Source organism: Oreochromis niloticus, linkage group LG5, assembly GCF_001858045.2.
Source record: "Oreochromis niloticus isolate F11D_XX linkage group LG5, O_niloticus_UMD_NMBU, whole genome shotgun sequence".
NCBI classification, from domain to species: domain Eukaryota; kingdom Metazoa; phylum Chordata; class Actinopteri; order Cichliformes; family Cichlidae; genus Oreochromis; species Oreochromis niloticus.
This window is the reverse complement of record NC_031970.2, coordinates 31,554,123-31,626,211: the sequence shown is the minus strand read 5'-3', so window position 1 is coordinate 31,626,211 and position 72,089 is coordinate 31,554,123. Positions and strand designations below refer to the sequence as shown.

General features: G+C 41.7%; 1 protein-coding gene across 5 annotated transcripts; it reads left to right on the top strand.

Moving 5' to 3' along the window:
• Window positions 1-12,936: 12,936 nt before the first annotated feature.
• On the top strand, window positions 12,937-70,671 carry sema3fb (sema domain, immunoglobulin domain (Ig), short basic domain, secreted, (semaphorin) 3Fb). 5 transcript variants are annotated; one of them, XM_003442731.5, is made up of 19 exons: window positions 12,937-13,403; window positions 15,317-15,499; window positions 49,288-49,448; window positions 49,803-49,865; window positions 50,346-50,465; window positions 51,729-51,818; window positions 53,513-53,606; window positions 55,641-55,760; window positions 56,016-56,155; window positions 57,117-57,231; window positions 62,149-62,218; window positions 62,321-62,465; window positions 62,693-62,915; window positions 63,981-64,069; window positions 64,195-64,236; window positions 64,917-65,074; window positions 65,444-65,511; window positions 65,749-65,882; window positions 67,798-70,671. In XM_003442731.5, the coding sequence occupies exons 2-19, from the start codon at window positions 15,382-15,384 to the stop codon at window positions 68,248-68,250; spliced, it is 2,403 nt and encodes an 800-aa protein (XP_003442779.1). In that variant the 5' UTR covers window positions 12,937-13,403; window positions 15,317-15,381; the 3' UTR covers window positions 68,251-70,671. The 5 variants fall into 5 exon arrangements, with proteins under 5 accessions (XP_003442779.1, XP_005450220.1, XP_005450219.1 ...); XM_005450163.4 differs by having other exon boundaries at window positions 65,429-65,511; XM_005450162.4 differs by having other exon boundaries at window positions 65,420-65,511.
• Window positions 70,672-72,089: the final 1,418 nt, after the last annotated feature.

The following is a 72,089-nucleotide window of genomic DNA, read 5'->3' as shown; positions in this document are numbered from 1 at the left end:
AAAAAAACGTTTAACCCTCTGGGGTCCAGGGTATAATTTGCCATTTTTTTACTACTTTTGATTTTCCCTCCACATTTCACCTTTAAAAACTATTTACTTTGCCTTGTTTGGTATCATTCTTTTCAGCACAACCTCACGTGCCTGAATTTACAGTCATGTTTTCATTTTGACAAACTGTACTAACACAATTGATCTAAAATGCACAAGTTTTGCAAACAACAAAGTTATTTGCATCCATTTGCCTTTTACCCTTTTGTAAAATAACCATTTCAAACTATTTACAGAACAATTAGCTGTTAAGATGCCACACAAATTGTTTGTGCCACTCCAAAAAAATACTTTCTGTCCACTATAAAGGAGAACATCACAGCCTGATACCTGCAGGTCTGACAGCAGCAGGTGTATCACTCCTGTTTCTACCTGGAGACAGCAGTCGCCTCATTGTTCTGACACACAACACAAAACTATCCACAACACTACACACCAACTACACAAGACAACACATTAACTACACACTCCAAACACGCTAAACGTCACAAATCTCTCACATCTCAAAACTCGCTCTCTCTTTTCCTGCTCTCTCTCTCTCTCGCCGTCACTCCTAAAACGTCCCCTGTTTTGTTTTGTTTTTTTGCTCATAAGCAGAGAGCGCTTGCTAGCGCTAACGTGGCGAAACTATTGAGGAAAAAACGCCGCTTATATATTGTTTATCATGGCTCTGGTTTTACATGGCCTATCGACACAATTTATAAACTGGTATATATCACCTTGTTGCTTTGTCTTTAAGTGGTCATGTGATTGGCTTACCACGACTACTTTATTCTGCCTCAGTCAAACAGCAGCACACGTGCGATTGTTTTGCCCCCTGAGCTCCAGGTGTTGTGCTAGACAGCGATCGTGATTACCGTCCGCGGGAGCGCGCAGCTGCTTAAAGCTGTAGCGTCCAGATTACTTACAGCTACTTCCGTGCAACTGATATAAAATGCGGTAAGCTGAACACAGCTTCAACCGTCTGTTTGCTGAAAAATAGTAACGGACCGCATTTTCTTCCTAGTAACTGTAACGGCGTTGTAACGATAGGAATAGTAATTAGTTAGATTACTCGTTACTGAAAAAAGTAACGCCGTTACTTGTAACGCCGTTATTCCCATCACTGTATATAACTAACCTGAATTGATCCACGTTGAATCCAGAGACGGTCTCCTTCCCCCCCGCCCCCTTCATAAAGTGTGATATTTTGATTTGGGTGTAACATGCTTGATGGGTAGAAGAACACAGAACATTACTGACAATCAGATGCTGACTGACCTGTTGTTGGTGTTAGTGTGTTAGGAAAACAGGATCCATAGTAAGAAACGGCATCTATTAAATTTTTGTGGATCAATTATATTGACTGGACACTGTTGGACAACAATGATACTGTCTGAGATTACTAAATGTAAATTATTGTAAATTATTGTAAATTATTGCTAGTGTCAGTTCGGTCACTGGATATTGATAGCTGCATGTCTCCGCTGCCATGTACTGTATTCTCCACCCTCCCACATGGACTCCTTCATCTTCAGAAGTTTGCAGTTATTTCAAAAGTTATTTTTTCCCCTGAAATTAAAGCATGGCAGGAAATCAGCTGTTATTAGAAGATGAGTGCAGCAGATGAGGTCATGACCCTTGTATCCTATTGAAAGGAAGGAATGACAACCCAGAGGAAATATCGTGCTATTACCCACTAGGAGTCCCATGACATCCTCAGGAAGTAACCACAGCACAGAGTAGTGCCAAGTAAACACCACAGTAGACAGCAAGACACTGGGAGAAGGTGCAGGACACAGACTGTTCTTCACATCAATGGTCTCCACCCTTGAGTGCATTCATGTTCGTCCATTATTACATCAGACACACTTAATATAGTTTTGTTCTTACTTTTCTTTTCTTTTTTTCAGATTTTAGCTTTTGAGAGAGTATAGAGACAGTAACTACACATGCTGACAGAGGCATTGTTAGTTAGTCATGGATGGTTGTGTAATGAGTTTTGATACGTGTTAAAGAGTTATGTTAACAAATAATGCAACTGTCACAGCAAAGTCAGTGTCATGTTGTCTGCTGTTTAATTTCAGTAGTAAAATCCGAAGACACAAACTGATCATGTCCTGAATCTGAATTGTAAATTAATGATCAATACAACAAGTATTTATTAACCTGTCTGCATGTATTATGTATGTATTGGAAGCAGACCCTGGTTAACTTAGCTTTGCAAAACAGTGAAAACTGTGAGACGTAGCAACGTTTTTTTAATCTTCTATGAACATTACTTTTATCAGCCTACCAGCTCCTCTGAAACTCACTAGTTAACTTGCTATATCTTGTTTGTTTAACTCATAAAAAGGTGTAAAATTACATGTTGTGAAATGTGGGACTGTTTCTAGCCTGGAAGCACTTGTTAAGTGTCTGACTGAGACTCCAAGGTGCACATACACATACCTCCTATAAAACAGTAAATTGATACTTTTGCTCTTATGAATTCAAAAGCAAAACACATCATGTTAATTAGTTAGGTTTAGCAGGGAAATATTGCTGCCTTTGGACATAGACAGGTTTTCTGTTTCCCCCTAAGCTAATGTGGCTGACTGAGCTAAATGTCTGTGGAAGCTCTGAGTCATGCAGGTCGTAGCAGCCTTCAGCATTGAAATTCAATTCAGGTCCAATTGCCTTGAATTTCAAGCACTCAAGACCAGAGATGTGTTATTGTAATCTGATTACTTTTTTTTCAAGTAACAAGTAATGTAAGAGATTACTATTGCAAAAAGTAATTAAATTACCGTTACTTTCCCGTAAGCACGCTGTATTACTCTGTTAAATGTTAAACGAATTTCTTCAAGTCATAGACTGTTGCATACAGTTAAACTTTTGCTTAATACAATGTGCATAAAATTAAAAGATTAAAACTAATAAAACTTTGTTTTATTTTTCCATTTGATTCAATTTTATGTGATGGATTATGCATAAAAAATAGAATTAGGCTGAAAGGTCTATTGCTTTATTAAGTATTCGCATTGTGTATCATGTTTTTTAAAAAGCAACTAAGTAAAAAGTAACTAATTAGTCAAGTCAAGTCAAGTTGGCTTTATTGTCACTTCAACCATATACAGTTTGTACACAGTGAAGCGAAACAACGTTCCTCCAGGGCCAAGGTGCTACATGCAACATAAATTTACAACATAAATTAACAGAAAAACACTAAACTAGCTAACTAGAGACAGGACAGACTGACTTAAACATAACTTACAACATAAAATTAACAAAAACTAACTATCTAACTAAAACTAACTATCTAACTAGGTAGGTAGTGCAAAGGAAACAGTAAACATAAAAATATTGTGCAAAAAGAGCAGTTAATTACGTTTGAAAATAAGTAATCAGTAATGTAACTGGGTTCCTTTTTTGGAGAAGTGATCAGTAACAAGTAACTAATTTTTTCATGTAACTTGAACAACACTGCTCAAGACTAAGCTACGTATTTATTCTCTAAGCACTTATCTTATTTCTTTAAAGCTGGGAGTTGGCCCTGCACAGACTCTGCCCACTGGACAGCTGTGATAAATGTGAAGGAAGATATACATCTTGAACTTTTAACTATATTTTATAGTTTTACAGCTTTTGTATTGATAAAGACCTTGCTTATGGCCATTTAAAATATACCAAAAATATATAAAAAATTAACACCTGTTTTTCACTTTTCACCTGTTTTTATAATAAAAAACCCCCCAAACAAACAACAGAACATTTTCTGTTAATTAATAAAAATGTTCTGTCTTATTTTTACAGGATGGTCTATTGTCTATCTAGCTATATGTGAGTAACTAAGTTAAAAATAATTAATGTTTCTGCTACAGCTGCCCTAAATTAATGGCATTGTTATTTATCCATAAAAAGTACACACAAACATTTTGATCAAAATGATATTTTTTATGTCTTGATGTCTGCTCAGTCATCCAGGTAAGGACATAACAAAAAGCTGATTATGTTCATCTAGAAAAAATGCTATGTCAAAATAAAAGTGTTCTTCGTATCCATGAATTTTAATGTTTTTTCTATTAAAAAAAAGCAGAAAAAAATTTGATGCACAATGCTGTTTTAATAGTGTATTTAAATATGATTAAGATGTCAAATCACAATTATTTACATTTGTAAAAAGGAAAGTTAGTTTAAAGGTTGAATGTTTTATTTGATTGTGCACAAATACATTAATTCAGTTTGTTATTCACCTAATGAATGACAATATAAGTTTTTGACACATTTCTAAAATGTTTAGCGTTTTCTTTTTTTTAAATCATAGGTCGTCTAATAAATTTGTTAAGCACTGTATGTCTAAATATATCACATTAGTTAGGACGAAGCAGTGGAGCACTGATACGAGAGGATTAGAGTCAGCAATAAGGAGCTCAAAACAATGTGTCTTTTATGTGGAGCAGCAAGGCAAGTTTATTTATATAGCGCAATTCAACAACAAGGTGATTCAAAGTGCTTTACAGAGCCATTAAAAACAAAAACAAATAAAAAGCATGATTTAAAATTGATTAAAACAAACAAACAAACAAACAAAACAGTATATAAAATCAAAAATTAGAACAGTAGATAAAGCACAAGCACAAGAATTTAGTAATTGTTTTTTTTTTTTTTGCATCAGTTCATTGGCTGACAAATTTCACACTAACCCAAGCCTCAGTGTCATTTTCAAATAAGAAACTTAATAGCAATGCAATAGGACTTGCAATAGTCCTTTTGGTTGTGTAACACTCTGACAAAGTATTGGGTAATGTAACATCAGTCAAGAGGTAGCTGACAATCTGTGTGGCCCGTTCCCCTGTCTCTGTAGCTTTTATTGCTGCATTGTCTTGGGATGGTAGCAGGACCTCCCAGTTCTGCAGATTCTGATATATAATCATCGTATGTGTGAAAACGATTGCCGTTTCACGCACATGTCAATACTTCAGTGCTTCAGTGATTCAGTCCCGCTTTTACCTCTCCCATGGGTAGCAGAAACACAACATCAACTCTGTCCTAGTATGGTACCTCCCAGAAAGTTGGTGTGAAGGGGAAGTATGACACAGTATGAATCATGTACGACCCACCTAGAGAACTTGTGTTTCTTTTTTCATAATCAAACCCAGCACTCCACTGAATGAAATCATCATTTAGACTTAAGTAGATGGATTATTTGTTCAAATTCTGACACTCAACTTTACAGAGGTCGCCTGCCTCAGACAGGCAGTCTTGGAGAACAACGCTGTATTGAGAATCTTAGACTGGGTTGGCTATTTCTCCTCGGGCCGATGTTTCGGTTTGTGATTTTATTCAATTACAGAATATTTACCTTTCACATTATGTCAACACTGATGTAGAGCAGTGTTGTGTAAAAATGAACTCACCTGTTCCTCAACACACAGATTATATTATGCCCAACACTCACACAATTCAGCTGACACGGTTATAAATGTGCACACACCCACACACAAACACACACACATATACTGTGGCATAAGTTTGTTTATTCAGCTAGGTCAAGCCCCGTGTATGGGTTTCTTTCCCTTGCCCATTTGATGTGTGAAAAGTGGAAGGAAATCAAAGTCATTTCCTTCGTTCTGGTGGCTGTGGGTTGTGTTTCCCCAGGGCAGCAGGGGCGACACTGGCAGTAAAGCGTCGTTATGGCCAAAGAGTCTGGGAAGTGGATGGAGTTCCACAGTTAGCCAAAAACAACAGAGGAAAGTGTTATTCAAAGCCACCAAACACAGGTAGGGGAAGAGGAAGGTGGTCCAAACACTGAACTTTAATCATCAGTCTGAGGAGTCAAATCCATGTATTCATTATGATTAGAAAGTTTGAAATCCCCTTCTTTCCATCCCCAAAGTACGTGTTATACTAATTCACTCACACTCGGTCATTTAGCTCAGGAGATGAGAAAACTTTAGTCTAAACACTTTTCCAGTTGTTGAACAAGTTTTATACTGTTGAGAGTTCTTCTGTGATCTAGATATGATACTTTTCTTTTCTCATTTAAATGCTAATAACTTTGAGGACATCATCTAGAGAAAGTGCTGGGAGCAAAGCTTTTCTCCTATCTGGCTGCAACACAAGGTGAGCTCTTGTCTGCTGAATTTGAAATATCGCTAAGTCGTGTTGTTGGAGAAACAAGGCAGTTTAAGTTCGGAGGCTTTGTGCATGTGTACGTGTACAAGTATGTGGGTGTGTTTGTAACACTGTGTGCTAGCTGCAGACCTAATACTTTTAAGGATCAGTATTATTCCCGTAAAATTAGGTAGCAGTAGCCAAAACAAAGAGCACTTTGTAATCTACACTACCTTTTTGTTCTCAAGAGGAACAGCACTTCAGGTTTGCAGAAAAACATGACTTAGTGACAATTTATAATGTGATAACGATGCACTTACATCATTGTTTATATTCCCAATAATTTGGTGGTCAGCGTGTTTGTTTTTCTTGCAGGGAAGAACTGAAATTGACACATTTTTCTCAGCATATGTTGACAGCACACATAAGTCAAAAATCACTAAAAATAAGCATCTTGGTGTAGAGCCACAATATTAAAAAGAAGAAAACAACATGAGTGTTGTTTATATGATTTAAGTCAATAAAATATATAAAATCTACCAACAATTTATGAAATAATTTTAAAAATGCAAATAACACTGGGCAGCCAATGTAGCGGTTAGCACTCGTGCGTCACAGCAAGAAAGTCCTGGGTTCAAGTCCACTGTCCAGCTGAAGCTTTTCTGTGACAGTTAATATGTTCTCCCTGTATCTGTGTGGGTGCTCCAGAAACTTCAACTCCCCCCCACCAGCCAAAGACTGGTGATTCAAAATTGACTGTAAGCGTTAATGGCTGTCGTCTGTGTTAGTCCTGCCATATGATATGTCCCGGGTGCACCCTGCTTTTCTGTCAGTGACATCTGAAATAAACTCCAGTCTCCCTGTAATATCAGGAATTGGGTAAACAAAAGCAAATGAATGGACAGATGAAATAAAAAGCAGCATTAAGAAATGTTATATTAAATACTAAAAAAAATCACCACAGAATCCATTTAGTCTTGAAAGAAAAATGCACAAGCTGTATGTATGATAAGTTACAAAATTCAGTTTTTTTGCAAATATTTTTTTGCATGTCTTTTTAAATCTATTTAAATTTGAGTATTGTTTCCATATTATAACACTCAGTTGCTTACTGCTGCTTACATTTTAATGTATTAGTATAAATTATTAAACCAGTCCTGTTTGTATAAAAAGTACAGTTGCTTTTAGCTGGAAATTTTCTATTTCTATGTTCACTGACGTAGAGGATCTGAGCACTTGTGAAAACTTTAGAAATATTTTAAGTCATACAGTCTCTTACTTATAGGTTGAGTGACAAACGTAAAGTAAATCAACTTTATGTAGCATATTTTGATGTGTTTCAATGCCATTATGTTATGTGCTGAGTATTTAACATTTCCAAACGTTGGGTTGATATGAACATCACAATAAAACTAAAAAGAAGATTTATGGTCAAAGATTTGCAAAATAGACAAAACAGAGTAAAAGCAACAGTCACTACATTTTTTTTTAATCTCAGATATGGAGCCTCAGATCTTTTACAGTTCAAAACAAGTATAAAAACCACAAAGAAGTGTCTATGGGGCATTCAGTGTGTCACATCTCTCCACACATGAACTTCAGATTGCATTACAGATGATCCCCTGAACAAATACTGATATAACACCTGGCATGTCTTCCTGCCCTGCAGGCAGAAGCACCAAAAGCACTGTTCACACCTCACCTGAAATGCAGGGTCTTCTCCAGAACTTTCAAACAACTTCATGCATCTCTTAGATAGATGTCAGCAGCAGCTTGGAATCAGGCACTGCCAAGATTTTTATCACGAATGTTGCAGTTCAGGGCTCCCTTAGAAACAATGTATGAAACTCGATGGTATGCATGCATAAAATATATGCAATCAAGCTGACAGATGATTGTTTTTTCCTTTCAGCAAACTGGATCGCTTGTGTAGGATATCTTTGGAGAAGCATGAGGTCCTGGGTCGCAGAAAATCTGCATGTCTTTACTGAATACCGAAGTTGTTCTGAAGAGGGAGAAGTCTACTTGGACTCATCAGACTGATCCTTTTCTATTTGACCTCTGCCAAGTCACTTAAAAAAAGAACCTTTATGTTGAGTCAGGCTGCAAAATGAAGGCTGCAGAGCCAATGCCACGGCTTCATATGCGAGAAAAGTCGAGCGGGACAGCTTCTTTTGACAGCATTGAGCCAACAGCTGAATTCTTTTGCAAACTTTCAAACTCCCCGACAGGCTTAATGGTGACTCGCCATTAAAGCTCCAGATTGAATGAAAGGCAGATAATGCAGGTGTGAAAGGACAGTGAATGGAATATGATTAAAAACGGGAAAATGTTTAATTTTCTCAACGAGCTTTAGAATATCTTCACAGGCGGTAACTCTGTTTGAATAGAGGAGTAAATTAACCATTTTAATGTCATTTTTCATGTACCATCAAATGAATTACATTTCTCACCCTTTTTCAAATCAATGGGTACATAACGAAGATAAGAGTTTTAATTTCTGATAAGTCAGACTCGACAATCACGACATTGTCTGTGCTCTAAGTCACAAAACAATGGACTTGACGGGTCAAATATTGAGTAGAAAGAAATCAGTGTAACCCTGTAATAAACTTGCATGCACAAAACTTTTAGCTCGTGAATGGAAACTAATAGGAGTCATTTTTGTGTCGTTTTGATAAACACGTTAAAAAGTATGAGGAAGGTGAGCTAACGTGAATTTTGGGGCGTGAAGAAGAATCTGAAAAGGATTTAAGTTAAAGCCGCTCACTTGTTGAAAGAAAAAAGAAGACATGTATGCACCATTTAGGCCAATTCCTCTTGAAAATTTTCCCTCCACACCTCATGTGTGGGTGGCAGATGGTGCCTCGTTGGTTGTCAGAGAGATAGAAGATGGAAATACAATCGACTGATTTAAAGGAAACTAACAGCTCCTCTGTGTAAGACTCTTTGCTGTACTATGGCGGTTGTTGAAGAGATGGGAAATTCGACTCAGAGCTGTTCACACAACAATATTTTTCCTGAGTCGTCATGTGCAGCTAACTAATGTGCATATTAATAAACACAGAAGTGGCATCAAAAGCTTTACATCATCATACTTGACAATTGCTTACCTCGGTTAGCATTTGGTCTTTTCTTGGCAAACTGTTGTTGCGTCTGCTGCCACTTTTAAAAACGCGCCTGTCATCTTCTTCCCTGTACTATTTTCAGGCATTACAGTTGACATAATTTATAATTTTATATCACAGTTGACGAAATGACTTTGTGTGCTATGAAAGGTGTTGTTTGTAGTGACAAACCCACAGAGAATTCTCACTTTGTTTCATCTCATTGGTTTGTATTTACAGCCTGTGACAAGTGTGTTTTACAGGCACCAAGTAGCCCAGCAGAGTGCCTCAAACACAGGCAGTCATTAAAAAAAGCCGACTAATTTTTAATTTACAAATACAACTGTTTTGGAAGTTAAAATTAAGCATTCAGGGTGACCAGCAGAATAATTAACTATAACGTCTGCCGAGTTTTGAGCCCAAAATCATTTATTGTAGCTTAAATTCCATGCAAAAAGCAGCAAAGCTCACATCTACCTGCATTTAATAATAAAGCTTTTAAATTTTAACCACTGCTTTCTATTAATGATTATCAAATAACTTTCTACAGCCATTCATTAAACACTGTTTCCAAAAGAATTTGTAAGTTAACATAGAACGCAATGTAGGCTATATTTTACCAGCAGACAATTAAAGAATTTAAAACCTATCAAAACATATCTGTCATCATCTAAGTTTTTCAAGATTTTAAAATTTGTGCCAGATCTCTTCAGTGGGTGCTCTTCAGCTTCAAATCTATAATGTTGTAATATGTGTAGTAAGTGGTTTGGGATCATCTTTCTGACTAGCCAAGACGCTTCCTGACCAAAGATGTTGTCCTGATGACCAATGTTCCCTCTAATTTTTCACGTGTCTGAGCGAACACACAAACTCCCTGAGCGATCCCTTGGACCACTGTGAGCGACATCAGACGTGTGCACTGTGGTCACGTCGGCATCTAATCCATCCAAGTTACATGGTTTATTAAAATAATCAAATTACAGCATTTACATTTATGTTAGACTACTTTTAATTAACTGCTTTAGCCCACTTACAATGAAAATGTAAAAAAAAATCTAGTCATTGTTATTGTTATGACTGTTAATCCAGTCATGTTAACACTATTGGAAGTAAAAATAACTTGAACTCCAATTTTGAAAACACAACTTTCTTTCTTTTTTTTAAAAAAAGCTCTGACTTGTATTATGAGTCTGTGGTCTGGGAGAGAGTCCTGTAACTCTGTCTGCAAAATACAGTATATAATGACCAATGCTGGGCAATTAATTATATAGTTACTTCTTCAAAAAAAGTAACTCAGTTTGGCAAACAACAAAGATTTTTGCAGCTATTTTTTTTTAAATGCAGCCAAGGAGTTTATTTAAAAACATTTCAAACTATTTACAGAACAATCAGCTGTTCTGCATCAAATCTGATGCCACACAAATTATTTGTGCCACTCCTCCAAAAAATAATTTCTGTCCACTATGAGATAAAGGAGAACAACAGCCTGATACCTGCAGGCCTGACAACAGGAGATGTATCACTCCTGTAACACCTGTAACATACAGCAGCCGCCTCATTGTTCTGACACACACAGCAAAACTACACTACACACTAACTACACAAGATTTGCGTTAAACTTCGCAAATCTCTCACATATCAAAGCACCGCCGTCACTCCTAAAACTTCCCCCCGTTTCTTAACAACTAGATGCCACGTTGCCATATCATTTTTTGATTGGTCAACATGGTACTTTTTTGGACGAATAGGAAAGGGAGAAGGGGGTGGAGTTTGTTTTTGCTCACAGGCGGAGAGTGTTTTCGAGCCTTTTTCCTTATAAAACGCCGTTTTTACCGTTTCTTCCTGCAGTAAATATAAACAACGATAGTATTCAGGAAGAAAAGCAAACATTGCAGATATTTTTATCATAACTCTGGTTTTACGTGGACTATCAACACAATTTAAAAACTGGTATAAAGTCCACACTTTTTCCGTCAATTGTTCCGTCTGTCCTGCTCACATCTCCAATGGTTGTACACATTGTCATTAACGTGGCTTCACTCCACATCAGCCACGCCGCTTTGCTAGCTAAAACACCGGTGTCGGCACATAAGGACGCTGTCATAGCCTGTCAACAACGTTGATTGGCTGCGTATATACGAATGTAAATCGCATTATTGGCTGGACTATGGGATAAGGTGGCATCGTTCTAATACAATATGGGAGCAGCCAGTCACTTACTAACACTGCAAAACAGAATTGTTAAAGTATTAATTTTAATTTCAATTCAGGTTCATTTTTTTTGTGCGCAACACAGATTTTCTGTGCGCAGAGACCGTGCCAGCAGTGCGCAATTGCGCACCGCGCAGCTTAGAGGGAACATTGCTGATGACCGTCTGTGACGCTCCAAAACTGTGTACATTCTTTAAAATTACTGATGCCTCTCTGAATCTGCAGGTTACCCAGGACAGACATAAATGAAGCCTCATACAGTCATGGATGATGGCTCTTCAACTGTGTGGTGATAGTAAATCAAATGGTCCCTCTGGTCGTTAACCTGGAAAAGAGAATTTCAGTTTTTGATTGGTCATCCCACAGGACATTTTCCCCACTTTGCCTCAGTGTTAGACAAGTTTGGAGAAAGCAGCTCCATTTCTAGTTTTCACGTGATTTTCAAGTGATTCTCAGCCTCTTATGGGATTTCCAAAAACAATCCTACCTCTCTGTGGGCCAGAGGGTTACAAACACAGTTTTGTTTTTTGGCCATGTCTCTTGCCTACAGAGATTGTTATTCACTTTCTGAATCCTTTAATTATGCAATGAATCACATATGATCATTTTAAACAGTTTAAATTTAATATTAAGAAACTCAGCCCCTGAGTTCCTTTTATGCCCAGTCTGTCACTTATTATCTTAATTACTGACAGATTCTGAAACAGGTGTTTCATAGTTTTTTTATTGAGCACTGCACAACTTCTCCAGTTTTGTATTTCCCCGTCCCATCTTTTTTTTGAAGCATGAAACTGGCTCCAGCTTCGATGCACGTCTATTTTTAAAGGCTGTTTTTCAACATTTATCTTTTGAGTTAAACTTGAAATGATTTGAAAAGTTTTGTTGTCTTATTTAGTATTTTATTTTACACATCTGTTTCTGGTTGGTATACAGCCTTTGAATTGCCAGTTTGTGAACAATTTCGACTGTCTCATTGTATGACCGTATATCTATAAAAATGACCCTAATCGTTATTTTCTACTCTGTTTTACAGGTGAAAGGATAATTATTTTTTAAAAAAAGACTGATGACTTATCACACTGCCATAACACCACAGAAAGCCCATAGTTAACAAATAAAGACCGGCAGACAGCGGGACTTGTAAAAACCTGGCGCAGAATACTTTGTCTCTGTTAGTGCTTTAATCCTGATCTTGTTTAAATAAGGTGTGAACCGCTGATAAAATCGTCACAGGGGGATGATCCTAAAACTTTCTGCTTTGATCTCTGTGTAATAATAAATGTTCCATGATGAAATGGTGATACAAATACATTTTCAGTCAGCTACGAGAGACCAGAGCACAGTATATAGTCTATTCTCTGACAGCATGCTGTGGTATGATAAGGTAGTAAATCACGTCCCCCCCCCACGCTGGCAGGCTCACTGATGGGCGGCTCGGCTTGTCGCTGCCCGCCCTGTGGGTGTGTTTAAGGCAAATGGGCCTCTGCATCCACCTGCTAGCGCCCTGCCTCCCTACAGTCAGGAGCGCCCAACTTTCCTACGGAGCACACGCTACGCGTCTGGACACCGCGGGGACTTTTCTTGTGTCGAGCGGGTTTTTTCCCCACGAGATGTTGATTGTGGTCGTGCGACGACAGCATCCAATCGACTCTCGGTCACGCACAAGGTTCAGTTAGGAACATTTTCTCCCTTTTTATTTTCGCGCAACTGTAATTTTTCTCATTGTGTTCACTGACAACTCCGGGGCCAATAGACACGCAGTGCGCACAGGTACAAAGTGCCCCCACCCCACCCCACCTCCACCCCACTCCTGAACGGGGTCCGTCCAGAAAGCCGCGCCGGGATTTTCTATTGTTATTACTGCTTTCAACTTGGAGAGAGAGAGAGTGATCGATCTGTTGGAATTGGTTAGTTCAATGACTTGCAAGGTTGGGTCTGAACTTATATCCGGAGACCCGTGAGGTAAGCCTGTATGGACTGTTCCTTTGTGATTATGTATCTATGTATATATTTTAGACTTTATTTCCTTATTATGAATATCACGCAACATGTTACCTGCATACAGGATCGCGCTTTTTTTTTGTCAAATACTTGAATTTATGATTGGCACCACGCCTTACCGACTGTTTCATTTTCTTTTTGAAACAATGAAACAGAAACAGCAAATTATGATCACTATTAATTTCTTTTGATCGGAAAATCAATTCCAGCGCGAATCATTATCACTGTTTATTTAATAGCTGTGCAGTTTACCGTGCGCTCTAATACCGCACCAGACTGTTTACAGTTCTGTCGTCCATGTGTAGCCAAGACTGCCAGTCTGTTACACACATTTCAGCGTGTTTCAGCAACATTCAACATTTTTGCATGAAATTTGTTTTATTATTATTATTCATTGCCGAAGAACACATTCATACATGCACATGAATGAAGTTGTATAGTGTTTTATTAATATTTACATACAATACAACACTGAGGAATTTCCTGTGTCACGGTAACTGAAATGTTTAAAAAAATGTTTTTAATCGGCAGCAAATGCAGATGGTTATTTTCTTGTCTGCTGGATTAAAGCAGCGCTGTAGCCACTGAGCCCTGTCAGTCCAGATTTTACTGGTTTCCGTTTATAAGTTTTAATGATTGCGTTACATTTGTTCAACACATGTCAGTTAATAAACTGTGAAGAAGCTGAGCGCATTAACCGTTTTTTTCTTTTAAGCTATTTGGACTAATATGATTTTCCCATGACTAAAATGGGTTTTTTTGTTTTGTTCTTTTGGTAAACTTTTGTATTAATATTTCATATCACTGTCTATGGCATACATATTTGTATTTTTTACTTCATGGTACGGTGTGACTGTGTCTCTTTCGCAATCCTCGGTGTCATCTGTGAGCTGTGCCTTGTTTGATTTCATGCGCTTGTGCGAAGGAGTTGGCCTCTCTCTTAGAATAAACAGCTGGATGGTTTACAAATTGTAAACAGCCGAGGTTTAAACAGCTGCTTTTACTCATAAATTCGCTTCAGCCAACCAGTCTGAAGACTGTTCTGCTCTGTTGAGGTTTCTGAAGGTGCTTTTGAGGTGGAAATTCGTCCAATGTTTGAAGTGTCGGTGGTTTGTGCGGAGAGGAGATATGCAGGCTGTAGGTGAGCTCAGGGAGGCTTTATGGGAGCAAAGGTGGAAAAGAAAAGTTTTGCAGGCAAAGAGGTAGCCTCATACACGAGTATTTCTCATGGTCAGTCACATATGTATGAAAAATCAGCTGCTTAAAGGTGTCTTTACTTCATTAACAATTAATGTCACCACTTTTTTTTAGTTGTTCAGCTTTGAGGCTGTCATTACTTGCAGGCCTTTTTATCAACAGCTAAGACCTGTATTTGAGATGCATCAATCACAATGTTATTTTTGTGCTATTTTCCTTAAGTAAGTGTGAAGTTGTGGTATAGCCTGGCATTAGGTGAACCCAGTAATTACAGCGTGGTGTCATGATGCAGGAATGCATTTTGGTTGCGTGTAGAGGAGCAGAAGAAAAGCTTCAGTGGAGTCAGCGCGATCCTGCCATTATTTTGTCGCGCTCTGAAAAACAAAGATAATTTTTACCAAATGGAAGCAATGTGCAAGTCTCTAAAAGTCTGGCTCCTCTCCATTAGGACTCATCAGTTTAACGAAGCTCCCAGAAATCTGGGCGTAAACTCCGCACCTCGGTGCTGTGTCGCCCAAAACTCGCAGTGTGATGGGGCCTTTGGGAGATACAGATTTGACGCGTCACATAAAACTATAAATGAAAAACAGGCTCATGGTGGCAGATACTTTTTTGGTTTTAAGTGTAAAGTAGAGTCAGCATCTTCTCTTCTCACGTGTTTCTTTTTGTCCCTGCAGATTTAAAAAAAACAAACAAAAAAACCCAAAAAGCAGCCTTTGGAGCTACAGGAGGTTGGTCCACCATGCAGCTGGACGGTCTGTGGACGGTCCACACCCTCCTGGCACTGTGCGGCTTGGCTTTTGGGAACCAAGTGAGCAATGAGCCACTGGCCGCGCCCCGTGTCTTCATCTCTTTTAAAGGTGGGAACCTGAACTGCTCTCTTCTACCGTCATCTTCCCTCTTGCTTCTTATTCTTGGTTTACTCCTGGCTTTCCTGTGTTTTAGTCAGTGCTGGTTTCTCCTCTGCCATGAGTTTGCTCACCGGCTGACTGATGACATGACAGTTGTGCAACTGGAGTGATTGTGGCTTTGATAAATTCTTGAGGGTTTTTCAGAGGAAGAACTTAGAGCATCACCAGAGCAGCGCTGCGCAGACCACAAACAAATCATGCAACTCTCATACGTACGCTGCCCCCTTTCCTCAGACCTCCAGGCCTCGTAATAACCACCAGATGCTCCCACTGGCCTGTATTGCACAAATACAAACACAAACAGTGACGGAGCAGATGCACATATTGAGGAATGTGTACATCTCGCTCATTTTGAGAGCGTATACATGATTATTGTTTTAGTTAATCAAACGCTTTATCTTCAATCTTCTTTAGTACTGAATCTCTAAATTGGAGCCACAAAGAGAGATGGGATAATAAGGAGCATGTAATAACTCCATAGCCATTATGTGATTATTCTCTGGTGAAGCAGATGCACTTTGGGAGGCGGGGGGAGGTTGTATTTGTGCGTTCCATCGGCCATACAGATTAGGTGAGATGGTCTTCCGGGTTCTCCGGGGCGCAGCGCGCGAGAGAGGGTATTATCAAGAGCAAATTGCCAGGATCAGCCAAGCAGAGCGACATCCCCGGGGCCTGTCCTGCTCGCAGATCAAGCCTTTGATTAGCATCCAGAGAAAAGCTCGGGGAGCAAGCGGCAGCTCCCCTGTTTGCTTTTGCTTTCTTCGTTTCCCAGCGCTCCCTGGTAGTACAAGTTGACTTAATTAAGTGGACTGGCACAGTTCATTGTCGAAGGCGTTTTCCTGCTTTAATCAAGTGGGATTTAACACACCAGTGAGCTCACATCCCGAGTTCAGCAGTTTTTTCATTTTCCAGATATCATCTTAGTCAAAGTGCTGTGTTGTTTTAGAGATAACTGTGCAAATTGTTTATGTGCGTGTGTGCGTTGTTGTTTTTTTTACTCTATAAGCTGTTCTGTGTCCAGTGAGCTTGTGTATAGGTTCATCTTTGGATGGCTGAACTTATATATTTGAAAGCGACAGACTACAGGCGCTGTTCTTTGGCTGACAAGGAAAAAGCCGGGCACTGCTGCTTACTTGTGTATGTTTGCCTCTCTAGTCAATATGAATTTCACAGTCTACTGCTACTGCCTCTCTCAGAGGAATGCACCCCCCTCTCCATTCAATATTATGACTCCCTCTGCCTTAATTGCTTTTTGAGAGGGGCCTTGTAGTTCTTACCTTGGCAAGCTGGCTGCACTTCCCCTGATGCATCATGATGTGTAAAGTTTTTTGCTTGAGCTGTTTGAGAAGGCGGTTTGCCTCTGAGCGGCGGCATAAATGGAACACAGCTTGAAGACAAGTATGGGCAATATGCAGGTTTTTTATGGTGAGACTGCAGGAGGGTATGAGTTAATTTTCAGGTCCCACTTCATAATTATTGATCATTATGCCAGTGAGTCACCCTGTGAAGAAAAATCTCAAATTGCAGCTATAAAGCTGCTTGTCTGTGCTGAACTAAACACATGTTTCAAACTGATTAACTTGGTAGCAGAGCAGCGAGGTTAAGAACCATGACCTTCGTCTGGGAGGCCCTCACTTCCCTATTAAAGCGGGTAGAGTAAATCATGGGACCTAATTGCTTTTGCCTTTCCTCCATGTCGCGTGTGCAGCTTTTATAGCAGGAAAACACGTTCTGTGATGCTAAAGTAACCCTCGCAGTGTACTTAGAGGACACAGGAAGTTGAACAATGTATCTGCTCATATGCATTTGAGTAAAGATTTGTGTTTGCAAAGTCTAACGGATAAACTTTGCAAGTAGACTTTGTTCAGGCTTATCAGCTGAGGAGAAAGGGCAACTGGGGTCCGAAGAAGCCTGCCTCACTTTAAACAGCAAAAAGCTGTAGTCAGTATCAGATGAGCAAATTGGGGACAAAGCAAACCCATAACAACTAATCAAGTGACTTTTTTTTTAAAGTCGACTGGCATGATAGACTCATATCAGATAGCAGTGGAGCTGCTGATAAGTAGCTTATTTACACGGTGAAAGTTTTGATATTAAAATATCTTCCTGTTTGGGGACAGAATCAATTATGGTTTCAGTAACAGTTTTTTTTAACACACAGTAATGCATGTTTCTGGCATCTTTGAGCTAAGTTATCGTAAATAAAGCAATCAGTCTTCGTTTAACACCAGATACAGTACAGTTTGTAAAGGTGTCCATTAGTGAAGTGAAGTGATGGGCAGAATTGTGTATGTGCTTTACCCTTTTCTCTGAGACTCCCAAGTCACACAAGATCTGTTGAAACCATTAAGAGTTACATTTTTCTTTTTTTTTTATCTTTTAAATGTTCTGCTTATATCACGCTGTGTTACAGAAAACATGGCATTTTCTAAACGGGCAAAACACTCCAGGGAGGAGGGAAAAAGTCATGCTGCTTCTGTTGGCCCACATTTCTGCTATGACATGTTTCAGTTCCTGCATAAAGTAGATCCAAATCTAAATCCATACTAATGGCTCTGCTATTCTGGGCACGTGAACTTTAGCCTCATCTGGGCTGCTGTGAGTTCATACACTTAAAATAATCGCAGAACATCACTTAGGCTGTGCTGTGTTCTTCAAATGCTTTAAATGCAGTTGTTGACATAACGGGCGTGACCGGTGATTACGAAAAAAAGAGAAGAAGAAGCCTTTTAATGTAAAGTTTTTCTTAGTCTGCTTAATTGCTAAGGCAGACGGCAAACGTCAGCTCAGAACAAACAGAGGCACGGGGTCAAGAGCCTCCATGCAAATTTTCACTTTGAAAAGTCAGGCCAGCATAATCTACCGCTGAGGGTGGAGCCATGTCTTGCACCACAAAAGAGCACTTGAGAATTATCACCTTTTGGAAACAAGCTTCTCACACTTAACTTCAGCAATGCCACTCTGGCCCGTCAGTACAAGTAAAAAGTCCTTTAAATGCCATAACATCATCAGGATTACAGCACACTAGCCCCCACCTCCTCCCTCTGACTGCGCATGAGGCCAAAGCCACCGGGATGACGGCAGAATGTGGGTCAGCTCCGCTACAATAAACAGGCTCTCCGCAGGCAGTGCAGGTGGCAGTAAGAGAAAGCCACTCTGGCTCATCATTATCCCACATATTTCTCATCTGCACGCCCTCCTGTGAACGGCAAACAGCGGGCTACTATTTTTACCCCCCAGGAAAGTCTGTAGTCTATATTGGGTGAGAGTGCGTGTGTGTTTTGGTGGGTGGGTGGCAGCGTAGAGGGTTAGAAACTTCCCTTTGGGGTTAAATGCCAGGCATTCTGGTATGTGTCAACCCGTGTTATGGGGTGGTTATGTTTCTGTTTAGCTTTTAATTCCATCGAGTAACAACAGATGAGGATCAAATCTGAAACTGTCATGTAAAAAGCTGCGTAGCAGGGAAGTAGCTGCTTTGATAAGTCAGCACTTCGGTATCGCTTCGACTCTGGGCTCGGCCTTTTACAGCCAGCCTGTCACTTGTCTAGTAAATGTTTAAACTGTTATTGCTGTTGTTCACACAACACATTCCCATGGTCACTTTCTTCTTTGGAGCTATAGATTAGTGACCAGAATGAACCCAGGCTCTTAACACTTGTGACCTTATCGGCGTGCATGTTTGAGTCTGAAGCCTTGAGTGTTTATTCAGCATTGATTGTTTCAGTGACAAATGCAGTTTAAACTTTTGATCTTTTGTATTATTACTTGTGTATTTGCTGACTGTAATAACAGCCTGCAGCTTCCCTTTCAGTTTCTTGATGCAGGTCTGACTTGCTTCAAGCATACTGGTAGAATTTCACCCTCGCAGTAATATTGCAATGGTGCCCGACCGCATGCAGAAGCCACGAAACCACTGACCCTGTCGTCTGGGGCTGCTGCTGATGTTTTGCTGTGATCTCTAATTACTGTTTGCGAGGCCTGAGTCCATATAACCCCACGGCAGTAAAGTAATGACTGAAAAAGTACTGAAAACCACTATTACTTTGGCCACGTCCCAGACCTCAGCTTGTCTCCACAGCAGCTAAGCTCAGTTATATTTAGTGTAAAACTCTCTTTTCCCTCGGCAGCCACACAGAAGTCATTTGTGGCGCTGTGGTTAACCACTGAACGCAATCGGCCGAGTGGTGACGGTGGTTTAAGTGCAAGTGCAGCTTGGTCCGGAGCAACTTGTGCTCTGCTGCGATCCAGCTGTCAAAAGTGTCACTTAATTGTAACGTCCAACTTGGCCTGGAAACCATTCTTGACCTTTAATTTAATGGAGTGGGTGTAGAGAACAGTGTGTATATTAAAGCAAAATGAGGCTGAGCCCGAGCCCAGTGTTCCAGGAAACGGTGTTAATCCTTCGCTGCGGTGCACATGACTTCAAAACATTTGTATTTGTAACGGCCGCTCCTTAAACTTTATGGGGAAAATTTGTCTCTCATTTATAATCACTGCTGAGGACTTTAGAATTCACACATTTGTTTTACTTTATGGACATAACTTCTGTTGCGTGGTTTTCCTATAACTTCACACGTGTGATGAAACACATTAAGTGGGGATTTGTGCTCAAGCAATTAAAAGCTGAGTTCATGTTAAAATGGGATGCAGCTCAGCCTGAAATCTATTTATCTCTCTGGCCAAGCTAATTTCTGAGCACAGCATGGTTTATTTTCACTTCATTGAACTTCATTTAAATCTTTTTAGCAGTTGGCTTAAATGAAATGTGACTGCTGGTCTGCAGCAGTCCTCATCCAACTTTAGGCATGAATGCTTGTCTGGTCACAGGTAATCAGTGAACGCTTCACAGTGGTATACGTCCAACGGCCTCAGACTGAGAGGTCAGACTCTGGGATCGATTATCTGTCTGTCTCTGCCCCCCTGCCACCTTAACTCTGCCCCCTATTTGGTGGATGACTGATAGTACCGTGATTACATTTTATTTCTGGACCACTGAGTCTATTGTTTTGATTGGAATGCACTGAAGATGAAAAATAACAGCGTACTTTTCACTTAAAGCACAGCGTCATTAGAATTCGTGTCTGTGGATAATATTTTAATGTGTTTCGCAATGAATCCTATATGTGTTGCAGGTTCTAATTATTCTTTTCTTCAAGTTTTACTCACATCCGTAATGAAAAGTAATGTAATCTGTAATGCATAATTGCTTTTAAATGTGCTACGAATTTATCTTCATAACGTTTTGCAATTGAATTTATTCATCTGTTGGCCATAGACTGCAGTACTGCAGGAGACAGTGCTCCTGCCACCCTCACCCCTCTACATGTCAGGTATATGTGTGGGACAGACGTGTGATATTCCCTGAAAAGATGAGTCTGTTGGCTCCTTTCAGCATGTTGCCCCTGAATCCAGCAGTAAGCTGATGCCCCGTCTCTATCGGTGCCAATTTCCTTCTGCAAATAAACTCGCGTTCACAGTGTCATCTCATAGCCAACCGTTAGCTCTGTCTGAGCCTCCCACCCGGCGCTGATGCTGCGCCTCCTGGAATATGTGTTTTATCCTCTCACTGCCAATCGCTGTTAAATGCGCACAGGCTTTTCTTTATGATGGTCCGTGAATTGACTCATTGTGTTTCAGTGTTATTGAATATAGCCGCTTGGCACCTCTGCTTGATTCTAATGCCATATGGCTGTGAGGTTGTAAAGAGTATCACATGCTGCTTGGGTGGTCCTAAGGTTTGATAAAAGAGGGTGTATCATAGTATCATTGCTGGGATTCTCTTTCTTCAGCATATGGTTACTGGATGTAGTGTGTGTGTGTGTGTGTGTGTGCAGGTGTGTGTGTGTGTGTGCAGGTGCAGAGTTGTTAAGAGAGAACATTGTTCTTATGCTTCTGATGATTGTGGGCAACCACTGAAGGTGGCAGTTGATCCCCCACGCACCACTCCCACCCACAACCAGTTGTGCTGCCCCTCATTGAGTGTCCTTTCTGTTAAAAGGGGGGTTTTTCATTCCCACTGTCATCAAGTGGTCATTCATTCAAAAAATATATCCAACATGCTGACTTTCAGTTCTACCAAATTCTATCTGTGACTTTCTGTACATATTTATACTGCACACCTGCACATATGGATAGTGTGCATTCAATTGTTTTAAAGTGTTGGTTGTGTGTGTATGTATATGTATGTGCTTCTTTTCATGTTTGCCGAGAATTACCAAATGAAATTTCTTTATGTGTGAAGATATAATCACAATAAAGGACTGTTTTTCTTCTTCTTTCAGTTAGTTGAATGCATACATACATACATACATACATACATAATTTCTTTTACAATAGGTCAGTATAATATTAATTAATTTAATGGAATCTGATCAAGTGAAATTTACTTGATTGGTATGCAGTTTATACCAAGTATATTTTCCAAGCATATTGATTATTATTATTATTTATTTATTATTATTATTTGAATAAATAAACTTTTGATTTTATATATTTCAGTTGCATTTTACTCTTAAAATTATTGCTTCATGTTTATGAGAATAAACAATATTGTTTTTAGGGTAGGGGTCTGATTGATAGGATCTTACAACATGAAGCACCTGGAAGTGACTGTTGTTGTGATTTGGTGCCATATAAATAAAGTTAGTTGAACTGAATTAAAAATGGTTGCTGTAACCAATCAACAGTTTAGCTACTGGTCATATTGGGTAAAGAAAAGCCTGAACTAATTTTAGAAGCCTGAACTGGTAAATAACTCCACTCTAACCATAACAAAATAGCTGCCGAATAGTCTGTTCATTTAATTTCAGCTCAGCTCTAATCTAACTCATATGCCTTAATGTCCTTTTTCCTTCTACTACTTAGCTAACTTTCTCCGGCATCAGAACTACAGTAAATGCACGGGGACTGGGGTGTTTTGGATTCCTGGCGTGTCAGCGGCGCTCTCTTTTTGCATCTGCAGTATGAGATCTGTCATATTGAGAGCGTGGTGTTTGCACTTTGGTCAGGGTTTCATCTGTGGAGCAGTCTTCTGAGTCAGGTTACGCGGTCTGTCAGTGACTCGCCAGTGAAACCGAGATGGTCTCTCAAAATGAATGAGGACCCAGTGTTGTCTCTCCATCTTGTCTTTCAAGGGCATGTTGCTGCATCTAATGCCGCCACCCTGACTCTACTCACAAGACTGAAAAATACCACCCAAACTGTCCAGATATTGTGAATGTTTTCTTTCTTTCCACCAGTGCAGTATCTTTTGCACATATGTTTTTTATTTATGGAACTGTACACTCTTCCAGTTTTTTATGAAATTGCCAAAATATGCAGGTTTAGAGCACTAGAAATCGCAAACCGAGCAGAGGACATGCGGTTATGTCACAGTATGGACAAATGTGTTGGAGTCATAAATGATTTTGCATATTAAAACCAAGTAATGAGGTTAGATGATGTACTTTGTTAGTTCCTGTAATCACAAAAAGCTGCCAGGGTAAGGTTTTACTGCCAACAGTAACCTAAAACTTCTCAAAGGAGAAAACCATCAGTCACCCTCTGTTGTCATTGTACTACATTTTCCCTTTGTTGAGGAAACTGATAATAGATAATGATGTAGCATTCCCAGGCTTGACATCTTGGTAACCAGGTTGGTATCCAGCACACCTGCCAGTCTTCTAGGCTCGTCCTTTTTCCAGGTGGCATAATTAAGACTTCCTGTGGGACTTCATGTCTTTTCTCGCTTGTGAAAACAGGGCATTAGCGGAGACCGGATGAACAGGTTGAAGACTCAGAGTAGCTTTGTCTTTGCACTACTGCTGAGGCTGAACATTGTATATTCTTAGCTCCAGTGTTTCTCTTGTGGCAGATTAAGGTGTCAGGGAGAATAATGGTCCAGACGGCTTACACAAGTTCTTGGATCCAGCTCAAACCTGCGCCCGAGTTTCACAAAAGGTTTACGGTTTCGAATGTGGCATTGTGTGTTTTCTTTTAGGAAAATGTAACTCTAGAGAAACATGGTAAAAAAGACAGGAAGCTGTACACAGAGGTGTGGGAGTAAGATAATGAGACGAGTAAAATGAATTCAGTGGTTGCCCAGGTGAATGGCACCTGCTGTGAAGTGCTTCTTTGTCTTGTCATCTGGGCAGATGGATGACTTGATCCCTATCACGGTCTAATACTCACCAATTTCTGTTATCTTAGATCATCAGACAGAGAACTGTCGTTGCTTTTCTGAGACTTGAAACTGTGGATGGTATTCAGGTTTGAGTCATTTATCTGCTCCTGAACACTTCCCTTGAAGCCAACCTGTCAAAGCACTCTTTTCAGTGCAGCTCATCCAGAACACTGAACCACCTTGTCTTCAACCTCTGCAAATTCACCCCACCACCCCCAACGCCAACCCCCTCCCGGGGCTGTGTGTAGACGCTCATATCATATTCAAAGCACAGTTCTGCCGTACCAGCTTTTGAAGGTAACTGTCCCTTTCCTCTCCTGCCTTGTACCTCCTGGCCTGTGGCTTTAGTCCTGCACACCACCCCAAACTTCCCCGGGGTAAGCTGCAAAAAGACACTTGGCTCGCTCTTTGCAAACAGCCAAATCATCACTTGTTCGCTCTTGTTCCTTACTTAAGGCTTCTGAATGGTTACCTCACTCTAGCCTAAAGAGTAAAATCAGTCCATGTCTGTAGTTGCAGGCTTTTAAAGTTATCTCTTCACGAGGTATCTCATATCACCCTCATATCTCTAAATCATATCCGCTCTTAACACTTCTGCTCACACTTTTCAATCTTGCTTTCCTGGAAGGACTTTTCTTTGTGTGTCTCGATTGGATTTTATTCATCACGTACTGCAGAAAAGTTACTGAGCCTCGGGATGCAGATGTTGTTCTTTAATATTAAGTATCTGCATCTTCCAGTGTTACATGTATATGTTGCTTATATGGACGTTGTACTTCCTATCCAATTAGAGTGCTTCTATAAGTTTCTTCAAAGCCTTTCTCCATGCATGTGTAGATCCCTGAAGACGCTAAGTATATAGGAGTTGCTCAGGAAGGTCAAGTGGGAGGGGGTGACCCAGACACGGGAGGTCAAGGCCACTGTCACCTTCTGATCTACAACCTCAACATTATTTCTCACCCTCTGACGCTGGGGGGTAGTATTTCAGATGCCTCTTGCAGACTTGGAACTCCTAAGATGAGCTCTTTTTTCGTCCCTGCAGTAAATCCACCTTAGCTGAGATGGTGCAATGCACTGTGACGTCATAGACTGCATATTGCCAGTACAGATTAAATGCTGCACTGGACCATCAGTTTGTTAACTGTCAAGACAGAAATGCTGATAATGTTAATGGTATGTTTTCTATTCTTTTGCTGTGTAAACAGATTTACTGTGATATCTGACAGCTTGTTTCAATGAGGCCTCAAATTGCTCCCGATGGTCAGGCCGCTACCTTTCATAGCAGCTCTCTGTGTGTGAGTTCGGTTTAAGTACTTGAGCACTTTGGACAAGCATAGGTTTACTGTGTACAGTATGAAATGATTTGTTTTACAACTAAAAGATAATGTAGACCATTTATTTAAGTAGAAGCACTAATAGCACGCAGTTAGTGCTCAGGTAAAGTATGTATAGTAACCATGATAAGGTGAAAATATTTTAAGTATTAAAAGTGATTGCAAATCAATTATGTTTACTCATTCATTGACTTTGGGGCAGCATTTTACTCTTGGAATTATTTGAAGTGAAACTGATTTAAAAAAAACTGTGTATTTTGAGATATTTGTATGTTTTGCATGTAAATTAAATAATCTGAAAAGCACCTAGTAGCACAAGCTGTCATATAAAAGCTACTGGAATGAAAATAATGTTTATTTCTGATAAGCTGTGAAAGTGGAAGTAGCTCAAATTCCAACTTAAGAACAAACCATAAAGTTTGCAAATATATTTAAAGGTAGCTACTTTTCACCAATTTATATTTTTCTAACAATATGCTATATTTACATTTGATCATACGAGGATTAGTTAGACTGTTCAACAAGCAAGCGGCTACTTTCTGAGTAAAGTTTTAAATAAAGTGTTTACATTTGGCTCCCACTTAATCTTTGTCATAATAATCTTGATAGAGATTAATGTTGAAAAAAGGGTTTTGCAAACATTCGGTCATGTTAATGACGCTGACGTTATCGCTGCCATGTAGTTTAAGTCATAACACAGAGCTTTTAAAGCGCGGTGTACAAGAAGAGCATACATCCATAAATATCTTTTTCAGCTGAAGCCCCGGCTCCATTCATGATATTTCTAGTTGCTGTGTATCAGTGCAGTTGGCTGCAGTGATGAAACTGGATTATTTCTGCTGCGCTGTGACTTTTTATTAGGGTTTCAGAAAATTTAAAAAAAGTGATAGTAAGTAAATCCAGGGCAACATTTGACCTCTTCAGATTCACATTTAGTGACAAACAAATGTTCATTATCAATCACCAGTCACCCACACTGCTAGGACAAAGTAGAGAAAGTCGTCTGTGAGATTGGAGTGTAGAACACAGAAACTGTGCGCTATTCAGCTCATTATTCAGAGTTCGTTCAAGCATTTTAGGGCTAAACTGCAGTCAGCAGTTCACCTCCCACCTAAAACCTTTCACCATGTTTAGACCCTGCTTCCCACCTTTTCATCTGATCACTGATGAGGTCATACATTATTCCACGTTGGTAAGAGGAAATGAGGCCGTTTGGAAGACACACTGAAGAGTTTAACCCATAAGAGCACTCGGGCATAATACAATGCATGCACTTTGATGTCTTTGTTGTGGTGTGGTTTTGAAATGCTGATTTGGAGATTCCTCTTTTGCCGCCTCCTGCATGTTGGCGGAGTAGGTGTTAATTGCAGTGTGGGGACGGACTCTTGATCCCACCCATTGAGGATGGGCTGGGGCCGGCAGTGACCCCCTGATAGGCCTGTTTTCTTGTAAATGACCCCCCTGCGGTGTTGTGTCCTCTTGATTGGTGAGGGAGATGAAAAAGGGGGGACCCTGGCATGCAAGTTCCCTTGTTGTTGTTGTTGTTTGGCGTCGCCCACACACTCTTCCCCCTGTGAAGGTCCTATAGCTGCAGGGGTGTTTGTGTAGGTTTGCCTCTTATTCACAGAAGTTCATTCACATTCTGGGAGACCTGGGGGTGGACGTCAAACTGGCATCAGGCCTTTTTTGTCAATGAATGCCGCACACAGGATCCCCGCAGGCCTTTTACCGTGCTTCCTATAGGATTCCTCAGTCCGGGTCCGAGGAGCACCGCTGTGGCGCTCCAAAGGGAGGACAGCGATTTAGAGTGGAGGTGAAAAATGAGGTCCTCAGATGGGAAAATGAAAATCAACAAGAGGAAAAGAGACTGTTTACATCCTGCACTCCACCTGGCATGCTGCCAGACCAACAGTGGGAGATGTGTTGCAATATAAAAGCAGAGAGGATTATGAGTAGTAAGGGAAATATTTGTGAAACTATTTGGTAATGCCCTGGTGTTGCTAACTTTGTTCTGTCATCCTTTTCTTTGATTCTCTGGGCGAGACGTACATGCTCATGAGCTCTCCAAGCCTCTCATTGTTTTGTAAATCTTCAGATGAAAGAGTGTGGTGTTACTGTGTATTCTAAGTCCCTGTTTGACTTCTTAACTCAGTTGCTTGTTTTCCTGCTTAGCCCTTCAATGGTGGGTTAATGAATACTTTATTGCCACTTTACTATGTGGATCTTAGTGGCCGTATTTAATTTCTCCCCCCTTGAGGGACGTCCTGTGGCGTTTCCCAGAGTTTCGGCGCAGCCTACTTTGCATTTCTTTTCTGCGAGAAGACAAACGGGCCTAGAGTCCAAGATGAAGCGCTCTGACAGAGGGAGGCCGAGACAGAGAAAAGGGGATGAGAGGAAGAGAGGCAGGCACAGAGTGAGCTAGGATTTCACTCCCACTTCTTTCCCTCCGAGCTCTGAATCAGTCCAAAGTTCCTCTCATGGGCTACAGTGTGGATCAGGTTTTACCCCCGCTCGTCCTCTCCTACCTTCCCAAGTTTTGATATGCTTATGTTTTATCTTTCAGGGTGGAATTAAAAGAAGCACAGCAAGGCTGCACAGTCAGGAATAGAGTTGCACAAAGTTTGTTGGATGAGCTCTCCAGGATAGACACAGAAAAAAACATAAACACAGAAAACCCAGTCAGTAATCATACACCATGGGATGTGTCCATATTTTGTCATTTAACTGGAGTTGAGCTTCAGAGGTGTGGATTCAGGGAGCAGTGAATGCATTTCTGTGTCATTGTAGTTGTTTGTCTTCTAGAGAAAGAAGACAAAGCTCTCAGGTCCACCTCAGGTGGGTCACCACTGATATCATAACCCACCTTGAAAGTGTTTCTTCTCTCCACTCATAATGCTGTCAGACAGATCTCAGTAATCCTGCTCAACTGTGATGAGTGTTTGCTGTTTTAAAGCCTGTAATTAAGTCAGTTAACCTCCACTTTTTTGCAAGAGGTTCCAGAGAGAGAGGTTCCAGGGGGTCCAGGCGCCCTTCTCTGTCACATGCTGAACCCCGTGGTGAGCGATGGGTTTTTAATGGAGGCCTCCCAGCACAAAACCAACCCGAGGGAATATTTAAAAGATTGGCACAAAACAAAAAAGAGCAGGAATGAATAAACAGTCTCTTCCTGTCCCCGTAAATTTGGAAGCCTCCTTTTTCCAAAGGTAATTGATCGGAACAAAATAGCAGCGGAGAGATAAACTATGGCTAGGTGAGATGCTGGGCTTCTGGTGATACGCTCTGGGCATAATTAACTGTTGCGTTGAGGCCCGTGGTAAAGCTCGCCCATGTGTTTGCTGTATTAGCACTAGTGCTGGACTCTGTGGAGACGATCTGTAAATCTACTCTACGTTCAAGCAAAGTTGTTTTAGGGGATGCAGTTTGTTTCCACAGAAGTATTACGCCAGAAATAAGAAAAAAAGTTGGGTGTTGCTTAGACTCCCAATGATGTGGGAGGCACTTGTTGCATATGTGCTACTGTGGTGGTTGTGGTCATCAGTTTGGACATAGGGTATTGTAGTTGCACCTCATATTGCACCTTAAAAAAATCCGTAGTGGCATCAGAGACTAAAATTGCAGTCAGAAGTAATTACACGATGACTCAGTTTATTATGATTTGCATGGTTAAGGGAAAAGCAGGAGTGTCTTTTGGCTAAAACTAAGGCAACAGAACATGAAAGCTCAGTGAAATAAAATCAACAGAAGATGATAAAACCTGGGATATTTAAATTATACCTAGTTTAAGTTGCACATTATCGGCTTTCCATTCTCTTTCTATTCTTGCCAAAGAAACTTGCAAAATCTAACAACCAAGTTCTGAAACAGCTTTTAACACGCAGACACCAGAGTTGCTGATAGATGCAGCGATGAGTCTTTTCACAGCTGAAGCCTACCTCTGCCTCTGTATCGTTCCAGGTTTAACACATCCACACTTCTTTCTCTTAGCAGCGTGCTTCAGCTGCTCGCCAATGCCTCTCGAGATGTCAAGAAAATTCACTTTCACGCATTAATCAGACGGGAAGTCTGAGCGAGCTCTGAAAAGAGCTGTCATGACCCCAAACAATCACTGACACACCTGATACTTTACCTGTCACAGGGTTTCCTCTCCTTTTTAATTCTCCTTTATGAGCCGTGCCTTCATTGTGAAGGATGCTTTCATGTGCTGTTAAATGTCTGTTGATATGCCTGCGGACATTGTCGTTCCTTTTGTCTAAGTCGTTTGGGCTTCACACACAAGGTCTGCTGTTAACATTCTCTAATAATGTCGTCTAAATGTTTTCCAAAAGAGACGTAAGTTACCAAACTGTGCCCAGAAACCTTTATAATGTTCATCTCTTCAATGTGGCTCAAAATATATTATGATAAATTAGGTTTAGTGAGAGGTGGATGTTATGAAAAGAAGCTTTTTAGTAAAGCTTCCATCTGCAGCCTTGGTTCTCAATCTGACTCTTGCTTGTTTTGATTTAAAAAGGGCCTTGAGGTTTATTGTGAGAAATAACATCTGACAAAATGAGGTGTGCTCATTTCTGCAACCCAGACAAGGTTAAGGGGTAGATAACTGATAGATGGATATTTCTATAAGTTTTCCATTCTTTCACTCAATTTCAATCAATTCAGTTTTATTTACAAGGCGTCAATTTAAAACAACAGACACCTTCTCCCCCATGAGCAAGCACATGGTGACAGGAAGGAAAAACTCCCTTTTAACGGGAAGAAGCCTCCAGCAGGACCAGGTGCAGCTTTACCAGAGTTGTATGCTTTAACCAGAATCCTTAAATCCTTATCCTTATTATACTTATTTTTTTATTACTTTCTTTCACCCTCCTTTTTAAAAACATGCTGTTTACAATGACACAGATTGTTTTCTTAATTACCCCCCTTTGTTTTTACTGTATAATGTCACATAAGCATGACACTCATGCACTGGTAACTTCAGGTAAAGGTTACAACATGTGACATGAGATGAACCATGATAAAAGATTTTTGTTTGGTGGCCTCAGTTTTAGAGCAATCAGCAGCTGACCCGCTGATCTGAAACAAGTGTGTTTGGTTGTCGTTTATCTAGAAGTTGAATGTTTTTCAAAAATAAACTGAGCATTATAATTTTCACATAATATAGTTTCATGTTTTCTTACTTAAAGAAAACCTTCTTGAGAAGGTTTAAGAAGCACTGATGAATAGAAAATAATCTAACTGCCTGTTTTTCATGTGTATGTCAAACATGCATAATTTGTTTTATACCGGTTAAAATCCAGCACGACCCTTTAATGCTGATGTACACTAATTAATCTCCCACTACTCCCAGCGGTGATACACTGCAGTTAACCACACATTATTCCCAAATATTTTCTCTGCAGTGAACTCTCCCTGGCTGAGATACAAGCAATACATCTTGGATGAATACTCCACATTCTCAAGATAAACTTGCCCGGGGAAGCAGATTACTCTGCTCATATAGAGGTTCCTCAAGAGCTCTGTTTTGACTTGTCTGGCTTAATTGCTGCGTCAATTAAAATGTTTTTCAGAAACACTGTGCGAGCTGGGCAAGGGCCGGGAGAATTGCTAGAGGCTCCGGCTTGTTCACAGCTGTGTGTTGCCTGCAGTGTTGATGAAGGGAGAGTGAGAGGAAGTGAGGCTGAGTTGCCGGGGAGCTCAAGTGGTTAGCAGCCAAACAACGGCATAAGGTGCGCGGTCCTGCTGCTCTGCGACAACAGTAAACAACGAGCACTGTTATCAAAATGTAAACACAAATGTGTTTACATTTTGTTAGGCTTTATAGCGAAAGAAATAGACTAAAAAGTCACCTAAATACAAAAAGCATCCGTTGCAGCCTTATGATTGAAAATGATGTTAATATAATCACCATGGCTCTCTGCGAGTTTATTATTATGAGGGGAGCCAATGACAACATACGATATTAACAGGATTAAAATTGGAGCTGAATCTTGTTCTCTTTGGCGATGTGTAATATATTAATGTGGTCTCCTTTGGGACACGAAGGACGTGACCCACGATGGGCTTCGTACGAAATTAACGGGTAATTGCTGGGTGCTGCAGGGCCACAGATGACTGTGAGAACAAGGCCGTTTTCCTGCACAGATATGCCGGCTGAGACCATCCTCCCATGAAGAACAACAGCATCAGAACATGTAACGTGAACCAAAAATGACACGAGTGACGTAGTGCTCCAGCTATCATGTTAATCATGTTGAGCAATGAAGGAAGTCAGAATACATTATTAAAGAGCGACAAAGTTTGTGTATGGGGGAAGTTAAGCTGGATGGATGGGCTGCGTTAAAGTCTTGGCCCATCCATCCAAGACTTGTTTTTTTTTAAGCTTGACCGAGCTCCTTCCTAACCTTAACCACATGTTTGGAACCTTTAAGAAGCAGTCGCTTCAATCCATAAAAAGTTGTTTACCTAAACCTCAGCAAGACAAAAGGAGTGCCACCTTAAGGAATAACTGTCTAGGGTTCTAAGAAGCGTAGTAATATCAGTGTCTGTGTTATAGAACTAACAAGCTTTCAGATAAAAACCTTCAAGTCGAAGACCCGTCACTCAAACTAATTCCTGAATTCACAAACGCTGAACCTCCAAAACAGGAGCTCTCAAACTCAGTAAAGGTGAATGTTGCCTCAAACAGGAATCAACTGTTTCTAGCTACATATGTCGTGGTTACACGGGGCCCCTAAATGTTTTCCAGCTACCATAATTTATTTTTTTCATTTTCCTATTCCAGTGATTATTCGCCCATTATTTGTGTCTGTTTCGCAGCAATTCCGTGAAAGCCTTCCCACTCGGCTTCCTCCCCTCTGCTTTTCTTGTCTTTACCATCTAGGAATTCACTCTGAACAGCGCAGTATTTTAGCCACTTTGCAATCCATACCTCCGACCTCTCCTGTAGCTTATTACCTACTGCCAAGACTGTTCAAGAGGACGACTGCAGGGTCACAGAACAGGATATCCTGCATGTCAGTCAAACGTCAGGGCTGTCAGGTGTCTCCGATTTTAAACCCAAATCGGGGAAAGCCTGACTGGTCATTAAAAATCTCCCAGGGAGGCTGAGTTTTGAGTTTTGCCAAAGCTCAGTATACTTCCACAGCTGTCAAGGTGTCTGTATGTCTGCTGCGTTGTGGAGATGTCACCTCAGGCACTATTCAGCCAAGCAAGAGAGAAACAGGCTTCCTCTGGATTAATGAGGAAGGGATATAATAATGTTGGGATATAGATGCGGAGTTGAAATGTGACCGGCTCTTCTTTTCTGTGTTGTTTTTTTCTTCTATAGAAGACTTCACTGTACTCTCCCAGGCGTGTTTCTCAATGCGTATCCCATCATATGGGACTGATATCCAGACTTTTGGCTGGATGAAAAGAAATTTGATTAAATAAACTTCCACAACCTCAGGATATAAAATGATTTTAAAAGAAATGCATTCTCATGGTCAAGAGACCCCAAAAGGAGTATAATATGGAAAATAAAATCCTGCTCCAGTTTTTATCTGATGCCATACAGTATGAGATTTATAAGTTTCTGATTTTTTTTCTTTCAATTTTGCAATCTCAGTAGTATTGGCCCGTAGGGAGTACAGGCAAAGTGAGCGTGCTAAGGAGCATGTATAGCAGTACAGTGAACTTGTTTGCTCCATTTAGACCATTCATTCACTCTTCTCCTCCCCTCCCGCCTACTCCCTGCTGATTTCTGCTGTCATGCCAGCCTCAAAAGTTATAAATCGCTGTGGATTCTGCAGCCTTTTCATGGGTTTGTGTAGGGGAGTCCCTTTTGTAAGCTTCAGATGTTTGGGGTCAAAGCCAGGCTATCAACCAAAGCAACCAAAAGAATTGTTGATGTGTGAAGTGTGAGTTTGTAATTGAAACGATAAAAGGAAGTCCTATAGGGACTGTATATCATCCCACTCAACAAACAAAACAAAGGGTATTAGAGGGATTGTGGACTTCTCAAATGAGGAGGGGGTGTCTTCAGAAACAACACTTTTCACATTCTACATTTTTCTTCCTCCCGGTTGTGGTGCGGGGCTGCAAGAGCGCAAAAGCGCCGACCTCTGAGTGCACTCAGGCTCTCGGAGAGATTGCAGCCCTGTCAGAGAACACGATGCCGCCCCATTAACTGAGATAAGGCAGGTAGGGATTGAGAGGCTGAGATCAATGAGTCATTATGGGGAGTGCAGAGGATTCGTGGCCCGAGTGGGATGGTTACAGTCATGGCTTAGCAGTAGGACGGCCCAGCATTCCCATAACTGCTTCCTACCAATCCGTGGAGCGACCATCAGGGTAGGAAAACCCTGCAGGATTTACTCTGGATTAACAGTTGATTCCATGTCAAATATGCTATCCAAGAATAATGAGGCAGGGCATCAACCTTTTCACCTGACACATTTTCATATCTCCAGAGCAACACATTTATGGATTCTGCTGTTCTATGAAAATGCTTCACGGTCTCAGGTCTTTGTTCACGTGAAGAAGATTTAGCTCTTAAAGTAAGACAAAATATTGTACAGGCATTTTTCTCCAACTGAGTGTAACTCTTAAAAAATCCTGGAGGTTAATTAAAGTCAAAATGAACTCAGTTTGAACATTTGGTTTGTTTTCCATGTTCTATTGTGAATAAAATTTGGGTTTGTGAGGTTTGCGAATCTTTTTTTTAATTAACATTTTTCACAGCATCACAGCAATTCTGAATTGGGGTTGTAAAAAACAACAAAAACAAAACAAAACAACAACATTATCTATCTCACTTGTGATTTTATTATGTTGATAGTTGCAGCAAAGCCTCAGAAGGAAGTCTTTTTTTAAATATGTTAGTGTAGTTGGTGTGTTTTGGTTTGTGGTGTGATCCCATTTTTGTGTTTTTTCCACTACCCATTTTAAATGCCCACTCTTACCTGAGGCACAGTGCTGACAGTCCTCGGTGTTACTCTCTGACTACATTTTGGCTGATATTGATCAAACGTGAAAGGGGAGCCCTTAAGTGAATGTGTAAAAAGTGCTGGTAATCAATGATTGACAGTTGGCATTTCCCCTCATCAAGGTCACCTTGCCAATTTCAGCGTGTGGAAGAGCTGCAGGACAATCAAGAGATGTGAGAAAGAGGGGCTGTTTTGTCTCTTCAGATTTGGCCGTACCAGAGGGAGGTTGAGCGCAGAGCACGACTTTCAATCACAGAAGTACTTCAGCTGCGAGAGCTCGGTAGACCACAACTTAAAGGAGAAAAGGGAATATCGATCTTTGTGCCACTAGCATATCTGCACTCCGCTAGACATGTAATGCTGCTGGGATGGACTTTTTCGGTCTGCAAAAAGGGTAGGGTAGCTAACCCTGCAGCTAATTCAACCAGACACCACAGTTTTTTTGGGGGGGGGGGTTTCTTTGCAGTTCAGTTCAGTCAGAATCTGTAAAACACACTTTCTTGGTGTGTATTTCTCACCCATTTGATTATTGTAATATACACTTATTGCTGAAAAGTAGATGTATAGCCATGTAGTCAGGGCTTAGCCAAGACAACCTGTGGACTTGAATTTCGCCCCCTGAAGTTTCTACATGTGATTTTTAAACCTGGTTGCACCTGAAGTCATTAAATATATTTTGACAAGCACATTTCCTTGTAGCATGTGTAAATAAAAGCTCGTTTCTAAATGAAGTCCTGCTGGGCTGGAAGCGAAACGTAAGACCACTCAAGTTCACAGCTTATTAGCTCCTTATTACAGGTCACATAACATCCCAGCTCTTTAGATTAATTCTGTTTGGCTGGGAATGTGAGAAAAACAGGAGAAGGCTCCCCTGATTTAGAAAGCATGTTTCCTGAGTTCGGAAAGGAATGAAGTGTTTATGGTGGGGCAAAAGGAGGAGCAGTACGAAGATGCTTTGGCTTCATGTTCCTCTTTTTGCCTCTGGGGCTGAGGTTTTGGTCAGCAGTGCCAAAGCAAACACCTCCATATTCCACCACAGAGGACCCAATGTGAACCTTTCACACACTTCTTGCTTTCGCCTAATCAGCACCTTCCATCTGGAGTTACCTCATTTATCCTTAGTTTGCATTGCGGTTTTGCATGTGTAGAGAAACTGCTCTAATGGAGACTCTTGGTTCTGTATCCATTACAGCGTTGTTGCATCGTATGATTATGTTGTGTGCAGTGATGTTTGAACCAACATGACACACCAGGAGTGGCCTCCTCTTGCAGGCCAGGGCACCTCCCCACACTGCAAAAACTGCTCAGAAACAGCTCAAAGAACACAAAAAACATAACCAAGGTCTATTGACCTGACCTCTCCACAACCCCCAAATCTCAGTCTGTTCAAGCATGCACAGAATTATTCAGAACACATCTGATCTTCTGGGGCTCCAAACAGCAACCCCCAGAAACCAAAAGATCAATTTCTAACATCCCAGTGAAGTGGATGAGAGACACCACAGGACACCCTGAGATATGTTTGTGTCCATCCGCTGAAGGGTCACAGCTTTTTTGTGGGGAAGAGGAAGACCTGCACTACTTGAGCCAGGTGTTGTCAAAGTTGTGGCCCATCGTGTATATGTGCATGCTACGCATGTTATCAGTATGTTTGAAAGATACAAAGGGAGGAGGTTGAAAACATTTCTCTCGCACCCACTTGATCTGCTTCACTCTCTATCCATCTCAGCAGTTATCAGGCTGATTTTAACATCCTGTTAGCTGCCGGGAGATTACCAGTGACAAACTGGGATGGCTAAATCGGCTTGGTAAACTCGCTGACCCTGCAAACCACCACCCACCCTCTGAGCCACTATCTCCTTAACACCACCTTACATGGGAATAGAGCACGGTTGGCCAAAATAACAGTCTGAACACAGATAAAGCTCAGAGGAAGCATGTAGGAGAAGACTGCAAAGAACAAACTCCCTAAAAAAGTTGATCAGGCCAAGTAGGCATGCATACCGTACAAATTCATTGAACAGGCGACGTGAAGCGAGCTGTTCCTGATATCATAATAATTTGTTTTACTTATTTATTCATTTCTTTTTTGCCTTTTTGACGTAAAATGTAAATTGTCAGTTGGGGACAGCGTATCCCACCACACTGATTCTGAGGGTCTTAAGGGAACCTATTATCTTGTTCTGACTTAGAAGCAGGATAAGATTGCAGAACCTTAGAAGCCCCTTTAAAACAACACGGTTTAGGAACAGCAGGCTTATAGCACCAGAGAGCATAATGAAGTCACAGTTTAGCTTCTTGCTGACTTGTAACTTCTACGCGGGTTTCCTTTAGTAGCCAATGAACTGTTAGTTCAGTTCAGGAGTTAGCCCTGTGACCCTTGGTTCCCATGGGTGCATGTGTTTGGGGTACAGCTCATTTAAAGCTTAGCCTAGTGAACGGTCCCAGTGAGGCAGTGGCAGCCGAAAACACAAAGCTGTTTATAAAGGCTAATCGCCTTCATTTCAGATGAGCGCCCTTTAAATAGAGAAAGTAAGTGATTAGGCAAAATGCAATGAAGCTGCTGACATACGCGTGGAAAAACGGGATTTGTTCACTAATCCCACTTCCTGTCCCCAAGGCCTGGGAATCAGGGGCACACTGGAACTCAGCTGATCATTTGCCCCTGTTCAAAGAGACAACGGGGAGAGGGGGGACGTCCTGCTTCTATCAACATCATGTGGCTCATGTCGAGGGTGACTGATGACTATACAGGCTCCAAATGGCAAAGAAAATGGCAAAGGCTTTCCTGCCTACAAGTTCTGTTTAAGCCTGCCCACCCAAGAAACAGGAAGACAAGCACTGAGGTGGCACCGTGCGCACTTACCCAGGATGAGGGAGCAGTGGGAGACTGGTGGGAGGAAGAGACCTGGAGCAGAGCCACAATGGCTGCTGTCACAATCTGTCCTGCCTTCATGTCATTCTCAGGAAGGGGCAGGAACAACTGGCTTCCCACACGGTGACCCCACACTGGCTTGACAAATAAAGCATTCATAACCACGGGGCATGTCAGCGAGACACTGGTGTCAGATACATTAGATTTCTATATCCTGTGCCTGTTCAACTGTAAATCTTCATGTAGCCTGTCAGGATGCACCTGAGAGAACTGGGACAAATTGTTGCACTGAGACGTCTTTCTGACAGTTTTCTCTGTGGTGGACCCGCTGTGTTCTGAAAGCCCTTTTCAATAAAATCCCTGTTTTCAAGACAAAGTTGTTCCCCTGCTCGTACAAATCAAATTATTGACTCACTGGATGAAAACTACTTGGAAATATGGGTTATAAATTGGGTATTTATAATTGAGCTATTGCATATAATAGAGCTATTTTGTTATATTTTGTAACTTTGTAATATATTCTATTATATATTTTAGTTTAGTGACTTACTGTTCTTACTGTCTTGGAACAACTGCGACCACATAATTTCCTCAGGTATTAATAAAGTATTCTTAATCTGATGATTCTGATATTAAATGGTAAATCTGCAGAAGATTTACTTTATAGCTCAGCATGAAAAACATCAACAACAAAAAGAAAATAGAACCTCTTAGCTGGAAGTCAGCCCATGGCAGCTGAAACCTGAATTTTGATGCCCTTTGATGCAACTGTTTGTGCCTGTCACACTCAAAATATTACACACATAAGCATTTAATAATATTTGTGAGAAACTGTGTCATTCACGACAAAAAAAGTAAATATTTCTTTTATTGAAACCCCTGAGCAGATTCTTACAAAAATGACAGATCCTGTGATGGATCTGTCATTTTTGTAAGAATCTTCTTTAAAAAAATCTCTTTGTTCGTAAATTTGACAGCAGCTTTCAGGATGTTTGAACAGAACTGAACTTCAGTCTGTAGTACTGAGTGTTGTGAAGCCTGAGTTTCTATGGGCTGCTGTTCTTTAACAGTACCTGTTTCTGTTCTACTTCTGCTTTTGGTGAAGCGTGGCACACATTCAGTAAAATTTATTTCAGCCTTCTCACAGAGACTTTCTACAACATTAAACAGAGAGTGAGACTGAGACAGATCCATCTCCATTACTGTAAGGCTGTTCTGGTCTCGTAGCTGACTGTTTCTCCCAGGTGCACACACCGTCTGGCCACAGACAGTAGAACGCTCAAGCGGAGTGTGTCTCTGCCTTTTGAGTGTGTCCAGCAGCGTATGTAAGGATTATAGGCTGACATGAATCTGAGGTATGCCAGATTACGATAAAGTAAGGCTAAAGGTAATGAGGCTCCTTCAGTCAGGGTTTCACATTTAGTCTCTGTGGCTGCTTCACCCTAAATTCCTTTGCTAATTCTGCAGTGGGCTGTCTTTGTTGTGCTGTTATAAATGCATGTGCTCTGCCTTCTCCTCTGGCCTTTGTACAAAAAGTAGCATTACAATGAAGTTGCCATGCTAAATGTCCTCAGGAAATCAGAAGGTATGCACATAACTGTGGCTAGACAGATACCACAACCCTGTGATTCAGTGGTTCTCCGGGTGTAGTAATTCAGAGCTTTTTGCAATTCTGATCTCCACTGAGCTGAAGCTGGAGTGATGGCAGAGAGGTTACAACCCCGAGCCTACTGAGCCATGCTCGACGTATACACTCAATCTTTTTCTTTTGCTCCCGTTCAGCGGACTCATTGAGATACTGAACGGGCCATCGAGTAATGCCAGTTTACCTGAGGCAATCCCTGTTTCCTGATTCCTCTCAGGCTGAGGAGAGATAACCCTGACCCTGAGCTAATCCCAGATTAAACCAGAACATAAAGCACTGCCACTGCTGTCCAGTGACCTCTGACCTCTGCACGTCTCCTGGCTCAGGTTGCAGCAACACTGCTAAAAGGAGCTTGCAAAGATTTTAGCCAGGTATATTCCAATGAGAGCCTCTTTATCTGTGCTGCTGAATAACAACCCCAGAGATAACTCAGAAAGCCAGACTACCGGTAAGTCAAACGTGACGTCAAAAGTAACCAGTAAGTTATTAGGTGACAGTTTTAGTTTATTTGGAGCAAAACTGGTCTGAAGAGCTTGCCAAAATATTGCAGGAACTGACGCGCAGGATGGGTCAGGCGCATGATGTGTCACCGTTGAGGTAGAGACTGATAATAAAACACATGTCTGTTAAAACAGAGCCCTGTTTGTGCAGATGTGTGCGATTAGATCAAGGCTCTCCAGAGAGGATCTCCTTCCCTACTAGTTCTCCACATTTTGCATCATCCTCAGCCAAACCTCTGCTTTCATGTGTTTCTTCTAGACCGAGAGGGAAGGAAATTCATTTGTTTGGAGAGAGAATGCAGGGTCCAAAGGCAAGTCCTATTTTGAGGGAAGATACAGAGAGTCACACTTATGGATTCTTCATTGCCTCTGCACCGTGAGCACATCTGTCTGCTGTTACAAGGGTTTACATGAGAATGGAGATAAATGTGTATCTCTTCCCCCTCAACCACAACCCTCCTCACCCCTCCCTCACCCGTTCTGCTTGTCCATCAGCACGCTGGACTTGGCAGGGAGCAGGAGAGAGGCTTAGGTGACGGGAGCCAGAGGCTCTGTGATAAGGCCATCTCTCCGCATGAGAGCTCATCAGAGCTGACAGTGAATACAAATTGATGCCATTAGCGAGGAGGGGGTGTGGATGTAGGAGGGGTGGGGCACGACAGTGGCTCCTAATTATATAGTGGGTGAGCCTCCCTAGGTCGACAGGGGCACGGGGCACGGTAGTAACGAGTTGACGACGGTGGGTGTCACGGCTCCCACCGACACAGACGATGGCGGTGCGATTTCTGGATACTGTGAGGACAGACGTGGTGGTTAATGATGTGTGATATGGGATCGCTGTTAGTGCGTATCCATTATGACGGATCACATTCAACATATGTCGAGACAAGAGGGGGGCACACCTTTTCCCTAGCGAGGGAGCTCGCAGCAACAGAATACAAACAGCATGCCATGAATAGCCAAGTAGCTTCACTTTGTTGTGGTTTTAAAGGCTGGCAAGCCCTGGCATGGAATCACGCCAAAGCTGCACACACACTCATTTGTGTGTTTTTGTTGTTTGTGGCAATAATAATTTCAGGGAGTATCAGATACTTTTGTGCACACTCCTGTTTCTAGGATTAATGCTGCTTATCAGGAATCAAGGTGTTCAAATACAGTGCTTACAGTAACAGCTTTTGAATTCACAAAATAACACCATAAAACCTGCAGAACTTTGATTTTCCAGAGAGAGGAAGCAAGGATCCTGCAGAGCTTTTGTATCCAGACGCTTTCCTGACCGATAGGCAGCCACACATTTAAACTTGTCTCTTAAATTCCCTTTTTTCCTTTAAAGTTGCATCTATTTGAGGTCTTTGTATGCACAAATGGATTTAACGCTATAAACATGACTGCAGAAAATGTGTTTATGTAATTTTGTTCTGCTGTCCTAACTTGAACCCATATTCCAGTTCTGCCGTTACCTTGTTCGGATGATACGGGGATCGTGTGCATACAAAGTATTCTGAGAATTTTCAAAATGTTTTGCTGTTTGCAACATGTACGAGAAAAGAAGACAACCAAGACAACAAGGCAAAAATAACATGACTGCTAATGACTGATTTGTCATCTTAATGCCATGCCTTGTCGGTTTCAAATTTGAAGTGAGATGACGGGAAGCATAACCGCTTGTGGCGATGCTTTGCACATATGGGGCAGGTGTTTGTACAGGCACGCTGTTATGTCTGTGTTTTCTTTCCTAGTAGCAAGCTGCAGAGCCTGCCTCTCCACAAACACACACACACGCACAGGGTGCAGTGAAGCTTTGAGGCCATCACAATAGATTACCATTCCTCTGCGGGTCAGACTCTTTGGCATTACCAGTGGGTCAGATCATATCTCTAGATTCTGTGCCCTTGCGTATTTGCTATCCGCTGAATGATGTCCTATCTGATGTGACACAGTGGCCAAGCCTTTGACCGCTTTTATTATCCTCTGCCCTCACAGTGACGGAGCCAAGACGAGCAGCTGGTGCGTTCTCATGCTCTTATCGTTCCTTTTCATTTAGCAGCCCAGCTCACCTCAGACCCACTCTCCAGTAATCACACAGGCATTCTTTAACAACTCTGTCACTCCTCTGCTGGCTTTGAAGCATGCAGCTCACGCAAACCCAAATAAGTCGTGTAAATGTTTGACATGAAGGCAAGTTGAAAGAGGCTGTCGAAGGAGAGCGAGAGAAGGCGCTCTGGGCCCCGAAAGTCGCTGATTAAAAGTGAGTCTGCTGAAAAGACGGCGACGCAGGTGGCAGTCAGGCCCTCCAGTGGGCACCCGCTTGTCCTAAAGCAGAAGAGGGTTTCCTAATCTCCATCGCTGTGTTAGTGCCCCTATATTAAGGCTTCCTTATTCTACAAATACAGGAAATCGCTGTGAGAAAGTTGTGCTAGATTAAGATAAGAGAGGAAACACAGCCGCTCTTGCATACAGGCGTCTGGATATCGGCCAACTCTGCTCACTACTGTCCAAATTCAATCATTACTTGAATTCAGTCACATGTTATGAAACATATACGTAAAACAAAAGTCTGAATGTGTTGTTTGTGGCTATTTTGCATAGAGGTGCGAATTCTTTTTCACCAGACAGTTAAATACCACATCGGAAGTCAATAGTTAAACAGTAATGTTCTTAGAGGTAATAGCTCAAATAAAGTGTAGAAAGTGTTCTGAACTCTTTCCAAACACATGAACGCCCTCATAGAAAAGCCAAGCATATTCTCCTGACTGAGAAGATAAACAGAAATCTGCAGAAGCGGCATTAGGAGGTCATGCTACAGCAGGATGAGCATAGATTGACACAGTCCTCTTAGATCAGATAGCAGCCTGTTTGCCCAATCTCCACCCTTACTCTCAGCTTCATCTCCACTTTATTGGCAAACATAATAAACAAGGTGCGCAACCGTGCCCGAGAGAATAAAATGCACCTTTATGCAGCTCAGCGGTGAGCGGCTCTTATGAATATTTCAGTGACTTAGACTCATACAAATTAATGAGAATTGTGTCATGTCGAGCAAGTCTCTTAAACCTGTGGCACTGTCGCCTGTGGCGTCTCAACTCATTAATGCGCCTTGTTAAAAGTTGACCCAACTGCCAACTAGGAAACCCTGCATTTTTTTTCCTTCACCCCCCAGAAAAGTCTCTGAAGCTGTTTTGTGCCGCTCCATCATTTCAATGAAGCGTGCCTTGTGAGGAGTAATAAGAGTGTCTTAACTGGAGTTTTCCTTCTTTGCATTGACAGCATTCAAATATTTGGCTAGGATTCCTGACAAGTGCTGCCTTTGATGTGTGAGAGCATGCAACCTCTCCCACCCCCTCTTAATCACCCTAATTATCACCAGTGTGTGTGTGTGTGTGTGTGAACTGACACACCTTTCTGACGGGTTGGAAACTACCTCAGGGCAATGCTCAGGTAGTGCAGCTTGTTTGTGATATGCCAGGAGCTAATGGGGTATTTCTGCACTACCTATTATTGCACTACCTCAGAACATTTAATCCAAGCCTATTTAACCCTACTTATTTTAATTTACACTTGTTTGATCTGCATAGATCATAACCAGCGTTTTCCATCTCTAATCATGCATCGGTCCTTAGGCAGAAGCACAGGCCGCCACAATAGTTTCTAATTAGCCACAAATGTTCCCCAATTGAAAACCACTGAGCTGTGAACTGAGTAGATCATTGCTCCACACAACGCTCGTCCGCTTTGTTCATCGCTCCCTTCCTGCTCAGTGTCAAAGCAACGGACTGCAAAGTTTTGTCTCTTCCCATCATCATCCCCCTCCTCCTCCTCCTCACCTCCCATACTTCTCTACAGGGAGTACTGCAGGCTTCAAGCAGCAACATGCACTGACACTCACAGTGGCCTCCACTTTTAATTTACCCAATTTGAAACCAGAGAAATATGCAGTGGGGTGGAACACCCATATCAGTGTCAAGTAGCGAGTGGCCACTGCGCTGTCAACTGCCAGGATGTGTATTTAGGCCCTCTCAATTCTCTCGCTGGCTGTCACTGTTTTGTTTAAACACACAGTCTGAAGTTTTCCATGATCCAATCACTTATCTGACGCTTGCTGCGAATTTGCCAGGAAAGTTATGAGTGGGACGGGCCGCGTACTGTTAAGCTACGCTGGATACAGTAATCGCTGCTTTAATGAGAGGAAGTTCTTATGTTACCGAAGCACACTGCGAGGTAGGACGCATTAAAAGCTGAATATGATACGTGAAATCCCGTCTCCTCTCTCCCTCGTGTACGGCATGGTGGGAAATCACTTCATATAAGTCGGCATTAACCGCTGCGCTTTCTTACTTTCTTACTTCTGGAGATGAACTCTCGTGAGTGCGCTCCATGCCTGTCCAAACATATTTCCAAAGTAAACTCGGCCCATTGGCTATTAATTTAAGATCAGGAGATACGCTATAACATGCAGGCCTGCAGCCCTGGAGATCACCGTCAGCAGCCAAGTATTCTCTCAGGAGGAAAAGGGCTGGCTCCGTCTGACAGTGAGGCATGCTTCTCCCCCTATGTTTCTATACCTCATTTAACCAGGTAAGCTTATAAAAATACATTTGTACTTCTAATGGTCTGAGGAAAGGGTTGCAGTCAAGGTACATCCACTATTTTCCAGAACAACAACTGTATTGTATTGCAGTCTACAGAACATGTAGTCACCTTGAGTGAATGAGGAACTCAGGTAATCAGTCACAGCAACCTGCATTTAAACTCGGCTAATTAACCTGATGAATGCAAAGAGAAATAAATAAAGAATCTGTGCTTTGTTCGATATTTGTCTTGCTTTGGCACTTTAGTGCAACGAAACACAATTTTCTTCCTAGCCCATCACCCTTTTTAGAGTGGACTCACATTGGTAGTGAAGATGGGTTTCAAAAATGAAGTGCACTTTGAGGTTTTGAGTTTTTACAGTAGAGTCTGATGGGAACTGCATGAAACCTATGAAACAACCACTAATAACATCACTGTTTCTAACCGTAGATACTGAACAATGGCAGTTTTGCAGGAAAATGCTAGAATTATAAACTCGATATCAGTTTGTAGTGCAAAAAAACAAACGAAAATAAACAGAGGAATTTTTTTTGTCTGTCTGAGGTAGTGCTGAGCTTCTGCTCAGGTTTTGGCATTGCTGATCAAACAGAGTTAGTAAGAAAGGCTCACACTCTTTCACTTTTGTTGCTTGTAGATTTTTTTCAGCTTCAAACTATGCCTTTAAAAGAGACAGAACACTTATTAGGCAAAAATAATTGTGCTCTACTGTAAATTAACACTGACTATAACATTACTGACCAGCAGGACTGATAATGTTTGCTAAATCATTTTGTTATTAGTCATAGCTGCTTGCCAATATCTCAGTGGTAACAGCTGGTTAATTTTGGTATCAGGTAATTGCTAATAGTTAAATGGCTGACACTGACAAATGTACAGCAAGATTAAAACTTACAACTGTTTAAAGTCCAGTGGTGTTCAAACAGGAGCTTCACTGGCCTCTCAAAATTCCTCTCAAAGTGTTGTGCAGTGTTGTGAATGTGAACCACTACTACTGCTAGTGGCACAGCACTGTTGTGATCACTACTATAGCAAATGAGTATCTAGTCTGATAGTGATTTTTATTATCTGCTAGTATCATCTTTTTTTCTTTGGCAAATTGTTTGGTATATTAATCTGCAGAATGGTCACAGAATTTGAGTTTTGACAAGGATGGTTGTACTGATTATGTCAAATTCACACAAAACTGAATAATAGTCTAAGGAGCTTGGAAAGAAAAGCGTCTGGACGCTTCTTCAGTTCTAAGGGTCAATTGGTGGGGAGTCCCAGATTTAAACCCAGTGGGAGTTTTGAACTGAAGAAGCTTCTCGGATGAGAGGTGAAACGTCTTCAAGCAACTCAAAGAAGTCCAGATGCTTTTCTTTCCAAGCTCCTTAGACTACGATGACCTGGATGACTGAGAACCTTCACAGACAAAACTGAATAGTACTTTTTACTTTCTTGATTTGGGTAGAAGTAAATATTTTCAATACTTAAGTAAATACTTGGTATTTAAGTACAATAGTTTTCAATAGGTCATGACCCTCCAGAGAGGGGAGAATATATTAAAACAAAACTAAAAAAAAAAAAGAAAAACTAAAGTTTGCTACAAGAATCTTTTGACATTTTCAAATCTTATTCTGTTTTCTGTAAACTGTTGGATAGCTTTACCTCAATTATTTAAAATCTAATTAATAATTAATTTATATCTAAAATATTTTTGCACACTTGCACTTTATGTGGTCCTTTGTCAGTTGTCTGTTATATGTAGCACTATGGTCTCATTTCAGTGTGTACTGTACAACTGCACATGGTTGAAATGATAATAAAGCCACTTGACTTGACTTGACATGACAAAAGGTCCCAGGTTGCCACTTAATTTCTAACACTGCGTTCAATCTGTGCTGTCGCTGTAATGTTGCTGCATACCATACGACTCGACCTACACCGTGGCCTGACATTCACCCGTGCAAGCATGTAAAATTCAGCTGCGTGACCACAACAAGTGTGATTGGCCTACTTAGTAGTAATATGCCATGTAAATCAAGTATATTGATCTTGGTATACTGAGCGTAAGGATAATGGCTCCGTGATCCAAGATATAACTGGCTGTGATTGTATCTTGCTTGCCTCCAGTGCTAATGCAGAAACCAGTAATCCCAAGTGCTTAGAGTCAATGCGTAATCTCATTTGGTTCTGAAGTCTTCATTCTATCCTCCGTTTTTAGCTCCAACATAAATGTATGAATGCAAGCAAGGTTGTTATCGAGATTGCTATCTTTACTACTTTATGCCAATTCACAGTAAGTAAAGTAAAGCAAAGTAAAGTGAAGTAACTACAGCTGTCTCACACAATTAGTGAAGTACAAAGTACACCGTTCCCTTACAGTTAAAATATAGTAGCAGTAGAAAAAAGAGGAGACAGTACAACTAAGTCGTGACTGAGTTTAAGTGCAGTACTTGTGTCAAGATATACATCATATCAACTTACCAAAAGCTTTGTGGTAGATTCTTGGCCTTGTATTGTTGGTAGATCTCCAGCATCTTTAGCAGGTTGCTCTGATGCCACTAAGCTAGAATTTCTTCAGGTCTCGTTCAGCTCAGCTTCCAGTTTCTCAAAGATCAGCAAAGGGCTTTCTTGAGGCCAGAGTGCAGCGAGTAGCAGGAAACAGGCAGTGGGCTGTTTGAGCCAAGAGCACCTTGGGTTCCTGGGAGAGAGAAGCGGATTGTCTGTGTTCAGCAGACTGAAGAGTGTGGACCGGAACGCCACGCACAAAGGAACCGAGATGCCTGAGGTCACTACTGTGAAATAGCTTAACTTTCTGCCTTTATGCTACACCTGCATTTCTTTCATGAACAAGAAAGACTGAAAATGGGAAAAATGTCATTAAGTGACCTTCTCTCATTTGTGCGCAGGTGCAGGCATGCTACTGTAAAAACCCAAGTGAATGAGGAATGGGATAGACACTGAGCTTGAGGATCAGGTTGCCCCACCGGCTTACTTTCACCTCCTAATAGAGCCATTGCAATTTCACAAGGGAGAAGCGGTGTGGTCCTGAAACAAAGCCCCTGCTGTGTGTGTGTGTGTGTGTGTGTGTGCGTGTGTGCAGACCCCCCAGAGTGGACCTAAGCCATACAAGCAGTAATGGGCTACTTTAAGAGTTTATCTGGCTCTGATAGACATATTCACACTCTGCTCCCAGCCTTTAAATCTCTCAGATAAGTCTGCATGTGGAAAATGCTGTCATGCTCTAATGTGGTTGACAAAAGAGCACAAGTAGTTCAGCCTCAGAGCCTGTCCTGTGTGAAACTGTAATCTGCTGCTGCAAATCTGTAGGTAAGTCTGGGAAAACAGCTGATTGAGTGTAGAGCCTAATATATCCGAGCTCAATAAAATGTGACTGGTTGAAAAACATCGGGGGATTGTCTGCAAATTAGATTCAGCTCAGTGCCAGAAAATTAAGACCAATGAGTCGTGTAGCAAACATAACATTTTGTTACTGTTACTCTCTGGGAAATATAACCCAACCCCACAAATTCTCCTTCATCTTTTAGGTATGGGCATAAACAAAAAAAAGAAAAAGCGCACACACTCCAAACTGGCATTCTTCAAAAGTGTAGCCTCTCTGCATGTCTCTTCGAGCTGATTGTGATTGAGTGTTTGCTTGGCACCGATCTCAGCCCAGAGACATGCTGTGCGGCCTGACCTCTGGAGCAGAGTTGCAGCCAAGCTCAGTCTGCTGCCATTATACGTCCTCGATCAACATGTCAAACGAGCACAATGCCATGTGGCCCCGCCTGAGGTGAAGTTTGACTTTGGGATTGAGTTAAGAGGGACTGACAGAAAAGACAATGATATCCAGTAGGTGGAGTGGCGCGCCTTTTTGTAACCAGGTTCTGTTGTAGTTAAATCGCCTGGATTTCTAAAAGGTGATGTCTATGGTGCAGACCACATTACATGCAAATATGAAGGATGAGGCATGAGGAAAGGCATGGCATTTGGGGTAAATTCTACCTGTGACATAGAATTCAGTCTGGACTGTCTGCATGTTGTCAGATAACTATGAGATTAGAGTACACGTGTTTGTTTCTTAATGTGCGCCTCTCAATAGGGCGTGTTGTTGCTTTGCGCTGTTCACATTTCCTATTCGGCTGACAGATGGTCCCGTCCAGCTTCTCTCTGACAACAAACACACACTGAGAAGTCGCTGACAACCTGCTTCAGAAGGAGGGTGCCCCGACTGGCCCTCGGAATGTGTGTGTATATGTGTGCGTGTGTGTGCACATTGCATTCTTATCCAGTGTGCAGTTGGCCTAGAGTGTATGGGGACTCATCATTCAACTTAAGACTCAACACAAATAATCACAGGGTCCAGCCACATGTTGCAGCTCCTCTGCGCGGGGCTGACAGCTGCCAATCACTCTGCTGACCTGTAAACGTTCCATTGGTGGGCACAGTTATTAAATCAACTGTATAAATATAGAATATCTAATGCTATTAATCTTTGCTTATTGACGTAACCCCTGTGCTAAATTTAGATCTGGCTCAAAAGACTGGCAATATCAGATTCCATAGGGAGTCTGTTTAAAAAGGTCTCTAGATGGTGTTTATTTTAAGGACCAGTGGTGGACATGTGGATGTCTTTGCTTTGCTTGGGTGGCCAGACCTCTTCTTCAGAAACACCTAACAACCTCATAGTAACGTCAAGCCCACAATACATGACTACACATACAGAGCTTGTTAAAAATAAATAAATCTTAAACTGGCCATTATAAAGCTACAGTGTGTTTCCTTTAAAGTCTGATATGCCAAACTGGCTGTGCGTTTGCTTCGTTAATAATACGCCGGCACACCAGTGTTCAACTATGTCACATTTAACCAGTCAAACGCAGCTAACTGCATGTAACAGTTTATCCTTTGGTTTCCTTCTGCTACGTTTTGGTGGCTAACTCTGGGTTAACCTCAAAGCGTGCCTGTGATCTCTCGGCTGTAGAAGAAGGCTAAATGGAGAATGGGGACTTTCCTGCTGTTTGAGTGAAACCTCTCTGTTTGTCCAACAGTATCTGAATGCCAGCGTCTAAGGCCTCTTACCCTATAGATTGCAAAGGAGTGTGTTTATGTATGGTGGGACACGGGGCCTTTGCTGTCTTAGCAGTGGCCTTTTGCTCTGCCTGTACTTGGTTGCTGAATGAAGCAGAACATATCAAACAAACACTCCAGCACAGAGTCTATAGGGAGATTGGGTTACTTTAGACATGCGAGGACGTGTCAACTGCATTGTGTTACTGAAAGCGCACACTTGTCTGACCTTCGGAGAATGGTGTCCAAGCATGCAATGAAATGTTGTGCCTTACCCTATTCCATAAACTATGTAGTATGAACATCATAGCTAACCGCCGGTCTACTGTTTCTGTGTTTGCTGGCTTCCCACAGACTGCCACTAACGAGTGACTTTCTAGATCCTTTGATCCACTCAGGAGGTATTAAGCCATCAGTGCTGTTTGACAGACACTCAGTAGCACTTGTCTCTAATGAGTGGTGTTCTGTTACACAAGTGTCGGTGGAAAACCATCAGATAAGTCCACGGAGGAGTGGCACGAGGAATGTGTCAGTTGCGCATGCACGTATGTGCGTGAATATGCGCACATGTAGCTGCAGCTGTCGGTAACCAATGCATTTCTGTTTCCATACAGAACTGAGATCCACTGGTACCGCTCATCACTTCGCCTACCTCATCAACACATCTGACTATCGGATCCTTCGTATGGATGAGGACCATGATCGAATGTATGTTGGGAGCAAGGACCACATCCTGTCCTTGGACCTCCATGACATCAACAAGAACCCACGTATTGTAAGACCTTTCCCATGCTTTTGTCCCTTTGGGCCTTAAAATGGGCTGTTACCGTGGGATAAAGCCAGCACCTTTAGCAGTTTTACCCAAAGTGAAATGTTCTCCACTCTTGCCCCAGCAGCAGACATTTTGGTTTGTTCACATCAAGTTTTTGTTGGACTACTCTTCTTTTTTTGTTGTTTCTGGTGCGGTTCATTAAAACACTGTAACTGGGCTATGACAATCCCAACAGGACTTATATTAGCCTTGGTGGATATCCCTTTTAAAATTTTAATCCAAATATGCAATAAATGCCAGTGATGTATAACGTTTTGGACTGGAGCTATAAAATGTCCCGCGTTCCCACTCTTGCAGATCCACTGGCCAGTGCCTGAACAAAGAAGAATGGAGTGCCTCGTGAGTGGGAAAGATGCCAATGTAAGTATGCGCGTTGAAAACGCATATACCAAGAGCAGGATTGCCCGAGTAAGGTTGTTTCCTTAAACTTGATAGCTTGAAAAAATAAAATATATCATTTTTATTAAATAAATTGCATTTAAAATATATAATTCCCTCATCTGTTCCCATCAGTTTTAATGTGATGAACCTGTTAAATGGAATTACCTGCAGAGTTGGACCTGGCCCAGTAAAATTCTGGTTCCCTCATGTCTAGCCAATGAGACAGGAATGGAGCAGAGAAGCCCAGAATCCTTCTTTGTGCCAGCTTGGGTTCGGGAACCAAGCACTGCTGGCTGATAGTTTGATATATTGCCCAAATACAAATAGAAGCACATTATTACTGGCAGATTTTTAAGTTTTAGTAAGAATCAGTGAGCATTCAGTAAATCAGCAGGAGGTCCGGCAGTAAAGATTAACTATGAACTGCTATTTAATTTACTTCAATGTCTGTGTTTCCAGGAGGAGTGTGCGAACTTCATTCGTCTAATTGAGCCATGGAACCGGACTCACCTGTACGTCTGTGGGACAGGAGCTTACAATCCGGTCTGCACCTTTGTCAACCGCGGACGCAAACCTCAGGTTAGAATTACAAAGGAATGTAGAGGCCGAGAAGTTGATCTTAGCTGCATTAAAAGCTTCCTCCATCTACATCATGAATGATATGGTTTGCCTTACTCTCCATCCGCCCTACACTAAGCTCCCTTTATGATGATTTTGCTCCATCATTAAGCTTGCTTGTGGTACCCTGTGTCCCCATATGGCGAAGCAGCCAGCACACCAGCCTCACCAGCACACAGCTGCTGTCCCCAGTGTGCCGTTAGAGCTACTCTGTTTAGTCTCAATCTTTAATGGGACCTCTTGAATTTCGTAAACCTAGCCAGGCCGCTTACGCTGCCGTACTCCTCTTTAACACCTCACTTTTCTTTAAATATCACACTCGCTCCCTAATTGTGACCTGGGGACTTTTATAAAAGGCAATAAATAAAGAGTAAATTTCCCATTTGACTTTCCCTTGTGATCACAGAGAACTCGCAACAGCGAGCACAGCTTGCTCGAGCCCCTTGCTGCATACAGCTTGTTACTAATGAAGGGCTTCCACCCAGTCACTCACCTATCCTTCCACCCCTTCATGCATCCATCCAGGCCACCCGCCAGCCTCTACCATGTGAGATGCTGGGTAATTGCAAGTGGGAGCTCCCATTATGGGGTGCAAGTGGAATGTTCCAGTTCTAGTGCATTAATGAGAGGGCTGTTATTTTCTCCGTCACACTGACAGGTCCAAATCATACACCCCTGAGCACCTTTCTCAGCTGGTCTGTGGAGTTAACCACAACTGTAAAAACAAGAGGGGGTAAACTCTGCACGGACACATGTTCACACACATATCCTGTCACACATACTGTAGGAACACTTGTCATTCTTAATTCAGATGGATTTCTATCAATAGATTTTACCATGGCATGAAACATTCCTAATATGCGCTTAAAGACTCGTAGCTAAATTTGCAATGCCAGCAGATTTTAGGGGTGTGTATGTGGCATACTGTGACAGCCTTTACTGACTAAACCACAGGATAGAGGACTGTTATTGTTGCCTTTTCCACCATCTGGTCCAATAAAGAAACCTGCATTCCCTGCACAGTCTCGCGTCCATATTTCTTTATCCTTTCCCTACACGCTTGCATTATATTGATCTCAGGAGTTCAGGGTTTAGGGAGTTTCTCATGTCTCATGTCTGGAGGTCAAAACAGGCTCAAGCAATCTGCAGCAAGGTCATGAAAGGCCTCGATCCCTCATCATCAGTAGTGTAACGCCGAGAATGTATTGCTTTTTCCTGTTTTAGACGTCCATGTATCTGCAGATGGCCCAAGCCAGAGGAAGGGCTAGCCGCGCAGCTGAACCCAGCGCGGTGCACGAGACGCTCGGACTCAAGGTGCGATGCGGGCCCTGTCTGCACGAACCGATCACCAGCAGCATGCTCCCTTTTTTTGTGTCTGTGCCCATTTTGTCGATACCATCTTTAACCTGGCCATCGTTTGTTCATCTCTGTAACATTTGCCATGCATTGTTTTTCAGTCCCTGCACGATCTCGACATTTTTAGTGTAATTTGAAAATGCATTTCATTTCACGTCGCTTCGTTTTCTCCATGTTTCATTCACATTTCCTTTGTGTAAGTCTTGTTGTCTGAGCGCCCTGTCTTATTAGCCTTTGTCCTTTTGGTGCTTTGCGTCTGTGTTAAATGCCACATTTTGCATGAGAGCTGGCTAATCAAGTGGAAATGGCTTATCAGGCTGTAAAAAAACCCAAAAGATACACGGCCCATGTTTAATTAAACAGGCTTTTGCTGCTGTTCAATGCATGACACGGTCATTTCTATTTAGCATTTAGCTGGAGCTGTAAAGAGCAGATTTCCGAATCATTCTTCTTCATCATATCAGACAATCGACGGTGTCACACCCAGCAGTTCTTCACCCCAAAGAGCCCTCCGCCTTCTGTAGGAATGTTATTCAGGCTCTCCCACAGAGGCGACAGGACTAGTCAGCATCTGACCCACTCCCACAGCAGGCTCTGTTAGCTTAGAGCAAACACCAGCCATCTGTAGCCAACTAGCTATGGAGCTGAGGAAATAAAAGAGTCACATACTTCAACATGTCTTCTCTGTTTGAGCTCTCCAAGCACTTTAAAAAGCAGAGAGGGACTTTTGAAGGACAACAGGGCTTTATGTGAAGTGGGACACTTTGAAAGTGTTTCAACTGTTTTTTTTTTCAGGCCGATTCTTTTTCTACACGTGTTTCAACCTTTTCTCAAGGGTCATATTTTATGGCAGGGTTGTAAAAACACATTCAGGGCACAGTTTCCCTCCGGTACACATAAATGTTTTGTGACCGTTTTTGGGTTTTTTCTCCAGAATGGCTTTGAGTAAGCTGCCAGCATCTACTTATCGGCGCAAGAGGTGATTTTAATCAAAGATGATGTAAAGGGGTGCATGTATGATCTAGTGACGGGAGTTTGGCACAGTGCTCCTAAGTTAGTGCTGACGGACACCGACAGAGATGTCTTCATCTCGGCCCGCTGGGAGTAAAAAAATAGGGATTGGATGTGCTCTGGTTTTTGCGGCGGAGCTACAGGACATGTCATCGCATGCCACTGTTTCATTTTCCCCACTATCATACGCAAATTCCTGCTAATCACCTTTCAGTGCTTGCGTGCTGGGATGCCATGAGCAGTGAGCATCAGTCATCCAGCCTCCATCGCAGACTTGTTTTCACTTTGCTGGATTGCAGGTGTCACCAGTCGACCTGCACACCCATAGGCACCGAGAAGCTGAGAGATATTTGGCATGCAGCTTTATTATGCCGAGCGAAGCAGCACCGCAACACATTGTTTTTTACAGTGGAGTGGCATGGAGATGGATTAGAAATCCATCGCTTTTCCTGCATGTGTTTTTTCTGTATGAACACACACTCATTATTTTGATACTTCATCCCCCATCAGGACCTATAGGTCCCGCAGGAGTCAGAGGCAGCGCATATGCTGCCTCATTTTCCCTACACAAGGGAATCACAGTGACAAGATGGAGAGTGTTGAATTTATTGCCATCTCTGTATGATTTTTTTCCATTCCAGGAAGAAATCTTCCATTTGGAGCCGGGCAAAGTAGAATCTGGGAAAGGAAAGTGCTCCTATGACCCGAAGCTCAACAGCGTGTCAGCTTTGATCAGTAAGTATCATCTGGGTTTGGTCACATGGGATTGCAGGCACAGGCACGGTCCAGCAAAGTTCCTTCTAGCAACAGCAGTGTCATCCCATATGGATTCTTCATCTTTTCTCCCATTTCTCCTTATATGATCTTCTATGGGCTTATGTTTGGCATACTTTGTAAAGAGCTTTTTATTGTTAGCCAGTGATAACCACAAGGTCAGGTCAAGTGTCCTTGTCACTTTGCCTTTTTCCCACAGTTTAGCCGAATGGGCTGAATCACTAGGAATTTTTCCTTCTTAGGACTGCGATGTGTAATATGTGACTATTAATATTTATATCCTCCACTGAGGAATTAGTGGCTTCAAATCTAAATACGTCCGACATGCAAAAATAAAAAAAAATTAGCTATTGTATTACCATTTGAAAAACTAAAACTTTGACTTAATTTGGCAGTGTGCTGATATGTGGGATCAATGCCTCAAACAAAGTCAGTGAAGCAAAATGTTAACAAAACGATTGTCTGCTCTCGCTATTTTCACGTTTCAGCCGTTAGATGATTTTCAATTTTCAGTGAGATTAGGTTTGGATGATATGTCTTATCATCTGTTGTTTCACTCATGAAGCCAGTGTCCTCTGTTCCACTGCCCAAGGTCATTTAGTCAGGTCCAGGCCACACAGTTGCCACCAGTGAAAGGCGATCTTCTCTCTGTGGGTCGAGGCGGCGGGTGTAAATCACTGGCAGTGCTTTCCCGCATTAGCGCAGTGCCAGCTGACCAGTATGGAACCAGTACTGTCATCCAAGATGGATTTACCTCCCACATCCACCAGTTAGCGTCATGTAAGGGACACTGTTGTTAGTGTTGATAAGGATTAAAAACCCTGTACCACAACAATAGATCCACCATTGACCGCTGACTGCTCAATGCGCCACCGCATTAGGCATCCTATCATCCGTGGACATTTTAATGATATATCATCAATCTCCCTATAGTACTGCCGGGGACCATGACATTGAGTATAATGGTGGTACAACAGTGTTTCCTGTTCCTACTGTCTCCAATCTCCATCTCTGAGAGCCCTGAGAGGCACACCTGCTCTCCAGTGGGGCCCAGACAACAGCTGGAAGACCAACACCTTTCCTCCCTGTGGCTTAACAAAGCTGTTTTTATACATTTGTCAGTCTGCACACACGGGAGTGCTCATATCTCATGTCTTAATGAAGTACATTTGATGGCTGTTTCACAAAGTTTGAGTGCCATTGTTGGTATTTTTTTGTGCACTGTAATCTTCCTGTATACTTACACTGTATTGATAGGAGCACAGAGTTAATACCCTGAAATAAGAGAAAATATGAATGTATTTAATGTTTTAAAAATAAGAACATTTTATTGACCACCATTGATACAGTTACATTTATGACAATGTCGATTGTTGTTTGTGTTCAGCGGATCAGCAAAGTGATTGTTAATTTGCAGCTGAAAAAATCCCCAAGAAATGAACTATATTCTCCTATTTTAGTAATGTTTGCTAAAAGCTGTAGAGCACATCAATGTTAGAGAATTAAAAAGACTTTTGTAGTGGGCTGAGGTCTGAGTACCACACAAGTGGCCCGAAAGTATGTAAATGAGAATTTTGTTGAACACCTGAGTAGCTTTATCTCCTTCGTGTCATAAGATAATTTTCTTTGTCTTAATCCTTTAAGCAAGCACATTGTACTGGTACAAGAATACAGGCTACTTATAGTGTTTTCAAGCAGTACAGCCCCAAAATGCTGACATATTATTAGGAGACAATGAGAATAGGCTTACCTTGTTTATCAGCCGTTTAAATGTCAGTTGCTTACGTCTCAAGTTGCAACCACGTCCTGACCACTCGCATGTGCAGATGATGACTTTGTTATGCTTAGCTTCTGTGTTGTGAAACTGAAGAGCGTCATGATTTTTCTAAATATACTTTTTGAAATAAAAGCTGGTGGTTCGTGCCAAGGGTGGTGCTGGAATAATGTCAGAGTCGAGGAATCTCACGAAACTCAAGTGTTTTCTCTCTTTCTCAGATGGAGAACTGTACGCTGGGGTCTATGTTGACTTTATGGGAACAGACTCTGCCATTTTCCGTACTTTGGGGACAAAGACTGCCATGCGAACAGATCAGTACAACTCCAGATGGCTGAACGGTAACAGTCCTATTTAGCCTATAAATGATACACAAGACTCTGATCGCGGCCTTTTATGCACAGCTCCTTATCGTGCTATCCAAACAAGGTTATAAAATATAGCTAAAATGTAAAGATTGCTGTTTTCTGAAGATGTTTAGAAAGCCTCAGCAAGTGATAAACAGGAAAGGCTGAAAGTTTAGAAAAGATCTCAAACCAGATGTTTTCCCCAGATCACTGTCCACATAAACATCTCACCACTTCTTCTCCCCACAGACCCCACTTTTGTCCACATACACCTCATCCCAGATAGTGCCGAGAGAAATGATGACAAGCTGTATTTCTTCTTCCGAGAGAAGTCCTCTGAGATGGGCCAGACTCCTGTGACCCAGTCCCGTATCGGACGTATCTGCCTGGTGTGTATACACTGAGGAGCATTTTTTCCACTGAGGTGTGATCCTGATGAAAAGTGAAACTGTAGCGTGATTAATAAAAGTCTGGAGTCTCCCAGTGAGAAGCACCCACTGTCTTTAAATATATATGGGCTAAGGACTTGTATTTACCTCTCGCTAGCTTGCTGGACTCCACATGCTAACAATGGATCCCTCTGTATGTCAGATTGCCCTCTGACCTCTGATCACAGGATCTGCCTCTGCACTGATATTGTCACTAGTAGTCCTAAAACACAGGATCACAAGGCCTGCACACCGTGTCATCTTACTGAGCTGGTTGTATTTACACATTAAACGTTCCTGTCTTACAAGTTTGCGTGCACGTGTGAGCCTAACAGCAGGAATATGAGAATGGTTAGGAGTACAAAATGTGCGCCTCAGTTGTTCACTGTTGTATTTATTTGGGGTCAAGTGCTGACCCGACACACAAACACTCATCCCCCTCTCGGTGGGCTATGGAGACCCCGGCCTGTCACTCTTACTTCGCCACACATCTGGATGCTCTTTGCATTTCTTCGCACCGTGCGTACCACCAAAACTACACTTGGTTCATTTATGCTAGAGAGTATGAAAACATTTCAACTTCCCAAATGGGAAAGCATAAAGAGTTATGGCCACCCTTAAAAAATTACTATAAAAAAGACAATTTCTTACAAAGTGTGACACATTCTCGAAATATCCTGGTATGGATTCTGGCTTCACTCCATCGCAGATGGGAGAGCCTAAATAGGAGGAAACTGTGTTTACCTAACCCCATCAGCACCCCCCCTTAGCTTCCTGTCTTTGCAAACCAGAGACACGTATGTGTGGGTGGCTCCACCTGGGCTTTTTTTTTAATCAGGAGGGGGTGGGGTGAGGGCTAATGAGGATGCAACTGATGGAGAAACTGTATTTTTGTATCCACCCCACTCTTCCCAAAAAATAGAATGACGACGGAGGTCATTGCTGTCTGGTCAACAAGTGGAGCACCTTCCTGAAGGCCAGGCTCATCTGCTCTGTGCCCGGGGCCGATGGCATGGAGACACACTTCGACGAGCTCAGTGAGTACAAAAGACTGTAAACCCGCATCGTGCTGTGTTTCTTTCCACTGTTTTTTGTTGATGTGGAAATGAGTAGGTTACATGGTGGGGGTGGGGTGATGTTTTATAGACTTCCTTGTCAATCAGATGTGCTGCAAGCACCGCAATGCCTTCTCTGTGGGCGGTGGTGCTCACTGCTTATTTTTCAGTTTACATCCTACACATTTGGGGCTGCTAACTCACAGTTATTTTTATTAGCAATTAGTCTGCAGATTAGCATCTCTATCAGCAGTGTAGCTGTGTGAATCAGAAAAACACATTTAAAAAAGTTAAAAAAAAAACATGTTTGGATCACCTTCCTAAATCTCACATAAGTCTTTTGGCACTTTTCAAGTAATATGAGGGAAGTCATTAACTCATGATTGAAATAGTTGGTGCACCTGATTTATTAAATCAACTTGCAATTGTTGTAATTGCTCTAATTACACATTGTACAAATTAAATGTGTGTGTAAATGTAGTTGTTTTGACACAGAAATTCCACTTTTTCACCAAAAAAAAGAAAAAAGTTAGCATTGCTTATGCATCTTCCCACAACTTTGGTTACACCCGACTTTTTGACAGAAGCCATACCTCTTCTTTGTGCAGTTAATCATTTTGACAGTGGGTATTGAATGGCAAAGGAAAAAAATGGCGTGACTGGATTTATTTGAGACATGCTCATTTTCATTTTCTGTCATGTACAATCGCAACTGAAATAGTGAGTAGACAATAGTTCTCTGCAGGGTTTGGTTCTATTGCAGCACCTGCCAAGAGTGCAAACACACCCACACACATCAGTCTTTGAACCATATGGTAGGCCCATTCACCGTATTGTAATAGGACTGACACCCATAACCCCACCACTGTAGTTGTCATTTACTTTCAAGATTTTTTTTAAAACAAAAGTAAGTGTGTGTGTCTGTGTGCATGTGCATGTGTGTGTGTGTGTGTGAGTGAGGAGGCGGCGGCCTGATGGTGGACGAATGGGGTCACCGAGCAGGAATGTCTGTGACTGTGAGACTATTAGACTGTCTGAGGGAAACTCGTCCTCTGTCTGTCACCACTGGTTGGAAATGGAGACAAAGACTGATAGGGGGCTTTTCTGTGTGCCTGCTGTTGCTTTTGAACTAATTTTAAGAAAGAACAGTGCTATACCATGATAGTTTTTTTTCTCTTCGTTGCAGTCCTTGCTTTTATCTTCACCTGGCTGCAGTTCAAAAACACCTATTTGTTTTTACTGGTGACATTTATTTTATACCTCTAAACAATTTGGAAAGTGACACTTGAAAACCCGGTGGCCTTTGTGTGTTGTGCAGCCTCTTCCCCACAAATCACAAGTGGGAATGAGCTGCCTTTGCAGTTACAAACAAGGCTTCTGTCTCTACCTAGTTCAGTCGGTGTTGACACAGACACTGTGCATTGTAGAGTGGTTCTGTGAGAGCCGGGGAGCTGTCAGTGTTTGGCGCCGATGATGAATCTTTTGGATATTGCTTGAATAAGGCTGTAAATGTGTAATGGAACAGGCTGGTGAATGAACAAGGACGGGCATGCCAGAGTAGCCCAGAGAGAAGGAACGGCTACACAAAGCAAGCATCCCTGCCAAGGACTCCTAGAGGAGACAATAAATGGGACACAATTTTTTCATGCAAATGGCATCACATTTACTGTCTAGTTTGAATGTTTGAAAAGCTCTTTAGCTGGAGAGTTAGTCTTTGCAGACAAAAGTGGCAATTTTAGGATGTTAAGAGGGACTTTAACTACTGAGCACAAGGGGATCATTGGGAAATACAACAAAATGTTGTCTTCCTAAAAGTTAGATGAGAACATTTGTGCAACTCTCATGCCGGCCCAATGAATATGACATCCACTTCTATAACAGGCATCTTCTATGATGGTAAAAAAGAAATAATAAAAAAGACAACAGGGAAAGTAACTAGCCTGCCCAAATATCCACTTACTAGAACCACTAAATACTAAACCCATCCATTTTCTTCAGTTTTCATGGGTCATGTAGACCCTGGACACCTCTCATCTGTTGCAGGGCTAACACAGAGAGACACCTATTCACGCTCACATTCACACCTACAGCCAACAGTTAACCTAACATGCAGGTCTTTGGGCTGTGGGAGGAAGCTGGAGTACCAGGAGATAACTCCTGCAGACACAGGGAGAACATGTAGTGTCCATTCAGAAAGGCCCAGCACCTTTTATTGTAGAGCTTGGAAAAAAAATCTAAAAATCTCAAGTAAATGAATAAGACTGTTACTATGAATAAAATAAAAATGTTCAAACTCTGCCGCACAGCTCTTTTAGTTAGGTGACTTCTCTACAGATCCAGTTGTTGTTATGTAATAAACTCAGATGAAAGACTCCTACAAACATCTGCAAGAAAGAAGAAAAACCCCCACAGTTCATTCAGTCCCTGTTAACATTTTGTCAGATCCAGATTTTATTTATGACTGCTGGACTGTATTATTAATGTCTTCCAGACAGGTTTGTGACTACAACATAAACATCTAAACAGTGTCTTTTTTGTGCTCTGTGTTGTTTATTTACCTATGTTGAGGCTACCTCTTGTGTGACATGAAATCTTATTGGGCCTCAAGTCTTTTTCCAAACATCCACTATCATGTCGAATAAAAGCAGCACTGTAACTGCGCATCTGAAAATGGCTTCAAGCCGGGACACGTTCTCAGTTCAGCTAGATATCCTTGAGTGAGGAGACTCTTAACCCTGCCATTCTCTAAGAGTCTCTAAAATATGAATGCATAACTTATTATTACCCTGTGTAAGTACCGTTCCATTTACTGAGGAGTTTTTTCAAACATCCAGAGCAGCTGTTGTCTTTGATGTAGAACGTTTTGGCAAATCACGTCTGAGACCTTGGGAGTTTTTGCAGTTGGAACATGTGACATTTTCTTTGCTCTGTCTTTCAGTTTGTACCTAAATGACCCACAATGATCTAAAATAGTGTTAACCATTATAAAGCTTCTATGTTTTATACAGGCAATGCTTTAAAACACATTTCTTATCAAGAAAAGCCAGAGAGCAAGAGGAAACCAGTGAAGGAGTGAGATATGCTAGAGAAGAATAGTAATTGTTCACTCAAACAGAAAACCTTTTCTTTTGTTTTGTTTCTTTTTTAAATAAAATTGGATGCGTGATGGCTGAGTTATTATTGCCAAGCGAAAATAAAAAGAGCTGGTTGTGGTATGTGGATTCTTTCCTAGTTGTTATTAACATGCTACATTCCCTGGAGCAAACCCGTCCCTGTCCTGTCAGACTAGCTTTTATTGGAAATCACGTAGCTTTTCTCCCCTGAAGCCTTGATCTGTTTTTAGCGACTGTATAGCTCTACTGTATGTTGGCCTCGGTGCTGTCTTGTCTACATGTGCACGCACTTGCATCTCGTTGCGTGAAAGTAAAACAGCACCAGCTGGGTGTCACGACAAGGATCATCTGCTGTGTGACACCCGTGACGGCCCATCGTGCTGTGAACGCGCTAAAGCCGTGACCGTTCCCTGCTCTGCCTCTGGCAGCTGTGGAAGATGGCGTGGCGATGCGGGTGTGTGGATGGGTGTGAAACTGGTAGCCACTCAAAAAGAAGGGCAAAGTGCCCGCTATCTTTGAGCTGTATCCTTTTCCTCCTGAGATGAGTTCACAGCTGCACGCAGTCCCCGGAGGAAGACTGTACAGCCTCGCTAATGTGGACAAGACCAAAACCCTGCAGTTCAGATTCAAAGATAGCTTATCTCACCCATGTATCATTCTATCTACATAGCAGTCTGACAGCTAATTTCTCATGCTGGTCTATATGGAACTGAGAGTGCATAAATCTTGACTGGTATAGCTTCTTCTATAGTTCACCCTATCTTCTTCCACGTTGCAAGCTCTAACAGCCACATTTGAAGATTTTCTCCCTTCCTTTTACTCCTGGTCATTTTCAGCTAGGTTGGGAGTGCATTCTCTTTTTCAAACTGAAGGCCATTTCCTAATGTAGACTGAATATGCCTCCTGGGACTGTTATTTAGGCCAGGTACTAAAGAGCAGAGAGGCTCATCACTAATCATGCATTTACTTCCTATTTGTTGCTGTCAGAGGCCTGGAGGTGAGCATCTATGATTTAAATACCTCTTAAACTGGCCTGAACGCATACTGTATGATGCAGTTCTCCTTTGGGAGAGAAGAGATATTTCCTTTCTCTAAAATTGGAAGACGTGAGCTATGGATGCTGGAAAAGGATAGAAAACCGTGTATAAATTTTACTGGGAAATCTCTCGGGGTTTAGCAATCCTCCAGTCTAGACTGTAGATATCCAGACTGTTTGCTTTCACAGCTTGACTTTAAATGCCTGTTTGGGACTTGGATTGCTTCATATGGGATGATTAGGTGATAGGTTATAATATTGTGGTTGCTAAAGTTCTTTGAAGCTGTAAAAAGCTCCTGCAGTTTTGTAAATACTACAGTAGATTAATTTCCTGCGTGTCATTTTATTTGATTATGCAAAGGCTGGATGTGTGAATGCATGCAATATAAGGCACCGGCACAGATTCTCCAGGTTTATGCAATAAAAAAATAACACATCATGTGCACTACTAACATGGATTTTATAGATGTCTCAATATCAACTATTGTAGCCATGCTTAAGCTGCTCAAATTCACACAAACACCTAATAATGCAGTTGTGTATTTTTTTAACACAAGCTGGTTGGTTTCAAATCCTGTAGCATGTACTGTTTGCTTGAAAGTTCATCTTTTTAGGGCATCAGTCCTTCCGGGGAGGCGTTGCCCCCCCACTAGCTGAGAGTGATTGGACTGACTGAAACAACTGTAAATATTAGTAAAGAAGAGCGCTTGCGCTTTGCACTGACATGACTTCTCTCTTTTTCCATCACAGGAGATGTTTACATACAACCAACACAGGATATAAAAAATCCTGTCATATATGGAGTCTTCTCTGTCTCTGGGTTAGTGCACCACACCAGATCCTGAGCAGGCTCTCTTTCTGCTTCTTTTTTAAGTTACCCTGTTTTTTTTTGTCTTTGGCTCACTTTGTGTTTCCTCCACAGCTCTGTGTTCAAAGGCTCGGCGGTTTGTGTGTACTCTATGGCTGACATCCGGATGGTCTTCAATGGCCCCTTTGCCCACAAGGAGGGACCTAATTACCAGTGGGTGGCCTACACCGGGAAGATACCCTACCCTCGACCCGGCACGGTGAGCTTCACCTCTCGCTGACCCTGCACATAAATCCCATGGCAAGCTGGCATAACAGTGCCTTCTATCTAACTTAAGAAACCACCCGAGTTAGATGCAAGCATCAGCATAAGCAAACCTAAAATACTACTGCAGGACAGGCTCCTCACCAGGCATTTTTTATTTATTCACATCAGTTTTTTAGGCTTGTGGTACTCATGCAGAGAATGTTAATGTTTCCCTTCCAGTGCCCCGGAGGTACGTTCACCCCCAACATGAAGTCCACTAAGGACTATCCAGATGAAGTGATTAACTTTATGAGGAATCACCCTGCCATGCACAACGCAGTGTACCCAGTGCACAAGCGCCCCCTGGTGGTTCGGACCAACGTGGACTATGAATTCACCACCATTACAGTGGACCAGGTGACAGCTGCAGACGGCAACTATGAAGTGCTCTTCTTAGGAACTGGTGAGTGCTTTCTAAAAGTGCAATAACTTTATGTGTTAGAAATGATCCGTGGAGCCAGCTCTCCATTTGTGGGTCATTTGTAACGAATGTGTATAAATGAAGTCAGTCTGAACCCGCGACCCCTTTGATTAGAGTCAGGGAATGGTGACTGACAGTGTCAGTGGGACACTGAATAATGAACAGAATGCCCCAGCCCCCTGGAAATAAATCTCATGTAAGTGGAGGGCTTGGCTCCCCTGCAATCATTTATCATTAGGAGAAAAGCATTCTTCCCCTTTTGTGCTTGAGTGGAACTTTAACCAATCAAAGGGTTTTTACCTCGCTGTCTTCTCATGAAGTAAACAACAGGAGATTTGTACCTGGAGGGCGGGGGTGGATCAGCAGCAGGGGTGAGGGGGGTGGGGCGGAGTAAAGCGGAGAAACAGAAAAGTAGGGAGGAAGGAGGGGTACAGTGAGCATACCCATCACCTTAATCTTGCCCACTGGTGTCAGAGAGATTTGTCTGTGAGCTTTTAATAAGGCCCCTGTGTGACAGCCGCCACAGCTCAGTATGCTGCCTTTACATGTCGTGTGCGACGCCTCCTAACCGGTTTCTTTGTGCGTCTGTGCATTATGAGGAAGAGACTAATGGGCCTGCGTGTGACGGCGGCCACTTTGGAGGAATGTGTGTCCTTTCAGCTGCTGTCAGAGGCAGCCTTTCAGTCCTGCACCGGGGCTAGAGCAGAAGTCATAATAAATCTCAGGTATCCCCTCTCACAGGAACTCTTTGTAGAACGTCTCACGGCATCCAAATGAATAGGTCAAGGCAAGAATGACGGGAAAGGTTTGTCATGGCGGCAGCAGTCAGTATTCCAAGGAGAACAGAGCTTCGTGTCACTGAGGGAACCAAAGAGAGCCGTGTGACAGAAACACAGAGTACAGTGCAGCCTGTTGATATGAGGATTATCGCCTGTTAAAGGTTGCTGAGAAAATAAAATGGAAATCCAAGGGCCCGTTGACAAGCGGCAGGGGTGTGAGGATGTCGGTGTGTAACTGACGTGTGTGTGTGTGTGTTGTGGTCCACAGACAAGGGAACGGTACAGAAAGTCATTGTGCTGCCTAGAGATGACCTTCAGACAGAGGAGCTGGTCCTGGAGGAAGTCGAGGTGTTCAAGGTCAGCTTTGATTGCGCTCTCTCTCTCTGGCACCCTCCTTTTTATTTCTGTTTTGCTATGTGTGTCTGTTGTGCTTAAATTGACTGTAACACACTGTGCTCCCCATTCTCATTTTCTACATCAAGGTCCCCACTCCTATAACTACAATGAAGATCTCGTCCAAAAGGGTAAGCCTGCCTGCACTAACTGATTTTCCTAACCTTTGCTCACACAGGAGAAAAAGAACCCGCCCTCCAAAGAAATTAATGATGTGATTCGAAAAAGGTCACAAGCTACATGCCTACAGCTGTATTCCCGTTATTTTTTCCCCCCTCCCTCATAATTCATAGAAAAGCCATAAGTCTGGGAGACAATGAAGAAAGAAAAGATGGAAAAGACATTAAAAGCTCCGTATTTTCTTTCAAAATGATTCAGATACTTGGCCTCTTCTGCACGTTATGACACGAGTCTGCAGACAGAGTTAGGATTACACAAAGCCTGCCAGACTGATGAATGTCAACAGCTGATCATAAAATTATGATGGCAACCTGATAGAGATGAGCTCAGTATTGCCCCCGATGATCCAGGGACTGCTGCTGTTTTAGTGCGGGATGGATGCTCATCACATCCAGCTGGGTTTAGGTCTTTATGTGAAAGAAAATAAACGCTGTCAAATTCACACAAATTATTCTGTTGCTTTAATGTCGGAATTTCAGCAGCATTTACATTGAAGTGTAGTTTTCTAAATATAGAGCACTTTTTAAAAAACATACCTGATGCGTGTGATTTGCAGTATTGGCCGCTGCTTGCTCACTTCAGTTGTCCTATAAAAGTCTAAATACCTCTCTCGCCCTCTTTCTTTCAACAGCAACAGCTGTATGTGTCATCTGCAGTGGGGCTGACCCAGTTGGCTCTGCATCGCTGTGACATGTACGGCGAGGCCTGCGCTGACTGCTGTCTGGCCAGAGATCCTTACTGCGCCTGGGATGGCAAGTCCTGCTCCCGTTACTCCGCCTCACAGAAAAGGTAAGCACCAACAGCGCTGTTAGCATGAGCTACGCTAACTTCATAACTAACTGACTGACCTAACGTGCGTGTTGAGTGATGCTCAGTTGAGATTGCCTGGATGGCTGAATGGCTGTTTTAGTGGCATTCCTAATCAGTTGTGTTCATGTCCCGGTCTTTGTGGCTGATAACACTAATAAATCATCTTCTTTTAACAAGTAAAAACACACAACACAGATGTTAAAGTAACATGACGATGGTTTGTAGTAATTCCAATGTGCATTGAGTACGTTACTGCATTTCTGTATTGTCAAACAGCTTTGAATGGCTTGCAGTTGCTTTATGATGTTTTTCTCTCCTTATTTGGCAATACTGGTCTGACCCATTTAGACGTAGCCGGAGGCAGGATGTCAAGTACGGGAACCCCATCCGCCAGTGCAGAGGCTTCAATTCCAAGGGTAAGACATGTGTTCCTGTGCCTCCTGGGTTGCTCTTACTTTATTAATAAATTTGGACAGTTGACATTTTGGCTCATTTTTGCTGCTAACTGTGTAACTGTATTCCAGCACCTGTTAAAGTAATTACAAAGGCAGGACTTTTTTTTTCTAATTTGCCACAACTGAGATTTTGGATCTTCGGAGCTCATGGTAATGAGTGTTTTGGTTGCCATGGAAATCTCTCTCTGTACCCTGCAGCCAGTAAGAACACTTTGGAGATGGTGCAGTATGGGGTGGAGGGGAGCAGTACCTTCCTGGAGTGTCAGGCCCGCTCTCCACACGCTCTCATCAAATGGCACGTGCAGAGGGATAACAGTGACCGCAGGAAAGAGGTGAGCGGCCTAACAGTGTGTTTCTCAAAGTTTCTGGTTATACAAGCAGATTATATTACAGGGTAGCTCACTCAAATACATAATTATCCATTTTTAATGTCACATAGACTTCCTGAAGCACTGAATTTGCTTGGATTTCCCTTCATTGGTAACACATGAGCATTTCCACAGATTTCCTTTTGGACATGCTCACCACAATGTTTAATTTCTTCACTATGTTGTTGTGGAGAAGAGGAGAGATTTATGTGCAGTGTGACACATTTGAAAAATAACTCTAGTGTAATTTCCTCTTGATTATCTGTTAACGTGATTAAGTGTTTTGGGCTGTGATTGAACGATGCCTGATTTCTTGCACAGGCCTCCAGCTGTCCTGAGGCACAGAGAGAAGGACACATAAAGGGGAGCTGTGAAAAAAAGCTCTCTGTTGTGATATACAACCCTCAGGATCTAGTTAAAGTTTTATTGTGAAGCTATGTAATGTTGCTGCCTCTCTTTTATTGACTATTCTGTTGGATGGTGTCTGTTCCCAAAAGCAGAGCAGTCTTTGCTGCTGGGGAACAAAAAAAAGAAGAAAAAAAAAAGCTCCCCTTAGCCAATCAGATTTCTATATGCAGATATACATACAGATGTAGTTAAAGTGTATTCGGAGAGGTTCATTCACAATTTTTGCTGGCTTTGTTTTCTTTTTACCTCATGACCAGGATTAATGGTGAAGACACCTGATATAAAAATACAAACAGTGAAGCTCAGATTAAATGCTGGAACAAATAAATAGGATCAGCTTCACACATTCAGCCTGAAGTGCAAAAGGGAGAAATGCAATTAATAACGCAATTAAATCAATAAGATATCATGTCTGTTGTACATGATAGACTCAGCATATCATAATGGATCATTTCCACCTGTTACATTTTAAAGGATAAGACCTGTTTCTATAAATATTTGATAAAAGTCTATATTTAGTTATGCTGAGAGTATCAAATACTCAATTTTATACTTATTAGTCCCAGGAAGATGAGTTTGCTGTTATTATGTGACACTATAACATGCTTTCAAATTTAAGCGTCTTCATTTCTGCTGATTATCTTAAAACCTAAAACTAGCACATTAATAGCACTACCTCCAGCAGTCGCAGAGGTTTGGAGCAATAGATGGAGATCAAATTGTTCGATATACGGATATGAACATACCTACTGTCTCCCATTGGTTTGTTGACTGCTGTTTTGAAGCCTTTCTAATTTTGGCCTGTATGATTATTGTTATCAGCTAAGGCTAGCAGGCTTTATTAGAAAACTTAGTGTATTGATTTTGCTAAGTAACAGACAAACATAAAACAAGAATTTTGCCCAACAAAGCCAGTGCATAGACTCATTTTTTCATTGTAAGAAAAATTGTTTCACACTCAAAAGATCCGGTTTAGTGACTTGAAGTAACCGAGGTGAAGCCTGGCAGACAGCTAACAGCCTAGTCTGCACCTGTAACTGAAAAAGACCCAGATGATGCAAAACTTTAGGTTTTCAAAGAATTTTAATTTCATTTAATAAAATTTTTTTTTAAAAAAAAGCTAAGCTCCAAAGGCGACTCACTTTTGTAGACAACCTCAAGTGGCCACTGCACTTTTTGGCACTTGGCCATGTCGCTACTCCTACAAATGAGACAATTAGACATGTAAGTAACACGAGGGAACGCCTGAATGGAAAAAAATTAAGCTACAGTTATTAATGAAACAAAAGAATTATAACTACAAATGACACAATCTAGATGATGTTGGCTACATCTACTTAAACATGGTACATAAACAAAACCTCATTAAGATATATGTAGCACTATTTTTGTGAACCAAGTAAATACACATGTATCTTTGCACAGGTTATCGCACTACTTTTGCTAATGGACCGTAATCCTTCCTTTGCAGATGCGCTCAGACGGTCGGATTTTGAAGACAGAACAAGGTCTGCTCGTGCGATCTCTGCAGCCCTCTGACTCTGGCTTGTACCAATGCACGGCCACAGAAAAGAATTTCAAACACACGCTGATCAAGCTGCAGTTGGTGGTGTTGTCAAGCCGGGCTGTCAACAATGCACTGGTGGAGGGCGGTGCAGGTTTGATGGCATCTTCTTTCCACTCCGGCAGCACGCAGTGGACCCCCAGCGCAGGCCAGTACAAGGACCTGCTGACCATCCTGAGCCAGCCAGAGATGAGCCTGATTAATCAGTACTGCCAGGACTACTGGCAGTTTGGTGACCCGCTGCTGGGCCCCCTTAAGGCCAAAGACCTGAAAGAGCTCAAGGAGCAGAAGAAGCCCCGCAACCGCCGACATCACAGGGACGGGGAGGAGGAAAGGGAGCAGCAGGGAGTAGAGACATGAGGAGCCCGACTTTGTGTCTGAAGCACCCCCCTCAAACCCACCCCCAAACACAACCTTCCCCCACTCCATGAAAACTGGGAGCGACTCAATGAAAGTAGCAGCGTGAAAAAAAAAATCCACAAACCGGAAAAAAAAAAGCTGAGAAACTGAAAAAAGGCTTACGAGTAAACCCCACTACACCCAATACATCCATTCAAACAGTAAGATATATGATACACAGTATTTATTGTAGGTTGTATATAGTATCATTCTGTGGATTTCTTTGTACTTACAGAAAAAAAACATGCTCTTTGTGTATAGGTACCTTTGGGGCAAATATTGTTATTATTGATATTGTTAATTTTATTGTTGCTGTTACTGTCATTACAAAACTCATCTGCCAGCATCGTATGACTTTGGCAACTCTTTGAAACGTGTTATGAGGCTCGTAAGCTGTTAGGGTAGAGCTACAGGCAGCTCTGAGTAACGGGGAATTGAGCTACCTGACGGGAGGTGACGGGATCTCTGTTGTTTTTTTGGTTTTTTTTGCTTGGTTTGACTCAGTACCGGGAGTTTTGTATTTGCGGACACTGCAGGAACACCTGTGATGCACGCTCCCTGTGGCTGCACGCAGACAGAGACTTCAAATTGCAAGGGGACCACTGACTTATGGTCCCGGTCATTGTGGAGAAACAGTATTTTCTCCATAGGAACCCAGACTTACAGAAGACTACTCGAATATTATCAAAGTTGTAATTGGGTCATTTTACAGGAATCTTGTGCTTGCCCTTTGTTTTTGTTTTTTTCTTCTATTTTCTTCTTGGAGGACGGATTGTAAAATATGTGCAGCACCACTGCTACACGCCAGCACAGACACTGATCATGCTGAAAATGATTTTCATTTGTTTAGCAGTGATAACAATCTTACTGTACTCTACTCTCAGTAACCTGCAGTTTCTTCTGGCAATGAATCCAAGTTTTTTTTTTTTAAGTAAACAAAGCAAAAATCAGATCAGTTATGTTGGAAATCTATTAATAAAAATACTTTTTCTTCCCGATGCAAACCTCCTTTGAACTGAGACCGAGGTGCAATACGGGGTTGAGGATTTTGCACATTGGGCATTATTCTTTTACATTTCAGGGGACATTGGCTGGGGCCATATGCAACAAGCACACTCGGGCATGGCACAATTGTGGAAGAAACAATTGCAGTGCGTGATGAGGAAAGTGCCCGGATCAGGCAGCAGTTGTTAGCAGTTCTTGGCACACAAGACATCTTTTTTTTTCTTTTTTCTCTTTGACATTCATGTGTGGAAAAAAAAGTAATCGCCCGTATACACAACAGAGCATTGTAACAATGTTGTGACACTAACCAAAATATTGAATATTGGGAAGCTGGCTTTCATTGTGTGCATGAACCTGTATTTGTACTGTAATTCTGAGATAATAAGATAGTGTGTGGTTGTTTTGGTTTTTTTCTTCTGTTTTTTTTTCCATCTCTGTGGGTGTACAGTGCAGTCTGACCAACGTAACTACAGCAAAATGGGGAAAATAAATGCTTTAAAGATGCTGTCATTTCAGATATTCCCTGTAAAAAGCACGATACATCTTTTTATTGACATCGTTATAGATCTTGTCAAAGTGTAAAGTAAAATTATGTTGCTCATAAGTTTGGATAGGGTATATGTGTGAGAGTCATTTAAATGGGAATAGAAAGCAAGCGTCATATTAATTACACAGAGCCTCTATTAGACAGTTCTGGTAAAAACGTTGATACAGCACATCTACAGGAAGTAAAACTATTGGAGTCTCCTCTGTAAAAAAAAAAAAAATGTCCAAAAGAATTGGAACAAGTTTAAGATATATTATTTTCATATTACTTTAACATTAAGGGGCTTCTGATATATCTTCTTTTTAGGCAGTGTGAAAGTCAGTGTGGATGCCTCGGGGAAGATGCATCTATAATTCATACATGGGTAACCGTATCTGCTCCTTAATTTGGGATCTGTCTGTATTCCCAGGAATCAATCAAAGCTCCTGATCGTCTTGTTTAAATGAGATCGGGGCCTGAAGACGAAATATGAAAAAAATGCAAAGAAAGGTTGTACAATTTTTGTTGAGTATTTCTGTTTTTTTTAAAGTGTCTTTAGTTTTTGAGTGTTTTGTTTGTTTTGTATGTTTTTTCTTTCTGCATCATCCAGACTTTATGAAAAAAATAAGCAAAAAAAAGAAAATGCACAAAGGTGATGTTATTGTAATGACTCGTGTAAATTACTCTTATCCTCCCTTTCCATTGTTGTTGCTGACTAATAAATTAAAGCTCTATATTTTATAAGAATGGAATGCTCCCCCCCTTCATTGTGATTCGCTTGATGCTGAATGTTTTCCATGTTCTGCCTAGAACCCTCTGGATCCTTGGAATAAAGTTGTACCTGTAAAAGAGATATGTATGCACATTTCTATAAAATGTACGCAATGCATTTGAGTTTGCAATGAAGCTGCTATAATGAAAGGACATAGGAGTACATTTGTTCTCTGTTTATATCTGTGCATCTGTACCTCGGGGCCTAATAAGTATGGATTATGCAAGTTCCTAATCCGCATCGGTTAATATGTCCAGGCTTGATCAGTACTTAAAGGCTCATTAACAAAGTGCTAGACAGTCAACAACACTGCAAGCGCCTTAAGGGGTTGATAATCAATGCTTATTTCTTGAGAAAGGCAGACACTCTAAAACAAGGTTATTAAAGTTAGGAAAAATAAAAATATAATCTATTTTGGTGAAAGAGGAAAATCAGAAATAGCTTTAGTTAAAGGCTTTGGTCACATCTGTGAGCACAACCTACCTGAGGAGGCTTTGGTGAAATTGTTTATTGAGACTTGAGGAAGCCTGCATGACTCTGAGTCAACTGCCTTTACAAAGTGTGTCTATTTGTATTGTAACATGGCTTCTGAACTTCTTAAATCTGCGACTAAGAAATATCTCCCATATTACAAGTAAAAAGACTGAAACTAATACTGAAACCAACCAGTAAACTAAAATTAGAATTTTCAAACAATAATATCTGAACTTAAATGAGAAAATCCACCAGTTTGCTTGTTTAAAATAGCGCTTTTGACGCATCACTGTAGAAAAAAGCAGATGTGTGAACAGTTTAATGATGGCTGCTTTCTATTTAGCCGATTCAGCGGCTCATTATGACTCTGCTCTGAGTTAAGAAGCTTAAATAGAGCTGAACAAAAATACCTGCTTTGATCAAGGCTTAGTCCAACTTTATCCAAGCAGGTTGCAGAGACCGAGTGGGTCTGGGTCTCACTCTCTTTAGAGCTGTAGTCCTCAATGGATCAATACAAAAATATGAAGCAAAAGTAAACTGAACTAATATGAAATATGAAGAGAAAACAGACAAAGATTTACAGATGTCATCATACTTTTTCTTCTAAACAACAGCTTGGGTCTTGTTTCATGTCTTAAATTGTGGAAAGTGGAGGATGGAGAGAAAACATTTTGGGTTAAGGAAGGCATGGCAGAAAAGTATGAGAGCCAAGAGCTAACTTCTCTCATTTCAAAACATGAACTTGTTCAGGACTTAAAATATCTGTAACGTAGTGGTGTTTGCTATAAAAACTGGACCTAAGAATATATATTGCGATCCTTTTTATTTTTTGTTAACTATTTTCTATTTAATAAATATGTTGCAGCAAGATTTCACCATATACAGTGAGCTCATCATGTAATGATAAGATCATGTTTGAATCGACTGTGTTTTCAGACATGATGTGGCCAAACTTCATGTGACATGATATGAAATCTTTGGTCACTAGCAATGATCAGAAATGACTCTCTTGCCCTTTGAGAA

Coding starts and splice junctions, on each gene's coding strand:
- sema3fb (XM_005450162.4), top strand. CDS start 15,382: ATGCAGCTGGACGGTCTGTGGACGGTCCACACCCTCCTGGCACTGTGC. Junction 56,156..57,116: donor GTATCGGACGTATCTGCCTG/GTGTGTATACAC, acceptor CCCAAAAAATAG/AATGACGACGGAGGTCATTG. Junction 57,232..62,148: donor GACACACTTCGACGAGCTCA/GTGAGTACAAAA, acceptor TTTCCATCACAG/GAGATGTTTACATACAACCA.